The sequence below is a fragment of the Ictalurus punctatus genome, chromosome 12 (assembly GCF_001660625.3).
Source record: "Ictalurus punctatus breed USDA103 chromosome 12, Coco_2.0, whole genome shotgun sequence".
NCBI lineage: Eukaryota > Metazoa > Chordata > Actinopteri > Siluriformes > Ictaluridae > Ictalurus > Ictalurus punctatus.
Genome location: NC_030427.2, coordinates 7,874,155 through 7,946,243, shown reverse-complemented (window position 1 = coordinate 7,946,243; position 72,089 = coordinate 7,874,155). Strand labels below are relative to the sequence as shown.

Sequence of the window (72,089 nt, the reverse complement as noted above, 5' to 3'; positions counted from 1 at the left end):
GATTATTGTTGTCCATGTAGACGTATTGAGTGTCTGTTAAACAGCTCTTGTAGGCTCATCTCTCTCTCTCTCTCTCTCTCTCTCTCTCTCTCTCTCTCTCTCTCTCTCTCTCTCTCTGTCTGTCTTTCTCATTTAAATTCTCCTAGCATGACATATACATCTCTGTTTATGTCATACATAAAATGAGTGCATGTGTTAGATTTATCATTGAGAGAAACCTATATCTTCTTTTTATGAACCATATAGGCGTGCGCTGTCAGGGATATCCATGCACAGATGTGTGTTCTGGCTGGCATGGTGACAGCGTGACATGAAAATGGATTTGTCTGTGTTGTAAAGGCATGGGGAGGGGTGTATGGGTGTGCTTAACAAGACAACTACCCAGGATGCCCTTCCTGTCCTTGCTAGCCCCTCCCTCTATACCCAGCAAAGCCAACGACATGGCAGAGGAGTCACACTTCTTATTTTACTCTCAAAAGTGTTCTGGCAGGCTCCATTTGCCTCTGTCTTTGAGAGCGCTGATGTGTTTGGAAGGAAAGTGAGAGAAAAGGAGGAAAGGAAAAGGAAAAAATAGTAAGAGAGGGGGTGAGAGAGAGATTGTGGCTTTAGTGCTTATGAAGTGTGTTGTGTGTCTGTTGGCACAATAAGAGCCAGAGTGAATGGGGCTGACTCAGCACTTCTGTATAGATTTTCATTTCATCTTTACACACACACACACACACACACACACACACACACTACATGTCAGCGTCTCCCTGCCCGCGGTTTGAGCAGCTGAGGGAGCAATTGGCCCCCAACGAAATGAAGTTCCCTCTCTGCAAATCTAATATTTTCCCCTGAAATTTATGGAGAGCATTAAATTTTCCCTGCCACATAATATCTACACCAAAGCGTCTCTAAAGGAATAAGGCCTAGGAAGCGAAAGACAAATTGAGTTTGTGTATGTGGACTCTGACCTGGCGATGAGAGAAGAAAACAGATTCCACTGCTCCCAGTTCCCTGCGCTGAGGAGACTCTTTCATTGCACTTGTTCACTTGTTCTTCAGGGAGCATTTGATGTAATTTTTCTCTCACTCTTTCTTTCTCTGGCTCTGGCTCTGAAAAAGACAAACCACTTAGCTGCAGTGAGGAGCATACACTACCAACAGTCTCGAGGGGGAAAAAAGGTGCTAAATTGGAATGTGAAGGTTTTTTTTTTTTTTAAGGTTTCTCAATGGGGTGATCTCCTTAAGCATAAGTAATACCTTAATTAAAGTAAGGTAAAAAGTAATTGTGGAATAACATTAATGAGCATAACTGTCATAAGGTAAGCAAATAAATGTTTTTTCCCCCCCTCTCAGGCTTATTAATCACGAGCACATCGAAACTAAGACAAGACAACTGACAAATCCTCTTTAGAAAATGAACTATATGTGAACATCCTGGTTGTTTTTTTTAAGTGACGCTTAATTTGTTATTCAAAGTATTCACCTAACACACTTACACATAATTGTTGTCTCTTAATGACAACACTTGATGCTGAATTAATTAGTACAGCCCTTAATGTGTCACATGTTGTTATGGTCACTTCTTTCAGCAAATAATAATCGTCGTTCTTAATCAGTGTTATTATGTGTTATTAAGTACATACTTAATGAATGCAACTTAAGTGCACTACTGTGAAGTATTAGTTTAGATTGCTAAGTACACTGTATTGGCTGTGTAACAACTGGACATTTTTTGCTCTATACTTCATAGCAGTAGTGCACTTAGTTTGCTTCATTTCACAGTGAAAGCGTATGGAATTAAATTTGTATTTGAAAGGGTGCTGTACATTATTTTTCAAGAAACTAACGAAAATGTAGAATGAGAAAAAAAGAAAAAACACTCTGAAACTGAAAACAGTGAACACAGTGGAAAAAAAATTAAACATGGTCTCCCTTTTCATTAATCCCTTTTCATTAATCATGGTTTATGAACGCGCGACAAGAATGTTCGTTTACGCTCTGCAGGTTTATGTTCACCATTCTGGCACAAATCTCACGTGTGGCTTGGGCTTAACAGTGATTTACTCTCATTGGCTAGTGAGATTTGGATTGACAGCTCGAGTGTCCAGCTGAGGAGGAGGATGATGATGATGATGACGATGACGCCGCTACGTGCCGCTCCTCAGAGTACATCTAAAAAAAAAAAAAACAGTCATAAATTGAGCAAATTGCTGTTAAGCCCACCCACACGTGAGATTTGTGCCAGAATGGTGAACGTAAATTTGCTGAGTGTAAATGTAAACTCTGGAAGCACATTCATAAACCATGATTAGTGAAAAGGAAGCTTAGGAAACTGTTAGCAAAGACTTCTGTTTTTTGAAGATCATGTTACATTTTTGCCACGGAGTTGACTGTTTTCAGTGTTTTTCTTCTTTCTCATTGTATATTTTTGCTCATTTCTAGAAAAGTTACGTTCAATATGTCACGAGTTCCCCTTTAAGCAGCGCGCTGTGGAGTATGTGAGCGCGCGTGCACTTTTCCCTTGATGACAATCGTGACATTTCGACTCGTGCATTTGTTTGTTTCTGTTATGTCTCCTCCCCGTTCTGTCATTGGTTGTTGTTTCATGTGTGTCTGAACTGCCCTCAGCCGTCAGCCATTACAACGCTGATTATGTCCGCATATATACCGCGCGCCTCCCAGCACACAAATATTGAGTTAGAATAGATAGATATAGTAGAATTCGTTGGTTTTGAGTCGTTTCCATAGTCATGTTTCATGTCTTATGTTTAAATTCATAGTTCATGTCATGTTTCATGTTTAGGTTCGTTAGTTTAGTTCACGCTGGTTTCTCCGCGTCCAGTCCCTCGCTGTAGCTTATGTTTCATGTTTTCTATCTCGACCCTATTTTCCGTGACCGCGACCTTGATTCCTGCCTCGCCCCGTGTATGCCTGTTTGCCGATCGCCTGACCTCTTGCCTGTTTTTGGATTACGTTTTGGATTTGTCTGCCTGTCTCTCTCCTAAATAAAACCTGTTCATACTGCGCTTGCATCCGTCTGAACTTCCTCACGTCACGAAACGTGACACAATAATTTTGGCACAAATTGAATTTCATAAATGCTAGCCCTGGATTTTGGCAGAGAAGCTCAAAATTTTGCTTAGTTCATGCATAATTCATATTATACCACAGCTCTGTTGAATTCTCGATTATGATTGGTCAGAAGGTGTTTCTAATTATCTACATGACTCAGAAAGGAGTTCTGACTGCAAGGCAAATGACAGGGTTAAATAAATACGCTCATACATTATCCCATAAAATGACAACATAAACACTCTTTTTTGTTTGTGCAATTGGTGATATTGTGACGTTTTCTCCGAGGAGACGTTTGTTTGGCATTTTTGGAAGGAGTCTCCAGTGTCAACACTTTGTAATAGTCAGAGTTAAAAATGTAACCTTTCAATTTTTCTGACATGGGAAAGTCTTCAGAATGGAAGGCTTCTCAGTTTCTTAGAAACGTGACAAACTGCTTTATCTTATTAACTTCAAGTGAAAGGGGGGAAAAGCCAAAGTGAGGGAATATAATGAAATACAAGTGACAGAGTGTAAATTATAACAGGAAATTGTTTTTGCTCCACGACATATCTAATAAACATAACTGTACAATTTCAATTTCAAAAATGTTAGCGCTAACAAATTGCTGTGGTTTAAGAGAAATGATATGTTTAAAAATGAATGATATTTAGCTGAGTTTAAGGGGGAAATTATACAGCATGTAGGATTGCTCTTTTTTTTTGTTATATAAATGTAATTAGGTGGTTAATCATTTATTGTTAACAAAAAGTTTAATGTAGGTAGTTAACTTGTAAAATTTATATGTACATAATTATAATGCATTAATTAATTATGTTCATAATTAAGTACACAGAGAAATATTCAGTAGACTTCAGTTTAATTCCACTAAGACCTGAACAATCACTCATTTCTAGTCTAAAACAGAGAGATAAGGCTTTGTGCAGTACTGTACTGAAGGCCAGTGATTGAATTATGGTGCATCCCCTGCGACTAAGCACCTATAATTAAACTGTAATTCAAGATTACATTATTAACCGGCAGGTTTTATTACCACGCATCCCCCTGTAACCTCACCTCGGCTAATACATCCTTATCAAAAACGAAAATTATTTGAAAAGTAAAAGTGCCCTCATTGTTCTCTGCAATATGATCTCCACTAATGGGAGGGGATCTAATTGTGATCTTATCGGAGAACATGGGGAATGATCGTTAATAGGTAGCTGTGGCTAGTTTATGATAAGCTAATAAGAGAGGAGGCCTAAAGCCGAGCACGCAAGCAAAATTCCACACAGCTGTGGCAAATTTGTATCATTGTATAAGGGAATATATTCCACTGCTCTCATTTCCCCTAGAAATATTTGAGCACTTTTGCCCCATTCTCTTTTGTCTCTCTTTTTCTTTCTCTAAAAACACACACACACATTAAAAAAAAAATGGAAATCGGTAAAGAAAATTATGCAGAAGATCTTTATGAAGTTGAAATATAAGTAATATTCTGTTAACACATTATTATGTGCTTTTGCTGTAATGTGATGTGATGTGATAGCTATTCTTCACCCACATAGTTAAAATATTGAAGCATTCATAGACACATTGGTTTTCACTTTGATTAACAGTATTCTACATTAGTCACAGTGCCATTTGACTACCTGCTGATAGTAATGCCAGTTTGATCAACCTAAAGAGAGTGATGCAGCAGTGCTTTAGTCCGAACATCTGTTCAGCTCTCTCGCCAACTCATTTGTACACTCTGCTCAAACAGTTCAGCTTCCAAATTTGGGGGGGTTTCACCATGTGGACCACCAACATCTAACCAATCAGGACAAGAAGGTCTGAACTTTTCTATCAATTCAGAAAGCATTCAGCATTTAGCATTGTGAGATTGTGAGACTCAGTCAGTGGAGTAGGAGTTACTGGGTATAGTGGCATTGTAGAGTCTGATGGCTGATAGCACAAAAGAGCCCCCCAGACATTTTGAAGCATGTGGCTGGATGCATCTGTGGCTGAACGAGCTCCTGAGCCTCCCCTGTTCAGCATACAGAGTAGTGTTGGGTCCGAATCAACCTTTGTCGAGACCGAGTCGAGACCAAGTCTTTAACCGAGTCCAAATCCAAGTCCGAGTCCAAAACGGGCCGAGTTGGACTTAAGTCCAAGTCCTTAATGGCCGAGTCCAGAAAGTAATTAAATTGTAAAACGGTTTGAAATTTCAATTGGAAACATAAACACTGGGCTGTTAAATGAATATTTTAACCTTCACAAACCAATTGCAACATAAATGTAACAAAAAATACCACTATTACATCTTGCCATTGCCATTTAATATTTTTATCTCATGTCGTCAGCACCTCCACTAGATTCCTATCAAAAAAATGGTTTCAAAGAAAAACAGGGATGTAGAGGTATATGTAAGACTTTTATTATATTACAAGTGTATGAAAATACAAATGAACCTGTTTTGTTATTGTATCGCACTACATTGTGTCCTCCAGTTCGAGTTGACATTTCAGTGATTTGATGCCTCTCCCCCACAGTTATATAGACTGAGAGAGAGAGTACAGAGTAGAGTTACATTTAGTAGCAGGTCATAACAACAAGCTTCATGCCTTATTACTGCTTTTAATCCGTCTATGAATGACAACAAACTCATTTCTGAGCACAGCTCTGTTCTTGTAACTTTAAAAAAAAAAAAAAAAAAGTCCCTATCAGAAGGGTTTTATTTACTACATTAAAAAGTTCATTTCACATTTTTCGTGAAATTCGAGACTGGAATGACCAAATGCTAACGTTTAGGGGTGGGGGATCTTATTTCACGATAACGATACGTTTTCACAGGTCGGTCTATCAGTAGTATTAAAGTAAGAAATACTACAGAAATTGAATAAAGCAATTAAATGTAAACTAAAAAAGACTTCACTGTATGACATATAGAGTGATTCTCATTAAATTTACCTAGGTTTTTCAGTCAAATGAGTGAGTGAGTGATTTTCTCTGTGTAATGTTGTTTGATGAACATTAATGACACAGACAGCAGCAGGTTTATTAGATTGATTTCACTTTAAGACCTAATGCACAGATCTAATATACTGGATTGACACACCTCCAAATTTTTTCCCCAACTGTTTACATACACTTAAGACACAACCGACTGTGTTTCCATGAATACTTAGCCAGACCTGCATTTTGACATGACGTGTGTGTATTTATTTGACCGTCCAAGCATACTAAGCCACTACAGAGAACTCAATTCAGTACTCGCACGATGAGCGGGCTTTCTGTGTACATCAAGTGTGGCAGGGAGACATTCATTAATTTCTTGTTATCTTAATTTTATGCTGACATCCCACCCTGCAAAAACTCATTTCTGGAAGGTAGCTCCACCACCCCTGCAACCCCATCTCACCCATATTATATATATATATATATATATATATATATATATATATATATATATATATATATATATATATATATATATATATATATATATATATATATATATATATAAAAAACAAATGACACCTGTTAAACTCACCTCCATGAAGCAGGGGTACACTTTTATGTAGTCTGGGGGCTGATACTGTGCCATGACACTTCATAACACTACAGTGGTACTGAACTACAGCAGTACACTGAACTGATGGATGAACTGAAGAGAGCGAGGTTGACTTTAGAGCCCACCCATAAACTGATAGGTCTAGCTAGCAGAAGGAGAGACCAATCAGGATACACTCTCTGTCACTCTCTTGCTCTTTTCACTCGCTCTCTGCTCCTACTGGTCTCTCGCTCACTTTAAAATAAATTGATTCCCGGGATACTGTATGTAATTTGCGGCTGTCAGGGAGCCACTTTCAGTATACAAGAGAATCCTGGACCTTCCAGGAGAGGTGGGATGTCTGTTTATGTTGTTATTTATTTTTTTATCATTCTTTTCATGTTACACATGATGCGGACTTGAACGTACTTGGGAAAATTAATCAGTCCAAAACGTCGGGGTCCATGTCAAGTCCGAGTACGAATTTACCCGAATGCGTGACAAGTCCGAGTTCGTTCATAATTGGACTCAAGTCTGAGTCCGGGATTGAGTACCCCAGCTCTAATACAGAGGATGAGAAGGATTGTCCATGATAGCTTTCAGCTTCCCTCTCATCCTGTTCTCGATCATTTCCTCCACACCATCCAGTTCCATCCCCACTACAGAACCAGCCTTCCTCACCAACTTGCTCAGTTTATTGGCATGACAAATCCCAGCCCACAACAGCAAAGATGATAACACTGGCCACCACAGACTGGTACAACATCTGTAGAAACCCAGTAGTCCCTAGAAGCCTATCCACTGCTTCAGAAGAAACACTGAAACGAGATAAACTATGTTGTAAACGTAGTTTTGAAACAACTAGCTTCAGCGTATTTCTGCCTAAAACCTTAACAATAGTTAAGTCTACTTAAAGTCTCTCCTTTAAAAGTCTCTCCTTTAAAATAGTTAAAGTCTCTCCTTTAAAAGGCGATCAGAATATCTCGGAAACCCTTTCACCTAGTGAAATTCTGACATTTTTTTTCTATATATAGTTCTGAAAACTAGCCAGAAGTTCAAACGCAAATGAGGTTATAGCATTTTAAACTGCATTTAAAGATTGAATTCTGACTGTGGCATGGGCGCATTGGACATTTTGACAGTTGATATCTGATTACAACCTAAATTGATTCTCCTTATGTCCGTTTCACTATGGCATTTAGCTACACAACACCTTGATCAAGGTGTGATATACGGTGAATGTCACGCTTTGATCAAGTTGTTGTGTAGCTACATGCCATAGTGAAACGGACATAAGCACAATCAATTGCAAGGTTTTAGACATCTTTAGGCAGACTGACTGTTTTAATACCACATTTGTTAAACTGGCACTTTAGCCAACATAAACTTTACAGGAAGATGAAAATGACATTTCGCCCCGCAACATTTTGTAGAAAATTATGTATACAGTACTGTCCAAAAGGTTTAGGCACCCTACTTTATTATAGATCTTTATTTTATGACTTCTACATTATCAAGTTAGTACAAAAAACATTTTATATTCCCAAACATCTGTTTTCTAGCAAAAAATTAAATGTTAAAGAAAAATGTTTGTATGTCATTAAAAAAAGCAGTATACAGTGGGGGGGAATAAATATTGAACGCGTCAACATTTTTTTCAGTAAATATATTTTCAATGAGACTATTTACATGAAATTTTCACCAGACTTTGGTATTAACTCAAGAGATCCACACATATAAAGAAATCACAACATTAAAGTCCATAAATGAAGTTATGTGTAATAAAGCAGAATGACACGGGAAAAAAGTACTGAACACACTAACTGAAACGTATTTAATACTTAGTGGAGAAGCCTTTGTTTGTAATGACGCTTCAAGACGCTTCCTGTATGAAGAAATTAATGGGCCGCAGTATTCAGGTGTGATTTTGGTCCGTTCTTCTAAACATATTGTCTTTAAATCTTGTTCAGTTGGATTCGAGTCAGGTGATTGACTGGGTCATTCTAACACCTTGATTTTTTTCTCTGAAACCAATTGAGAGTTTCCTTTGCTCTATGCTTTGGATCGTTGTCCTGCTGGAAGCTCCACCCATGTCTCATCTTCATCATCCTGGTGGATGGCAGCAGATTCTTCTCAAGAATCTCCTGGTAAAGGGCCCCATTCATCGTTCCTTCAATTATATGAAGTCTGTCAGTATCATGTGATGAAAAACAGCCCCACACCATGATGCTTCACCTCCACACTTCACTGTTGGTTTTTAGGGTGATGTGCAGTGCCATTTCTTCTCCAAACATGGTGTGTAGTATGACAGACAAAAAGTTCAATTTTGCTCTCATCTGACCAGACTACACTCTCCCAGTATTTCATAGACTTGTCCAAATTAGGTTTTTAAACTTTAAACGAGCTTTAACATGCCTTTTCTTTAGTAATGGAGTCTTGCGGGGTGAGCGTGCATAGAGGCCATGGTGGTGGAGTGCATTGCCTATTGTTTTCTCTGTGACGATGGCACCTGCTGCCTCCAAGTGTTTCTGGAGCTCTTTCCGAGTGGTCCTTGGGTCTTGGGGTACTCTTCTGACTATTCTTCTGACTCCCTGGTCAGAAATCTTGCGGGGAGCAATATTCATTACTGTTTACTTTTCTTTACAGTATGTTTTTATCACATGTAGAAACATTTAATTTCATAACATTTGATTTCATTTGAAGGCATCTTTGTTCTATAGCATCTCTTTGCATGTGCCTAAAACATTTGTACAGTACTATATATGTATGGTTTATTAAATTCAAGATAAAAAACTAGTATGTTATAGGCATTTTTTGTTAAACCTAGATTTTCCAGAATCCACCACAGCAACACATCTGACACGTTTTCCCAAACCGCTATACATATTTTTAATTAAAATGAACAAGTGCCACTCATTTGACAAGTCAATCGATTAATAACAAATTTATTTATAAAGAATTCGCATATTCACATTCATCTTATAAATCAGATCCGACAGATAACAAGTGTCATCTTAATCAGGATCATAGATTTCTTCATACCAGGGTTTCACAAAATCAGCATTTTAAATTACACAGCATTAACAGAAGCGGTGACAGGGTCAGTGTTCAAAGTAATAAGTGTTTGTGAGGGCTAAAGACAGTTAGCATGACAGTTCTCTATTCGTTCATCTGGCTTTTATTTATACCCAACAACAAAAGGTCAGTTCTGATTATCAGGTCAATGAGTATAAACAAAATGTAATGCATATTGATGATGATTTATTTGTTGGATTTTTATTAGAATAGAAAGGGCTTTTTTTATTTTTTTATTTTTATTTTACAGATATGTCCCGAGTTGTATCACTGAAATGCTCACAGTGGATCATCAGTAAGGAAAAGCAGACTATATTCTCTGACAGCTATGCAAAGAAAATGTAATTAGATATTTAGGTATTTAGAGCTTACATAATGCCTGACTTCATTTGATTGCTTGAGAAGAAATGCAGTAAGTTGAAACTGTCGCTTGTTTGCAGTTTAAACATGTATGGCACACTTCCAAGAAGATTGCAGCTCCTCAGTGATGCCGGTGTTCTGTGCAGCTTCCAGCCAACAAAGTAAGAGTTTTATGTCTAACTCTGTTTATCCTACCTGCTTTGTACCTTTGTATGCTTCACTGCTGGTGTACGTGTGCAAACGTGTGCGTGTGACTATAGGATGGTGGTGAGAAGCACGCTGTTGCGCCTTTTTTTTTCAGCCACTCCAGCGAGGTAGACAGGGAGCGGTGTTATGCAATTAGCAATTACACGTCCGCATATTACTGTCTTTCTGCCATATGCTTTTATTTATAAATGCAGGCCTGTCCTCCTACGGTCCCCTGCTGGGAGCACAGGCAGAGACGGAGCAATGAGTGGCTCGCAGCCAGCTGGTGAGAACTGTGCCAGAGTGAACGGACACACTCTCCCTCCCTCTCTCTATCCCTCTCCCTCTCTCTTCCTCAATGTCTGTTTCTCTGGGTTTCTTTCACTGTTTCTCCCTGCCTCTATCGCTTTCTTTTGCTCTACTTACTACTCTCTGTCTCTCTCCCTCCCTCCCTCACTTGTCTCTTTTTCACTCTCTCTCACACACACTCTCTCTGTGATGTACTAAAAGTATCCATCTCCCTAAATGTTTTTATCCTAGTCAGAGTTGCACTGGATCCCGACCCTATCCCAAGAACCGTGTGAGGCGGGAGCACAGCTCGAATGGGACAACACAAACATTCAGGGCACGACACAAATATTCACACCTAGGGGCAATTTATAATATCCAGTTAATCTGCTGGAATGCTTTTGGGAGGTGGGAAGAAACGGGAAAACCAGGAGGAAACTCAGGGGGAGAACATGAAAAACTCCAAAAACATAGTAACCCAAGCTCAAGATTGAAACAGGAACCCTGGGGGCAATGCTACCAACTGCACCACCACGCTACCGTCTTTCTAAATAATGCTAAAATGTTACAGAAAAGGCAATATATTCTATCTATACAGCATATACACTCACCGATCACTAAATTAGGAATTCAGTGCTCATCCATGCAATTATCAGCTAATCATTTGGCAGCGGCACAATACATAAAATCATGTAGATACAGGTCAAGAGCTTCTCTTAATGTTTACATCCAATATCAGAATGGGGAATAAATGTTATCTCAGTGACCTTGAGCATGGCATGGATCCACTCCTGTCAGTCAAGAGCAAGAATCTCATGCTACACTGGGCACAGGATCGCCAAATCTGGACAGGTGATGATTTGATTAGATCACCTGGTCTGATGAATCTTGATTGTTGCTGCAACATGCAGATGTTAGGGTCAGAATTTGGCATCAACAACCCGCCTCAAGTCAACAGTTCAGGCTGGTGGTGGTAGTGTAATGTTGTGGGGAATGTTTTCTTGGCACACATTGGGGACTTAGTACCAATCAAGCTTCGTTTGAATGCCACAGCCGATCCGTGTATTGTTCCTTACCTTGTGCATCCCTTTATGGTCACAATTCACCCACATTATAATGGCTAATTCAAGCATAATAATGTGCCTATGAACATGACAATGAGTTCAGTGTACTTCAGTTGCCTCCCTGCTAACCAGATATAAATCCAATAGGCATCTTTGGGGAAGACTGGCACCCTGTCCAGGGTGGTACCCCGTCTTGTCCCCGATGCTCCCTGGGATAGGCTCCAGGTTCCCCGTGACCCTGAAAAGGGGTAAGCGGTAGAAGATGGATGGATGGATGGATGGATCTTTGGGGTAGAGGGGGTCATTCGCAGCCTGAATCTGCATCAGACAAATCTGAGTGATTACTGTATATAATGCGATCATTGACCAGAATCTCAAAGGAATATTTCCAGCGCTTTATGGAATCCATGCCACAAACAATTGAGGTTGGTCTGAGAGCAAAGCGGATCCAGTTTCAGTATGGTATATCAGTCTGGTGTTCCTAATAAAGTGTATATTATAGGTGTAATCTAAGATTTTGTGCGATTTTGACTAAAGTTAACTCCGTTCAAAACCACACCCGAAACCCAATGCTAAACTCCCAAAAGCTGGTGCGACAGTTCAAACTTAATTAATCGAATTAAGAGTCAACTTGATTGACCGACGTGTCAAGACAACTCTATGTCCTGATTGATTGGATAGTAATGGTCTACATTATTTGGTTAATAAAACCTGAGGTGACACAGAGACTAGATTTTGGCTTCTGAACAAATATCTAATTGTCCAGGTACAAGGATTTGAAGAAAACATGACCAAATAGTGTATTACACAGTAATATCTATTGACCTAAAAATTGCTGAGGCCACCTTGGACATGGATCTACTAATTTTGTATTTTGACATCATAAATGACCACAGCAGCTGCTCTTGGAAAGGCAGATCTGAACCCATACAGCTCTTTGATTTTCACTAAAAGCATAAGAATAATGAGACCTCTGACCTTCACAATAATTACACTGCTGGCCTCTAGAACTGAGGAAACAACGACTGAATGTGTGTGTTTGAGCATGAATGAGTGAATGAAATTCTAGAGAGAGCGAGAGAGATAGAAGAAGAAGAAGAAGAAGAAGAAGAAGGAAAAATGACAGTTTGTGCTGGTTTGGCGTTTGAGCTATTAAACTTTTTTTTTTGGGGGGGGGGGGGGGGGGCTGAAAATAATTACAGTGTTTGCTGTAACGGCACAAACTGAGTACAAATGAACCGTGCCAATCTGGAGTGATTTGAGCGACATTCGGTGGAGAGTGACGTCACACAGCCAAAAAAAAAAAAAAGTTTAATACCAAATCAGCACAAAGGTTCATTTTCGCAGCACAAATCAACACAAACGTAGCCCAAACAAATGGCATAGTTTTGGTGATTATTTAATTTGATGAGGTGCCAACTTCACAGAGATCCACAAGCAAGCTGGATAAATCAACAAAGCTCTGCCTCTGAGCATTGATTGCTGAGAACCTGTTGTGAAAAAGAGAGAAATCCAAGTCTAATGGGAAAAATAAATATTAACAGTATTTTACTTTGTATAACACACAGAAGCAAGAGACGAGGCCATTTATTTTGTCTTGTTAGTGCTAACAACAGTTAGCATATCAAAATTAGCATTAGTCAAATTATCAGGAATTGACGTTGTTAAATAGTTTTTTTTTAAAAACAGTATTCAAATTGTAATTGCTTAAAGGGTTTACTATTTTCAATTAATTCAAATATAGTATCAATTAAGATATAATATTATGCAGGCACCCATAGAGCTAACATTAGCAGTAGGGCTACAATGTGGAAAGTGAAAACGGAGTCGCTTTATTAAGCGAAGAAAATAATAAGGATGTGATACAAACATTTTATCATAAACTTTAATGTTGCCTGCATTAAGAAGAACGTAGATGATGTAATGATGTCGTGTAATGAAGGTGAAGGTGGATGCGAGTGCAGATTTGAATTTCAATCAAAACAAAGAAACAATCCAAACACTGTAGACTTAGACACACAAAAACCTGAACCAATAACTCGAGGCAGAAAGAAATACAAGGACTATGGAACCTAACAAACCATATGACAGCAACGTAAGACAAAAGCTAGACAAAGTGTGTTGTGCAAGATGTAACTGAAATACAAGCGCTCATAAAACCAAAACATGAATCAGGTGTGAACCCTCATGTGATGTGATCTGGTGAGGTGCAGTGGCCTCATAGTCCTGCACCGAAGTTGGCATAACCATGACAAATGACGTGGCAAGAAGAACGTAAATGAATGTCATGAACAAAACTGACATTGTTATCTTTACAAGCTCACTTGCTCTAACAGAATAAATGCAGGATGTTACTGCTCGCTATTTGTCAGAGTCATGCTGTTATAGAAAATAAATCAACACAGTTAAACTGAGAACTAAGCACCAAATGACAAGCACCCTTTTTATTTTTCATTATTAAATAACAGAACTCACTTTATGGTCAGGTTACATTGAATGATGTGTAACGTCTGCTAAACTAAAGTCTCTGTGAACTATTTAATGTTTATGTAACATTCATTGAGGTGTCTCAGGTGTCAGTGCTTTGTAATAGTCTGTAAGTTTTCTATCCGTCTTCAAGACAGAGTGTGCTTTGTTGTCTCTCTGCAACATGACAAGCTGTTTATAGCTGCTATAATGTATGTGATACAAGGAAGCAGCTTGTCCTGCGGTTGTTGTATAACAGTAACTTGTGTAACAGTAACTGAGAAAAGCTGTTTATTATTAAAGTAAAAAAGTGGTATAAAAGGAATAAAACACTTCTGGATGTACTTTGGGTTGATAACACAGTAACGTCACTTCGCCCCATCACATTGTTCATTATTTTCGTGCAACACCATGCCCTGTTGTCTTTTATTTCTTACTTAATCAACACCTTCTGACCGATCTCAAATTAAGACTCAAGCAATGGTATACGGACTTATGGTGCTGTGGCCAATGGGAAGAGTATATTGCTCTCCCCTACGTTCTTCTGTTAAGCTAAATCCAGTCGCTGAATTCATCCTGCAAGAGAGTTTGTCTGGCTCCAACCCATTCTCCAACACATTTTTATAGCTACATAAAATGATGTAGAATCAGTTTTTAAAGGGTAATCAATACTGTTCTACAATCAATAGCTAATGTACAGTACAACTACATATAGTGTATATAAACCATATACAGTGCCCTCCACTAATATTGGCGTGCTTGGTAAGTATCAGCAAAGAAGGCTGTGAAAAAATGTCTTTATTGTTTAACCTTGTGATCTTTTGTTCAAAAAATTCACAAAATACTCTGCTCTCCTGGATATCAAACAATTGCAAGCAAAACACAGGTTTATAAAAAATAAAAATAAAAATTAAAGTATATCTTTGTTAAATACGTGTTGTGTGCAACAATTATTGGCACTCCTATGAATTCATATGAGAAAAATATATTTGAAGTATATTCCCATTGATATTTTAACTTTTTTAGTACACCTGGGTGACTAGGAACAGGAAATTGTTCAACCATGACTTCCTGTTTCACAGGGGTATAAATATGAGATAACACATAGGCCAAATTCCCTTAGTCATTCATAACGATGGGTAAGACCAAGGAATAGAGCTGTGATGTGCGGCAAAAGGTTGTTGAGCTTCACACAATGAGGCGTGTCTATAAGAAAATAGCACAAGCATTGAAAATGCTCATTTCCACCATCAGGGCAATAATTAAGAGGTTCCAGTCAACTGGAAATGTTATGAATCGACCTGGAATTGGACGTGTGTCTATATCGTCTCAACGCACCGTGAAGAGGACGGTTCAAGTGGCCAAAAACTCTCCAAGGATCACAGCTGGAGAACTGCAGAAGTTAGTTGCGTCTCAAGGTCAGAAAGTCTCCAAAACTACAATCCGAAGTCACCTACATCACCACCAGTTGTTTGGAAGGATTTCAAAAAAAAAAAACTCTCATCCAAATACAAACTTGAGCATCTTCAGTTTGCCTGACACTACTGGAACTTCAAATGGGATCGGGTTCAGTGGTCAGATGAAACCAAAATAGAGCTTTTTGGCAATAAACACCAGAGGTGGTTTTGGCACACACACATAGAGGTAGACATATGGTAAAGTACTTCATGACCACGGTTAAATATGTTGGTGGCTCTTTAATGTTTTGGGGCTTTTTTTGCCAGAGAACTTGAACATTTTTTTAGAATACATGGCATCATGGACGCTATCAAATATCAACAGATATTAAATGAAAACTGGCTGTCTGTTTTTTGTGTGGGGGTCAATATTTGTTCCATGACAATTTAAACTCATGTCAAATCTAATCACATCTAATCACATCTTTAACCTTTCTCAATGAACTTGAGATATTTCATCTCCTCTGCCTTCCATAACAATTCCCACCTCCGTTCCCTCTTTACACTGCTTCCATTTGTCCTTTCTCCTCTCTGGAACAGAAAGGGAGGAAAAGAGCCGCTGTCCTCCCCTGCATGGTGTGTAGAAGGTTCGTGTGTGTGTGGTGCATTCTGTTTGCAGATTATAACAAAATGTTGTTGGATGGTGCATGTGAATGATAATTGTGTGTGTGTGTGTGTGTGTGTGTGTGTGTGTGTGTGTGTGTGTGTGTGTGATTTTCAGACTGTACACGACTTCATATTTCATAGCGACACATTTTTCATTACTCATTTGCAGATTTCCATTTATGAACAACGCGTTTTGCAGTGTTGTTGAAACGTTCAAGCCGTTTTCAGTCATTTCTACAGTGAAGTGCTGCACTTCCTGCATATGAATATACAGTAGTACAGACACATACATTAATATGTAGCTCTCCTGAATACGTATACTGGGTTAATTAGAGAGAGGTGCTTTTCCTTACCCAGCTCTGTCAACATTACCTCATCGCTCCCCCCATTGCACTCGTGTGGGAACCATGGCCCTCTCTCCATGTAATAAAAGCAGGGATGCATTCCGTAACAAAGGGGTCGGAGGGGGTCCTAATTCCCAGGCAACGATATAAATCGTGCCACTGACGAAGGCCGAGGAGGAAGAGGACGGCAGCCTCCCCTTGTCTGAAGAGTGAGAGAAAAGGGAGGAAAAAAATCGAAAGGGAGAAAAATGACTGAAAAGTCATGAAAGGGCATGGAGAATTCAGAGCGCACAAGGGCAGGGGGCTTTTTTTGTTGTTACGGAGAGAGTGGCAGGGAAAGGGATGGAAGGCGAGAAAACAAAAAGAACAGGTCATCCACAGAGCTGGAGGTCAAACTGGGATGAATGGGAGGCTATGCTCAGGGTGCGGTCATTCACAAGCAAGCGAGTCAAAATTGTCCAGCAGGAGGGAGGAGGAGCACTCAGCACCAAATCTGGAGCAGAAATTCTTCTTTCTTGAGGTTTGACATGTATGGACATATTTATTTCGTATGTCCACGCATGTAGACTATGATGGATGGAAACAATGTGTGTGGAAAATAAAAGTTTTCCTCGGGAGAAGTCAGAAGTAAGAAATACAAGCCCACACTGCTGCTTTATTCAGCTAACCCAGTGCGTGTGTGTGTGTGTGTGTGTGTGTGTGTGTGTGTGTGTGTGTGTGTGTGAGTGAGTGAGTGAGTGAGTGTTCAGATAATTGGAGCGCTGTCTTATCTAGTGGCTCTGACACGGTGGAAAGAGGGTCACAAGCAACCGAGCGGCAGTGAGAACACAAGCTCAACAGTTACCAATCATTTCAAACCCCAGCAACAAAAAGAGAGAGAGCGAGAGAGGCACTGAAGAAAGGCATTGTGGGCCGCCTCTCTCTGAGGGTCGTGGCTTGCCGGGGTTCAAAGGGCCGCCCTGACCTGTTACTATAGGCTGGAATAATAGAGCTTAGAGGCCAAGGCCCAGCACAATTAGAGCTATTTCACCCTCCCACACACACACACACACACACACACACACGATCTCTTTGCCATTGACACACTAAAGCACATATATACACTCAAACTTGCATTCAGCTACATACAGTACAGAACGTATTCCCACAGAGGCTATGTATAATAATTATATGTTGAAATATTGAATTGCATTCTAATTAAAAATAATAAGAATTGGAAATGTTATTAACACATAAATAACAACAAACGCTGTTTTAAAGCATTTATCCACCTCTTCTGATCATTAGCACCCATTTCTTCTCTGTACATCATTATCTACAGAATAAATTGCACCTGTATTCCCAGTTGCCTTTGCAGTCCTTTCTTGATTATTCTATGCGTGTTCTGAACCACTGCGTAGGTTTCTTATCGGTCACATAGTCACAGAAAATAAATAATAAAATAAGTAAATATTAAGTAAATGACTCAATTTTTATTTATTTAGTACTTTATTATTTATTTATCTTACTATGTCTGACTGTTTGTTTACACCCCCATTCCCCTCTTTTACTATATACTATTCCCGTGTATTACAGTTCAATAGCCAAACTCTTCATTTTGCACTTTTAGTACAGTTTAGTCAAATAAAATCATCTTAGCGAGTGAAAATATCTTGAATATAGTCAAATGTATCTTGTATTTCTTATTATAAGATCACAATAAACCAAATATATAATGGTTAAACCCATTTCTAGGCATTATGACTCATTTCAAGCTTGTGGTTTTCGTATTCTGTTGTCAGATCATTTTGCTTCTTTCTAGAAAGAAATTCTTAAAAGGAGCAAAATGATCTGCCAATAGAATAAGACTATTTCAAGCTTGAAATGAGTACCAATGGCTTGAAATAGGGTTTAATAATCTTATATTTGGTTTATTGTGATGTTATACATTAACATCTAAATAATTTTCTTTTTTTAAGGATAAATCTGACTACATTCAATATTTCCTCTTGCTAAGATCAGAGCGTGTTGGTTTCAGAGCATGTTGGTTTATCTCAGCAAAGGTCTTGAACAGTTGTATCCAGCGTACCTGTGAGGTCCCAGTTTAAAAAAATATGAATGGACAAGAATGGAGAGTAGCCTATTTATTTACATTTGTTTGTTTGCTTGTTTGTTTTGCCACTCAACTCCTGCCTAATTGTCAGTCTCAATAGACAGTTGAAATCTCTATTATTATTATTATTATTATTATTATTATTATTATTATTATTATTATTATTATTATTATTATTATTATTATTATTATTATTATTATTATTATTATGGGAGTGTGATGGCTTAGTAGTTAGCACGTTTGCTTTGCACCTCCAGGGTTGAGGGTTCGAATCCTTCCTTCACCCTGTGTGTGTGGAGTTTGCATGTTCTCCCCGTGCTGTGGGGGTTTCCTCCGGGTACTCTGGTTTCCTCCCCTAGTTCGAAGACATGCATTGTAGGCTGATTGGCACTTCCAGATTTTTCATAGTGTGTGAATGGGTGTGCGATTGTGCCCTGTGATGGGTTGGCACCCCATCCAGGGTGTCCCCCACCTTGTGTCCCAAGTTCCCCTTGTGACCCTGTGTAGGAAAAATGGGATGGATGCCTTTTTTTTTTGGTTTGTTTGGGGGTTTTTGTGTTCTCTTTTTCTCCAAACTCTGCCCCATTACCTGTTTCAAAAGACAGCTAAAATCTCTATTATCATTAGTATTTTTTTATCATTGTTATATTGCTGTTGTTGTTGTTGTTGCATTTTTATTTTTTATTCTTTTTTTTTACTTCTACTAGAAAGCAGGGCTTCATTTTGCTCCCAGCAGCTCTCGTGGTCACTGATTCTATGGAATGCAATTAGGAAGCCTAAATGAACTGGTAATGGAGAACCTGGTCTCCAAATCGGGGTTGCTGTAGCAACAGCAGCTCGCGGCACCACATACGGTAGTTTTGTCACTTTATCTGCAAAATGCACAATCGGGCTCGAAATCAGCGCTCTGGTGGGAGAGAAACAGCTGTGCATTTTCTTTTCTCTCACTCTCTGTCTGTGTCTCTCTCTTTCTCTCTCTCTATTTCTTTCTCTCCAAATATTATTGTTTCTGATCTTGCAAAGCATCTCCGCTTACCCTTAGTAAAGGATGTGTGCGAGTGTGTGCTGGAATAAAGGCACATGGAACAGAGTCAACTTAGAGGCAGAGGAGGTTATGAGTGTGTGTGGGAGTTCCTCTGGTCGTGTTTGAAGCAGCCATCACAAAGAACCTAAACCTTCTCTGAGATACAGAACCCCTGTGTGGAAGCATCACATCTACAGCACGGTACCCATGTTGAACTCGAAATCCATGTCATTGGCTAGAACAAAACATCTCTGTATATACTAGACAGAAGTAGCTACTGCATAAGGTTCAAGGTTGCCATCTTTGCTGCTGGACCTGAGTGGAAAAGCAAGGAGTCATGTTTGCATTGCAAATGACTGATAATTCTTTAAAGTGCTGACATCAGATGGTTGTGTTTCTTGTCCCGGCTGCTCCGTCACATTTACAGATGAGTCTAATGTCTTACAGATTTACTCAGATGCACCACACGCGCAGTTCTCTGAGGTGAAAATGACTTGAGTGGAGACAGAACGCTGTGGGCTGCGGGCGGCCGTGATTGCTCTGACCTGTGGGGTGACCTGTGGAGCGCACGATTGCTTTGCGCTGTGGGATCTTCATCCAGACCAGCAGTCGCTTAGGCGGAAGCAAGTACACGCACAATGCAAACCGAGCGTGCAGGTGGCGAATGAAGCCACAACTGTAACATTGCCAAGATATTATCGGGTATCCAGCATGCACAGCTTATGGCACACATATGTTCTGCAAGATTTCCTCCAGAACGGGTGGTTGCATGACTCAGGGAAAGAGCTTTAGCTCTTAATGTATGCCCTCTAACTACCTGGCAAAAGAGGCAAATATGTCTAATAAAACACATATGTCTCAAGGAAACTTCATTCCTTCCTTTTGTGATTCCCCCAAGCAAAAAATGTTCAGGTAATGGGTGATGGGTGAGCAGGATGCTAAAAAACATTCGTTTTTTCGCTAGTAATAAAAAGTATACAGTATAGAAATGTTCGGTTTAATGGTAGGTGAAGAAAATATGGCATTTGTTACCTGATTTCTGTTGCCTGATTCTTATCAAGTGTCAGCCAACAGACTGCTGCCCATGGATAAAAAAAACAAACAAAAAAAATGGGGGGAGCGTATGTGCTAAATTTCACGCTCTTAACTGGGCTGTGCTTCAAAGACAAATTGTTGAAGTTAAAAAAAAAAAAACATATGTGAAAATAACACCTGTTATTGGCGTGAGAGTGAGTGTGTGCCAAGTTCCTGTTGACTAACAGAAGCTGCCAGGGCTCAGGGAAAGCATGGGGTGCAGGTTTCCTCATTCTGAATTAGCGGTGCTCCAGACCGCGTGACCAGCAGTGCCGATACAATCCGGCCAAATCTGCTGGTTACACTGGGCCTTCTTACTGTAACGTGGCTTGTTTAATGGAGGAAAAGAATGGGATACGTGTCCAGAACGGATTCTGGTCCTTGGCATTCGTCCCTGGCTCGCAGATAGCAGTAGCGATGGCAGCAGGTGGCTGCCTACCTGCAGGTAGGAGAGGAAAAAAGGGGAAAAAGTATAAGATACAGAAAACAGGTTCTGTTGTGCTGCTAGAGCCAGGAGCCTCTGCCAAGCACTGCTGTCAGCCTGAGAAGAGTTTTAGTGAAGAGAGAGAGAGAGAGAGAGAGAGAGAGAGAGAGAGAGAGAGCGAGCATCAGACTACTTCATTACCACAGTAACAGCCAAGTCACCCAGTTCGGTCGTATCAGGAAATCCAGTTCTGTATTTCATGCTGTTGCTTCCTGTTCAGGTTTGCATGTTAGAGGAAAAAGCGGGAACACCTAGCTAATGGCAAATTACGATCTAGGAGATAAACTCCAGCGAGCTAGGGCCTGTCACTAAAGTAATACACATGCTGCACATAAATTTGAAGTGTATTAACGTATCTAAGTGCCCCTTAAGAACTTTGTTTTTAAGAACTTCACTGGGCTAGACAACCATCTAATTAAATCTGTGCCAAAAGTATTGAACATAACTTTTCAAGAAATATACAATTATACAATGTATAACTTTTCAAAAAAAGAACACAAATATACAATGAGAAAGAAGAAAAACACTGAAACTGAAAACAGTGAACACGGTGGCAAAACTGTAACGTGGTCTTCAAATAAACAGCATTTTTGTTAACAGTTTTCCAAGCTTCCTTTTCATTATAATCATGGTTTATGAATGTGCTGCCAGCGTTTCACTTGCACTTTTAAACGTTTCTTTTTTCCGCAAGTTTACATTTGCCATTCTGGCACAAGCCTCACGTTTGGGTGGGGCTTAACAGCGATTTACGCTCATTAGCTACTGAGATTTGAATGGATAGCTCCATAACCAGGAAGTAGAGACTCCAGTGTCTTGAATTTTGGAGATCGTTCTGGATGCAGTTCTCTGTATACCTATAGTGTTTGTATTTCGTAGTGGAAATTAGTTACTTACTTACTTACTTACTTACTTAGGCAGTAGATTAGTTCATAATTAAGATTTGAGGTTTGGGTGGTCTCATGCGACTATTTTTCCGAGATGAGCTCTCAGGAGCGGCACGGAATGGCATCGTCATCATCATCCTCAGATGGACACTCGAGCTGTCGATCCACCCACACATGGTGTTTGTGCCAGAATGGCGAACATAAACTTGTGGAGCGCAAACGAAAACTTTGAAAGCGTAAATGAAAACTCTGGCAGCACGTTCATAAGTGAAAAGGAAGCTTAGAAAACTGTTAACAAAGAATGCTGGGTTTTTTTTTTTTTTCCTCATTTTCTCATTGTATAATTTTGTTCATTTCTTGAAAAGTTACATTCAAAACTTTTAGCATAAATGTAATTCCATACAAGTAAAGAATTTTGGGGGGGGGGGGAAATCGACTCTTTTACATTAATGAGAGTATGTACGATGAAACCACAGTTATATGTTGTTCTTTCATTTTTGTGTGTTAGCATATGTGAACTAATTGCAGATAGGAAATAAAATTGTGAACTGAAGAAACGTCAAAGCACATGTGCTAGTGTATTGTTTCGATGAATCATTCGAGCTATCATTCGTAATTAATTTGCATAGTGAAGATCTCGATTCAAGTTTCACGCTGTCACTCTCATTTGTTCGTGTACAGTAAGAAGCACATTAAGCAGTATATTCTGAGTTGGATTATATTATTCTTAATAATATTCTGTACAATCATTTTGAATAATAATGTCTCTTGGGTGGGTGTGTGAGTGAGTATGTGATTGTGCCCTGCGATGGACTGGCACCCTGTCCAGGGTGTACCCCACCTTGTGCCCCATGCTCCCTGGGATAGACTCCAGGTTACCCCGTGACCCTGAAAAAGGAGTAAGCGGTAGAAGATGGATGGATGGATGTCTCTTGGGTCAATTGCAGCCACTGGTAATTAACAACTAATGCAGAAGCATGACCACACATCTAGATTAAAAAAAACACACACACACACACACACACACACACACACACATACACAAACATATGACAGGTTTGAAGTGATTTACACAGGACAAGAAGGCAGATGGAAGGCAGAATCTCCCTTTCTCTCCATCTCTCAGTGCATTAGGGCAATCTTTTCCCAAGATTTAAGAATGAATCTAGTTTACTGCATGTAATTATGACTGTAATCATTTTGGATTCTGAGACAGCTGATACTGAGGAGAGAGAGGAGCGTGCAGGTATTGGACAGGGAGGGAGAGAGGGAGAGAGGGAGAGAGAGAGAGAGAGAGAGAGAGAGAGAGAGAGAGAGAGAGAGAGAGAGAGAGAGAGAGAGTCAGAGGACACACTGTACCTTGGGAGGGAGAGAGAGTGAAGATCAGCCGTTCTTCACTTTGGCCAGGGGCTGGTAAATAATGAATGTGTGGCAGACAGAGTAGCAGTTTGAAATGTAAATGTGACCATGTGTGTGTAAGAGTGTGTGAGTGAGAGTGTGTGTGTATTTGTCGCTGTCTTGGCTGGGAATGCACTGGGAACGGAGATAGCTCAAGGGCTATAAACAGGCATAAAACAGACTATGGAAAATGACTACACACATACACATGCACAAACTCTCTCTCACACACACACACATATACACATACAGATAAACACAAATCTACCAAATCAGCCCCTGTCTAATTAACACATGGTCTGAAATGCTTTACCCTCTTATTGTGAGGAACATCTGAAGGACAAGCTGTGACAACGAGTGTGTCTTTTCCTGGTTATTGGATCTCCTTGTACACTTCTTCTAAAGAACACAGTGAAAGAGACATGCTACACATTAGCATATTATATTCAGGGCTGTATTTTCATGAGCGTAAGGCAAGTGCAAAAATAAGGCATAAGCAGGTTGTATTTTCATGACCATCTCTACAGGCTAACCTCACAAAGAACAGCATAATTGTAAAAAATGGGCAGGGTTATAATACAGGGGGAAACAAGTGTGTATAATCCTACAGGACATGATTAAATTTTATATAGTATTCAATTTTGATGTTACAGTAGTGGAAATAACAAGCTGGCCTACTGAACTCTTCATTCTTTTTTGCGCACATTTTATGAGAACTCTGGGACTTTCCCTAACCACTTTAATAGATTTATACAAGCTAATTCTATGTCTGTCTAATTGGTTTTATGAGACTTGTGTAACCTGATAAATTGTTTAATAAGTCATTCTATTTTGATTCACATTTATTAGCCACAACTGAGCAACGACTAGTGTTGCCACCTCATAGCTCAAGGTTCCTGTTTCAATCCTGAGCTCGAGTTACTGTCTGTGTGGAGCTTCATATGTTCTCCTCGAGTCTTCGTGGGTTTCCTCCGGGTTCTCCGGTTCCCCATGCTTTGGGGGTTTCCTCTATATACTCAGATTTCCTCCTTCAGTCCAAAAACATGCATTATAGGCTGATTGGCATTTCCAAATTGTCTATAGTGTGTGATTGTGTATGCGATTGTACCCTGCAATGGGTTGGCACCCTATTCAGGGTGTCCCCCACGTCGTGGTATAGGCTACAGGTTCCCTGCAACCTTGTGTAGGATAAAAAGGACAGCTGGATGGATGGAATAACAATTGCCCAGTCCTACGCTCAAGTGAGAACATTTGAAAATATGCACTTTTAGGCCTTGAAGAGGAAGTAACCTTAGTACAAATTTGGTCTCAGAATTGGGTTGGACAGTAACACCGCACCAGCGGATTTCAATTAACACAACCCCTTCATAAAACTGATTGATAAATGAGTGTGTGTGGTAGCTTTCATACTCACCAATGTTACAGGACACACACCATGGAACAATAAATTAAAGGAAGCAATGCCAGTCCTGTTATGTGTACAAGTATGTGCTTTTGGTTAGTTGTGCATGTATTTGCATATGCTTGTGTAAAGACATGTGTGTGTGTGTCACAGGTCTCTAAACAGGCTGGAAAAGCAGGGGGTTAACAGGTTTCCTGCGTGGAGCAGTCTGACAGCACAGTGTGGGCTCTGGAGAAATCCTGTCTCTCCTGTCGCTCCGTCACACGCTGACCCCTCCTCACGTCCATCTGGACGCCAGGACCAGCAGAATCCATGCGTCGTCACACACACATCCATGAACAATTGAGACTCAAACTGTCATCTGTCTTCCCCTCCCATCCTCCTGTTTGGCAGTTTAACCCCCAGTGGAGTGCCCGTCCACTGTGCCCACTTCCCCAGCCAGCTGGTATCGCTCACTCCGCTAGCATGGGCCCGGACAGGACGGGCTAAAAGGCTGGCATATGCCAAGCTTGACCTCATCACAGGAGTGCAGCAAGCGGTGTCACTCCCTCTGGTCTAAAACCTATCAGCAAGATAATATGGCAAACAACAACAAGGCTTTAAACCTGAAACCAGGATGTCTTTCTTTTTATAACTTTCATATTCTGCAAAAATGGTAACACTTTTTTCATATAGTCCATGAAACAAAGAAGAAGAAGAAGAAGAAGAAGAAGAAGAAGAAGAAGAAGAAGAAGAAGAAGAAGAACAGGATTCTCAAAAACATGTCAAATTATGTTTAACTTCATTATCTTTCAATATGTAACAAAATGTATCAGTAGCCCACATGAATTGAATTTAGCCCTAGGGATGAGTTATAGTGTATAGATGATCTACTAAACATCAATAGCTAGAACCTGGACTATTCAAATAAAGTGAACGAAAAAAGATAGATAGAAAGTGAAAAGTCTATAGCGTGGACGTTGTCAACTGGTGGGCCGTGGCCCCATTGCAGACCTAACAAAGTATTGAGGATTGATAGACACAGTGGGGGAACTAAGTATTGAATGTGTCAACCTTTTTTTCAGTAAATATGTTATCCTATAATATGAGGCGATTCACATTAAATTTTCACCAGACATCAGTATTAACTCAAGAAATCCAGAAATATGAAGAATTCACAACATTAATGTTGTAAATAAAGTACATAAATAAAGTTATGTTTAATAAAGAGGAATGACACAGGAAAAAAGTATCAAACACACTAAGAAAAAGCAGTTCTCCAAGGCAAGGTAAGGCAAGGAACCAGCTGTAATCTGTAAATAGTTAGAAAGTAATTATACCTCCTATGTGTGCAAATTAATATCAGCTGGGTAAACTGAGTAAATCGATGGTCTATAAAAAGGCTTTCATTACCAAGGTGTCACACAAGAAACATCTCATGATGGGTAAAAGCAAAGAGCTCTCCCAAGACATTCGCAGATAGGTTGTTGCAAGACATACTGATTGAATCGGATACAGATGTATTTCAAAACTTCTGAATCTTCCACCATTGGGGCCATTATCTGTAAGTGGAAGCAACAACACTCTGTCATCAACCGGCCACACACAGAATCTCCTCGCAAGATTTCTGACCAGGGAGTCTGAAGAATAGTCAGAAGAGTAGCCCAAGAGCCAAGGATCACTCGGAAAGAGCTCCAGAAACACTTGGAGGCAGCAGGTGCCATCGTCACAGAGAAAACAATAGGCAATGCACTCCACTGCTCACGCTCACCCGCAAGACTCCATTACTAGAGAAAAGGCATGTCGAAGCTAGTTTAAAGTTTGCCACAACTCATTTGGACAAGCCTGTGAAATACTGGGAGAGTGTAGCCTGGTCAGACTTTTTGGCTGTCATACTACACACCATGTTTGGAGAAGAAATGGCTCTGCACATCACCCTGAAAACACTGCACTAACAGTGAAGTTTGGAGGTGGAAGCATCATGGTGTGGGGCTGTTTTTCATCACATGGTACTGACAGACTTCTTATAATTGAAGGAACGATGAATGGAGCCCTTTACCGGGAGATTCTTGAGAAGAATCTGCTGCCATCCACCAGGATGATGAAGATGAGACGTGGGTGGACTTCCAGCAGGACAAAGATCCAAAGCGTACAGCAAAGGAAACTCTCAATTGGTTTCAGAGAAAAAAAAATCAAGGTGTTAGAATGGCCCAGTCAATCACCTGACTCGAATCCAATTGAACAAGATTTAAAGACAATATGTTTAGAAGAATGCGACAAAATCACACCTGAATACTGCGGCTGATTCATTTCTTCATACAGGAAGCGTCGTGAAGCGTCATTACAAACAAAGGCTTCTCCACTAAGTATTAAATACATTTTAGTTAGCTTGTTCAATACTTTTTATTACACATAACTTCATTTATGGACTTTAATGTTGTGAATTCTTTATATTTGCAGATTTCTTGAGTTAATACTGATGTCTGGTGAAAATTTCATGTGAATAGCCTCATAGGAAATATATTTACTGAAAAAAATGTTGACGTGTCCAATACTTATTTCCCCCATTGTATATATAATGAGTCTTTATTTATCACATATACATATGCACAGTGAAATTCTTTTCTTCGCATACCCCAGCATGTCAGGAAGCTGGGGTCAGAGCGTAGGGTCAACCATGATACAGCGCCCCTGGAGCAGAGAAGGTTAAGGGCCTTGCTCAAGGGCCCAACAGTGGCAGCCTGGCGGTTTTGGGGCCCAAACCCCCGGCCTTCCGATCAGTAACCCAGAGCCTGGCAGTGCTAGGGCTTGAACCTCCAAATTCCCTATCAGTAACCCAGCGCCTTAACCGCCAAGCCACCACTGCCCCCAGTATAAATTATATAGTTTATGGCAGATCATCGAGAAAGAAACAATTTTTTAAATATTTTCAGAGATTTTAAATTTCATTTACCCGCTCGGGTCTGATTAAAAAAAAATTATTGACCAAAACAAAATGTTTAAGGACGACTGGTCAAAGAAGGATGTGTTTTTTCTCTGCTTCAGATTCAAAACAGACATGGCATCTGCTCAGATGCTGTGGTGCTAGTCAAAAGTGGCAATGTGAAGTGCCACAATGAAAGAAAACATAACCACTTAGTCACAATGTATTAGTCACTAATGTTTAAGCACTAAAATGTATTTACTTACATTTTTTAGCACCTTTCATGTAACACATAAGGTCTCTTTGTAAAGTATGTAACACAAAGCATGATCGAATCATTCAGTCAAGATACTTTTGTAAGCAAGGAATTTTATCCAGCTGGACTTTCACTAATTTGAACTGAACAGTTCTGCTATTGTATTGTATATGTATAGGATATATAATAAATATCAACAACCATAAATTGCTTGCACATTATATAAAATGACTTGATAGCCTGGCTGATGACAGTCACTTTTCAGGTTGATGATGGCCTATGAATGTTTTTTAATGGCCTGTAAAGTGTTTACATTGAACTATCCTAATAAGGTTTCACCCTGTAATTTGTCGCATCATACAAGAACCATAACAACATATTTTTTCTATGACACCCAATACCATTGCCAGGATGATACTCTTTCAGGCTTTCTGTGTCCAAATATCTAACTATCTCTGACCCCTTACATGTATAGCATGGTTGTAGATATGATATCTACTGTTCTTAATAACATACAAAGGGAAAACCTTGCATATGTGGCATTCTCCATCCACTACTACACAGTTTTGTGTTCTCCCTGATGCAACTCATCTGCTAATTAGGGGCTTGAATCGCGAGTGCTGGAGTGTAGAAAGCACAAAGCCACATTCCTATATTGCTTTTAGAGCTTAAGAATTGTGCTATGTGGTATACAGTATGCACGACTGGCTGTAACAACAGTAGCCACAATAAAAGCCGATTTTCTCACTGCCTTGGCTTTGGCAAGTTCATGGTGGTCTGGTAGCCCTGACATGCAGCATTAGAGCAGATTATCCCCCTGTCCCTGGCACCAGCTGCATGGCATGGGACAGCAGGGAGTGCCAAAGCTGGTTTCACTACCAGTCACAGTGTAGGTTTAGTATGATTGTTACAGGGCATCCCCCCAGAGTCAGGACTAGGAAATTGATTCACATGGAGCTGGGGATTATGCAGGATCCTTTGACCCACCATATGAAACCCCGAGTGGCAATGACCTGTATGCCAGGCTTGGGCTGGACATGCTGGCGGATTCAGGTGTCTGCCAGGCTACTCAGCTCTGAGTAGTGTGTCCAATCAGACAGTGTTTCTTGGCATGCCTTATCCCTCCTAAACCTCCAGCCCTCACTCGCCAGGATTCTGTGGTTCCCCCAGAAGCTGGCGAGCTTAGAATTTCAAGCATTGCCAACACTCTGCAATGGATGGATCTTTCTCTTTCTCCTTCTCAGACAGCAGGTACCACAAATGTATCACCCCCTGATGCAAGAGCAGCATGCCAATCCTAGTTGTTTTGATTAGCAGAAAAGGCACCAATCTGCCAGAATTCCAGTGTTTATGAAACATTGATGATATTTCTATTGTGCCTTAAAGTAAGACACTATTTATTCTGTTACCTTGACACCTCCCTTTATTCTAGTCTTGATGATAAGACGAACATTATAAATACACTGCCCATATGAAAACACCGTGCTAATAACCTAGCAGATTGTCAGATGTTTCTATTGTTATGGAATGGGAAATATTTTATTACAATTTGCCATATGGTGTGCTGATTTCCTTTCAAATGCCATTATGTTTGTGATGCTGCAAACCTGGTAATCATTCTATTACATAACTGCAGGCTGTTGGAAATCAATAAATGCATACCAATACTTAAGCATATTCTGCTTACGGTTAAAGTCATGTATAACTATGTATAACTACATGCTGTCCATGCAGTGAAGGTGTAATTTTCCCAGTACAGGGTATGGTGTAGAGAGGATTAAAGTGGCTCCTACTACATAGCAAAGAGGGAATTATGCCTCTGTGTGTGTGTGTGTGTGTGTGTGTGTGGATCAGCTGTGTCATAGAACACACCACACACCACTAAGAGGCTGTGGTAGGACTTCGGCACTGAAGGCTGAAGGCTTCCTGGGGATGAAAAGGAGAGGAGGGAATGAAAGATGGAGGGGGGTGTTAACTTAGCCTCTGTCTTGTCAAGATGGATTAAAGGAATGACTTTGAGGGTTTTCCTCCTCTGGTTTAGTAAGAGAGTGAGGAAACAGAAAGGAGACTCTACTCTCTGGCTCTGTAGCTACTAAGGCTTTGGCAGGCTCTTTTTATCTGCGTAATCTCAAGACATCTATTAAACTTCCAAGCCCATCACATGTCTGTAAACACTCACAATAGGGTTTGGGAATGTAATGACTTGTGGGAAATCTGTCATATTGTTTGGATATGAACAGTTTAAAGCATTAAAGCTAGCTAGCTAGTTAACCTTACCTAGATAGTTGTTTTTAACTGACCATCTAGCTAGCTTTAATGCCTTGCACCAATTTATATCCAACAAATATGGCAGATTCCCCACAGGTCATAATATTGGTTCATCTTGTTTGTATATAAACCTCTACAGCACATTAGAACTAGCTAGCTTGTTAACCTTACCTTTAGCTAGCTTTAAGGCCTTTTACCAGTTGATATCCAAAAAATATGGCAGATTTACTACAGGCCATTATAATGTGGTATCTTGTTTGCATATAAACAGCAACAAGACATTAAAACTAGATATATAGTTAACCTTACCTAATCTTCCCATATTCAACATATAATTTTATTTGATAGTTTTATATGTCCAGGCAAAATAAGGGAAGCAAGGTCTCTTAGGTGACAGAGATGTTAAATCCTCTGGGTTTCAGATAATTTCCCTGGTGAATTGGAACTTCACTTAACTTTACTGCTACACTAGCTAGCTTGTGTTAGCAAGCTTCTTAGACTTTGTATTCTTCTCTCTGTTTTTTTTTTTTTTTTCTTTAAGTGTTTATCCAAATAAATTGTGCGTTTAATCCTCCTTGGAAGTTCATATTTATGAGTTGGGAAGTTGTAATTACAATGTCAGGTGCATTCAAGTCACGGTCGTGATGTACCTTCTCTTAATTAACTACAAAAATAAAGCAAGGGTTTTTTTTTTTTTTAACTCTACTTCTAGAAAATCAAGAACAAAGAAAGCGCATCAGGTGTGTTTAGATTTTTTTTATGTTTTTAGTGAATTTATGAAGCCAGTGTGAGCTTTATTGTTATATATTATATAGTAATTGTACAATGTTATTATATTTTGTGCAGGAAATCAGTTTAATAATAAAACATAATCACTGAAATCAGCTTCTGAGACGAGTAAAAATTCAATGTCAACAAATTTACCGTCAACTACAGATGTTGCATCAATTGATTCCACCATGTTTTCTTACTGACACACCCCAACTCGGAAACTCGAATCTCAGGGAAAATCCAGAGTTTCCTAATTTTAATTACAACATTGTGGGGGCGTTCATGCACGTTCACCTTGTAAATATTAGCTTTCCGACATGACTGGAATGTACCAAACGTCTGTTCTTGTTCGGGTTCTCTTAAGCATGTCATGCAGAGTTGTCCATCAACTTTAAAAAAAAAAAAAAAAAAAAAAAAAACACACACACACACACACACACACACTATCCGCATAATCTGTTCAGTGTAAATATCGGATGTAAACAAGCTCATGAAGACAATATGGCGGATGAATCACGCAATGCAGTGCAGCCTGACATCAAATCTCAAGCCCTATGAACGATCCGAGGTATGTGCATATGGGTACATGGACTATGATGGGGTTCACACCATTCATGTTCTTGTTGGACTTGTTAGTCTGAGTGAATATAAATCGATACGCAATCAAACTATCAGAATCAGACAAATGCTGTTAACACTGGCGTGCCATATTCTCCCTGCCAGCACATCCCAAGCATGGCCATCTCTCTTCACTCTTCACACACACACACACACACACACACACACACACACACACACACACACACACACACACACTGCATGACTGTAGGTAATTAGTCTCTCTTCTGTGATGGCAGAGTTTGATAATGTGCCTTCCTTTATTCACTACATGCATAGCTTATCTCCACTTGGAGCAAGTCATACTGTGCACTTGAAAGGATCCATCAAGAGCTTCAATCACCAGGACGCACACACACGCACACACACGCACACACGCACACACACATACACACACATACACACACATACACACACATACACACACACACACACACACACACACACACACACACATATGCACATAATCACTTGAATCTTCAAGAAGACATTTTCTAGAATCCTGCTGTAAAGCATTATCTTTGTCCATTCACATGCAAGAGGGTGGTTCACTGAAAGACCTGTGGTAACGTAACCAGTACAGCTGATCTAAACTGGCCTCGTCCTGACAATTATCTTTCCCTATTTTGCTGTAATGAAAACATAGTTTAGCACGAAGATGCCTACCTTAAAAAAAAAAAAAAAAAAAAAAAAAGCTCATCCAGAGCCTCTGTTTGATTGATGTAGTAAGGCGGCATTACTGCTTCTTGCTCTGTTCTGAAGTGAGAGGATGGGAAAGATTGATTACAGTAAGTAATGGCAAAGGCTTGTAGAAAGAAGGCTAAGGCATCAATAATGAGTTTGCAAACCTCCCCTACCCCCCTTCTCGTCTGAGCCTGGCGTACACGTTACCGCAATTAAATAAAACCACATTTGCATACAGAAAAATAATTAAAACAAACTAACTGGTAGGACTGCACTGCCTCCCCTGGGATAGAGAGAGAGAGAGAGAGAGAGAGAGAGAGAGAGAGAATGAGAGAGTGGAGGGGAAAATCTCCAACATGAAAAATATACCACAGCAAGCCATGTAATTGCACAGCTCCGGTAGCTCGCCCTTCGTCATGTCAGTTTAGCCCTTTCTCTTTCACAACTTTTGTTTCTTTTGTTTATACATTTATAGGAAAATCATGTAGTAACTGAGATTTAAGGTTAAAAAAAAAAAGAACAGCTATACACGCTCAAAGTTTTCATGCTCAACTAATATAAATATGTTTCACACTTTGTTAAAAGAAAAACTATTAGAGCTGCAAAACTAGCCAACGACAGCTTCGGTTTCAAATTCTCACATACATGCATGCACACACACTCAGACATATGCCTTGGAGGGCTTCGAAGCTAAACTCTCCCTCTCTTCTCCCATGCACATGAAAATAATTCTGTGAGTGTCCTCTGTGCAGGCTCCCATGCATTTGTGTGTGTGTGTGAGTGTGTTTGTGTGTGTCTGTGAGTGTGTTTGTGTGTGTGGGAGCCTTTGAAAGGACTCCCCGCTGCTGCTTCAGGCAAAAAGCCATGGTGCGCGGGCTGTGTTCACAGGAGTAGCAGAAACTGGCTAAAAACTCAATTTTGGCTCTGTTTGAAGCCTGAGGATGAAAGGCAAGGTTCCTCCACTCGTCTGACTAACCACTGAAGCTGCTAGGCTGCCACCGGTGCCTGGCATTCTCAGGAATACATGCAGAAGAATGCCACCTCGAGGATGGCCTGTGCCATGCCACTGCAGCCTGGGCCAAAGCCCTGGCACAGGTTTTGGTTGGCACTAGTCATCAGTGCATGACGGGTTGATTTTCCATGGTCATGCTATGCTGAGCAGTGCCAGACTGTCTGCTGATGACTATGCAGATGTTGACTGTGGCTTTTCAACATGCCACAGGCAGTGTCACTGTGAGTACTCAGGAATGTTTAATATTTTAAGTCCAAAGATAACAACAGTATCAAGGTCATTATTTTTTGTTTGCAATATCTGTATCTTCTCATTCTAGAAATTCTAAATGAATAACTTCAGCAGCGATGTAGTTGAGAATTCATTTCAGAGGGGGATGAGGACATATGCCAGTTAAAATCACTGCTTGAGCTGTACAATTAAATTGATTCATGCAATATGGCACGGTATGCATTTTTTGAACATTTTGCGTGGATCCATCCATCCATCCATCTTCTATACCGCTTATCCTTCCTTCAGGGTCACGGGGAAACCTGGAGCCTATCCCAGGGAGCATCGGGCACAAGGCGGGGTACACCCTGGACAGGGTGCCAATCATTTTGCGTGGATGCCAGACAGAATTAAAAGTGATGGGATTATCTAAGGCATGATCTGCCGTCAATCAATCTTGCCATATTTATGAAATACAAAAACCTTATGATAGTTCTGCTGAAAATGGTTAAAAAAAAAAATAAATAATAATAATAATAATAAATAACATGCTGGTAGCATGAAGCACCGGATCCACCCTTCACTTTCTCTTTCTGCACTTCCCTATGCTCAGCGTGTAGCTAGCTGGCTAGTAGCTTTCACACAAAAGCACTAAAAATGCTCGGTCCTGACTGGATACTTTTACATCTATTAAATAAAAACTAAACAGAATAAAGATGTATTCATTTGAGCTCTGGGGCTGTTAAATATAGAGAAATCATAATGATTCCTTTTTGTAGCATCATTCAAAGAAATTGTGTCTTGCTAGCTGGGTTTTATGCTAACAGCATTTGCTAGTATTTCCCCTGCCTGGGAAAAGTATGTGGTTTTAGCGAGTCAAGCTGGTCAAGTCTGATGGATTTACAGGCTAGTTCGAGATGGGCATGCTGGTTCTAGCTGGTCATGCTGGTTCTAGCTGGCCAGGCTGGGTTTAGCTGGTCTGGCTACTCTTATCTTGTCAGACTGGTTCTAACTGTTCATCCTACTTCTAGCTGGTCAGCCTGGTTCTAGATGGTCAGACCAGTTGTAGTTGGTCAGGCTGTTTCTATCTGGCCAGACACGTTGGATTTTAGGTTTCTAGCTGGTCAGTCTGGTTCTAGCTGGTCAGTCTGGTTCTAGCTGGTCAGTCTGGTTCTAGCTGGTTAGGCTTGTTTTAGCTGGTCTGGCTAAGTCTATCTTATCAGACTGGTTCTCGCTGTTCATCCTACTTCTAGCTGGTCAGGTTAGTTCTTTCTGATCAGGCTAGTTCTAGCTGATCTGGCTAATTCTAGCTTGTCAGGCTGGATCTAGCTGGTCAGGCTGGTTCAAGCTGGTCAACCTTCTTCTAACTAGTCAGGGTGTATCTAGCTGATCAGACTTGTTTAGTATTTGGTATTAGAGATATTTTGTACACTTACTGGCTGTAAACCTACAGCTTGGTTCTAGATGGTTTTCACTGATCAGACTGGTTCTAGCTGGCAGACCTCCCAGTTAGGTTAGGAGGCAAATTGGCCAACCAACTAGACCAGTCTAACATCTGGTAAACTAGGGTGGGAGAGAAGCTATACTAGTTAAGACCAGCAAACTATCTTATCATTGTTTACGCTGGGCTAGGTTTTCTCACTTTGCTAAAATTCTAACTAACTGCATCTTTGTCTACCTGAATAATGAGAGGAAAGAGACAGACTAAATCCTGATTCACACCAGAATGTTTTGGTTTTTTTTCCAGTGCATTAAATGGTCCTTTTTTGTGTGTTCACACCCTTGCGTTAAACGCTTTGAAGCGCTGAATGTGAGTACAAATTCACTCCCTGACAGTAGATGGCGCTTACTGACCAACAGGAATAACCCGGTACACAAGCTGTAACACTGCACATCTTCCGGTTTCTGACAGCCGCTCGACACCGAAAAGAAGGAAGCAAACTGAAATCACATACTATCATAACCTCTGCACACCTACTGTGTATGCCAGGTGCTAAATGAATACAATACACTATCGATCAATCAGCGGATTATCGTTGAGCAGAGGTGGGAAATATTTGCAGGAAAGACACAAAAGAAACAGAAATGATGCTATTTAGTACATAAAACAACACTGAAAGAATGAAATAGATTGCTCGGTCACATAACTCACGCGCATACATACACGTCAGTAGCATTCTGGGTAATTTTGAGTCTTGAACTCTCATCATTCAAAGATTCCTTGTTTATATGTGTAGGATTCAAGAACGGTGCACATTTTATTTTGGCTATGTCATTTATTCACTCTCTTAACAAAATGATAGATGGTAAAGATGCTTTAATAGAACAACAACCCCTTCTTTTTTGTAGTCGCTGGGGTGTTCCTTAAAAACTTCTTGGTGTTCAGACATAAAAGACAGCAGCATCATATCGTGTCTGACTTTTTCTCAGTTACTCACTTTCTCTCTCGGCAAAATGGTTTTGTGCAAGCGCCATCAAGTCGTAGTTTTATGTAACTTCAGTGGCTCCAGGCACGTGACCACAAGCGCGAATCTGATTTCTTGGGCAATTTTTAATGCAGTGGGTCAAAAATAAATAAATAAATAAAAAAACCCTCAACGTTAAAAAAAAATTTTTTTTAAAATTGACGCTTTGACGGTGTGAACACTCCTATTTAAAGCCGTGGATTTAGACACGGGGTGTTAAACTGACCGTTTAATGCACTGAAAAAATGTCCCGGTGTGAACGGGCCTGAAGCCTAAGAGGTTGCAGGGTACAAGGGAGAGAAAAACAGATATACCTTAGCGATATACCTTTATCAAAGAAAGCTATACAGATTACACATTTTCTTCTCATATGATGCAAAATACAGAAAAGAAAATCAGCAGCTGTTTTGTAAAGATTAATGGCAATGTAAAGAAATAGGACACACTCTACATTTTCTATGTATCACACTGGTTGGTTACAGTATCTACATATCAGTAAATCTGAATTAATGTTACATTGTCAGCTACTGCTTGTGTGTGTTTAAACATTTGCGGTAATGTTTTGTGCTAAAATTGTTTTATGGCAACTCGCCACCTGTGATACCAATACCATACTGCTGTACAAGTCAAGTGGATTTTTATAGTCATTCCTCTGTATAGCTTTTATACATTGGAACAAAATGTTGTTTCTCCAGGACCATGGTGCAACACAACAGTACGCAAGAATACATAAAGCACAAATACACAACGGTGTACTATGTAGACACAAACATCAATCCAGACTGGATGATCAATGTAGATTCCCATTTTGCTTCTGAACTCTCTGCTCATGTGCTGGTGAAGCCCTCTGGAAGAATTTTCAAGATTATTACACATATCCAGTCACCATAATCCTTAACAGCCACAAAGCACACGCCACACAGTGAAGGATGTGAATCAGTCAGACTACAAGTTTGTAAGTGTAAAGGGCTAATGTGCGACATCTGCAAGATGCTCAGCCCCATTTGCATTCAGCATTCTTCTTCCCCTGTCTTCCCTGAAAGAGCTCCCAAGCATACAGTGGGCTGTAGCCAGGGGCTAAGACAACACCAGTTAAAGAGCTGGCTGTCTGATGAGGAAACATTTCCTAAATCACGATTCTCTCTGTAATCTGGCAATCTGCTTTGTTGTCCCTCATTTCAGCCACATTCCCTTCACATAAAGGCAGTTCAGAGCTGCCAGAGAAACAAGCGGCATGCTCTGAGTGCTTCATAGAGCAGAACAAGCAGGAAATTATTTTGCATGACCATTCATTCTAATGTTAATACATGAGTGCTGTTAGACCTTATGTTCTCTTCACTACACTATTAGAAAAATGCTTCTTCAAGGGTTCCTTTGTATTTTTTAAGGTTCTTAACAGGGTTCTAGTTTGCTGTATTTTTGTTATTCCCATAAGAACAAGTGAGCAGTTGTTTACCACTCTGATCTCACACAGGGGCATTGCTAGCACAGTTACAATCATGCTTAATAGAAGGCAAGACTCGATTCAGAAGCCAGGGGACAAACAAAGATCAAAACCAGATAAGCAATCATGAGCAATAAGGCTTGGTATGTCAGGAGAAGAGGCAACACTAAGCGGCACTTTGCATTGACTGAATACTTGAGTGTGCGCTTTATAGTTTGTGCGTCTTTGTGTATGTGATTGAGTCCAGGTGTGCTTGATCGATCAGTAATCAGCCTGAGCATGCCAGGAGTAGGAGGCCTTGGTGGTCATGTTTGTAGGCCACAATGTCTCTTCGGAATTGCAGTTGGACACCAATTCCAGCACTGACATGACAATACAACATAGTGACACCATATGACATTAAACATCTTATGATATTTAATGTCATGTTAATGAAAAATCCAATGTAGAAGTAATGGAGACAGTAAGCATTGAACTTGAAGTTTCAGAATGTCATGCAGCTATAGAACACAGTTGGTCATTAGGTCTCTTTAGGTAGAGATGAAACAATTCAACTTGCCTCAAAAGAGGTCGTTCAAAGGTCAGATTCGACATACGAAGTGTTCATCTTTTGTTAACAACAAAACTGTATTACAACAACAACAGTCTAGCCAGCTAAATGTGATGAGTGATTTACATGATATGGCCAAAGGTATTTGGAAACATGACCATCACACTCTAATGGGGTTCTTCCCCAAAACTGTAGGCACAAAGTTGGAAGCAAATAATTGTCTAGAACAGTGGTCACCAACCCTGTTCCTGGAGATCTACCTTTCTGAAGACTTTAGCTCCAGCCATAATTGTGCCCACCTGACTATCTAATCACTGCCTTAAGAAGTTCTTGATCAACTAAAACAGGTGTGCTCCTTCCTACAGGAAGAGCGCTGGTGAACACAGGTCTAGAATGTCTTTGGAGGAAATCTGATCCAGCATGCCCTTGTGTATAAAGACATGGTTTGCCAACGCTGATGTGGTAAAACTCAAGTGGCCTTCACAGAGCTCTGACCTCAAACCCACTGAACACCTTTGGGATGAATTTGATGGTGACTGTGCACCAAGCCTCCTCGACCATCATCACTAATGTTCCTGAGGCTGAATGAGCACAAATCCCCACAACCATGCTCCAAAATCTAGCGGAAAGCCTTCCCAGAAGAGTGGAGGTTCTAATATCAGCAAAGTGGGTCCCAACTCTGGATTGGGTTATTCAACAAGCAAATATGAATGTGATGGTCAGGTGTCCTCAACCTTTTGGCCACATAGTATATACCTGTCAAAACAATGAACCATATAGTCAGTTTCATCAATTTAGCAAGTTAATATGCCTGTATGTTGGTTGATCTAAAGCTAATATGTGTATATACAGTACAGCATAACTCATTTAAAGGTAAGAAATGCTACTTTGTTTACTGTTCATGCTGTGAGCAGCCATGTTGATTTGACGTCACTCGCTGAACTCGGGGTTGAGGAACTGACAAGTAGGAATCCTGAGTTTAGGAGATGTTTCTGGAGGCCAGAAATATAAATAGTATTGACGGAAACAGGGCGTCACATGTTTGGGGTTCACCCATGGCAGAATCTTATTTCTGCATTTACCACTCCATTGATTTTCGTACGGCTAACAATGTAAAAAATAAAATTGCATTTGCCTTATGTGCAATGTCAAACACTCTTATCAAGCATTTCTTATCATCAACAGAAGTGGCAAAATCTTCCAACAAGGTGATAAAAGGAGTGTGTGATCCTTGATAGTTGATCTGGTAATGAACACAGGCCAGACCTTTGGCGTTATAAAACCATCTTCTTTCATTACATAATGCCTTTTGCTCCTCCTCCCGCTCCTTCTTCCCAGAAGCAGATTGGAGATGCAGCGTTCCTCGGCAGTAAATAACTTGTTGACTGTCCTGACCTCTCTTTGTGCTGTTCTGGGTGAGTGCGCCTACGGTGAACATGTGCTAGGGAGAGGAAAGGAGCAGCAGGAGAAAGAAGGGGGGTGTAGGGGTGAGATGGCAAAGAGTGGAGGAAGGGAGGTGTGGTGGGCTCTGTTTCTTCTTCACCTCCCCTCCCTGCTTCTCTCTGTCCACTTCTATGCCCCCCTTCCCCTCTGCTCCGTCTTGCAGCTCCAGATTGGCTGTGACAGGCGTGCCGTTTCAAGTGTGCCTTTGAGCCAAATTGAAGCGAGCAACAGCACCTGTGCCAGCGGGGGAGGGCACTCAGGGTGGAACAGGCGGATGGCCCGGGAGAGAAACCCACAACTTGCTGCCTTCAAAGGCACTTCCTCCTCGCGCAATCTGCCTCTGCTAATGCTTCTGTCTGCTACACAGGCCATAACTTTATTCAGAGTTTCTACTAGTGTTTCAATTGCAAGAATCCAGAGACCATAACACATCTTCTATTCCATATACATGGCATAGTGTAGACATATGGTACTCCTCTAAAGTCTTTTGTAAATTCATTCCTCCGAAGGGCTTAAAAGAAATCCTAAGAAAAGATCTAGCTTTTCAGTCTGTCACATTTGAGATTGGAGTCTGCATTAGTCACCATAGCGTGTCAATACTATGGTGAATTCTCGATTCTGATTGGTCATATGGCATCGATTGATTTTCTATAGCATCTCAGACATTAATTCCAGCTGCAAGGTTTGATATGCTTGTTCTAATACATTATAGTTTCTATAGTGACAACTTACACTGGGACTTGTGTGGTGGATGATCAGCATAAGATTTTTAAGATAAGATAAGATTTTTAAAACATGTATTTGTTGATATGGTGAATTTTTTTTTTTTTTTTTTTTGTGGCCAGATGTTTAGTTAGCATTTTTGGAAGGAGTGTCAGCTCTTTATAAGAGTCAAAGGTAAGTTTTCCAGCACAAGGAAGTCTTAAGGAATGAGGGTTGCGTTTTTTTTTTTTGTTTGTTTGTTTGTTTGTTTGTTTTGGAGTGGGGTGGCGGGGGGGGGGATCTAATTAAATTCAAGAAAGAATTAACAGAGAGGCTGGTAAGGGAACAACTGTTCACAGCTGTTATGAAGTAAGTGATGACAGAACCTAATTTGATTCTCGGACGTTCCACAACATTAAAATGTAACATTTAAAAACATAAAAACTATATTGCGTTGTTCCTTAATAAATAAAATATTGCCGTCATTGACAAACTGCTGTAGTAGAAGAAGTCAAAAACATGACAGGGTGTGCTGTTCTAGGAAAATAATCAACTTTTTTAGTGAGAACACCACAAGGAGTATCACACCACTCTGTTGTTGATTATTTTGTTATAACAGCATGTCTTGTTGTGTTATATTCCTTACGTGATCACTCTTGTAGAGTGTTTGAATTGTTAGAAGCGTTTTTAAATGTCTAATGGACTGAACAGGTGAAATGAGGCAGGAAGTTTCTAGTGTGAGTCTCACACTATGATGAGAAGAGTGAGGGCAGTGCAGGGTCAACACACTCACCGCTCTGTCGAGTTCATTTCCACACAATCCAATGAAGGGTGCTTCCTTCCCAGAGAAAGAGAGAGAGAGACGGAGAGAAAGAGGGAGAGAGAGAGCGAGAGAGAGGGAAAAACACTCGACCAGCGAAACGCTTCATTCACTCCCTAAGCAGTGTTGCACTTTCTATATCCCTCTCACTTACACACATACTACACACACATATTAACTCTCTCTCTCTCTCTCTCTCTCTCTCTCTCTCTCACACACACACACACACACACACACACACACACACACACACACACACACACACACACACACACACACACACACACACCAGCAATGTAGAAGGTCTAATTCTGGACTTTCTAATTGCTTGAAAAGGAGAACAGTGCCACTAGTAGACCCTCTGCAGTGTATGCTAGATCAGTGTAAACTAATTTAGCAGGCTTCGAGTAGCAAATATTCTCTACCACCTCTTCTATGCAATAATGTCTGCAAGAAAAATAACAGACACTACCGCTGAAAAGTCAGTCCTTTCTCAAGAATGTTTTTATTTCATTTGTTATGAAAGTTATGAAGCTGTGTTAAATTATATTTCTTTGCATCACTTTTGATATGAGGCTCTTTTCTCTTATTCAATCTCCATATAGTACTATTACTATTACTGAAAGCAATAAAGATGCTAACTTTGTGATAAGGCTTCGATGATGAACAATGAACACTGTAAAAAAAAAAAAAATCATATCATGCAAAATATCATCTTTTTCTTTATTATCTTCAACTGTCAAGTTTCGGTGAGCCTGTGCCGACTGTAGAATACAATTGTAGCCCATCCTTCTTAAGGGTCAAAGTGCATTCTGAGATGCTTTTCTGCTCACCACGGTTGTGGTTATTTGAGTTGCCCTAGCCTTCCTGTCGGCTCAAGGCAGACTAGTCATTCTCCTATGATCTCTCTAATCAAAAATGTGTTTCCACCAGTAGAATTGCACTCACTGGATGATTTTTTTTCCACAGTTCTGTGTAAACTCTAGAGACTGTTTTGTGTGGAAAATCCCAGGATATCATTTGTTTCCAAAATATTCAAGTCCAGCCCGACTGGCACAAACAACCGTGCCAAAAGTCACATTTTTCCCCCATTCTGATGTTTGATGTGAACATTATTTGAAGCTGTATCTGCATTATTTTAGGTATGATTGGTTGATTGGGTATTAGCATGAATGAGCAGGTCTACATGTGTACCTATTAAACTGGCTGCTATATAAATGTTCTGTATAATGCTATATAAATATGTTGCCAATATATAACTATTAATATAGCTGTCTATTCTGCAAATGCATTGCAAAATCTTCATTTGAATGAAATTCAACTGGATCCAACTTTATTCATATTAGGAGTCATTTTTTATTATATCAATAAACAATTTATTTTATTTTTTTTAAATCGGTGACCTAAGACTTGTATTTCATAGAATTAGTTGTGGAAATTTGTTTTTAACCAGTTAAATGTAAGATTTTATTATACAATACTTTCTAAATAAGAATAAATATCATTACAGTCAATTTCGTATCTTAGAATACTTAGTTGTAAAAGGCATGCTAATTATTATTGAAGGTATCCGTGGCTGTTTATCAGAAAAAGAATCCCTTAATGGCAGATGATCAGGTGGACCTGTGTTAGCCAATAAACCAGGCCTTAGAGACTGTAGGGGTCAATGAGCGGGCCTGGTCACTCGATGGCCATTCATTAAAGAGTGGTCAGATGGTTTACTCCAGTGTTGACAGCATAAGCAGAGAAGTTACTTTTCCGTTGGTCACTGCTAATTATCCGGCAATCAATGACCATCTCACTGACCAAGCTGCTGTGTGAATTCACAAACACGCATACACACATACACAGCGTACGGATAATGTGATTGACACAAAGCACTGATCTATAAGCACAGAGATATACTGTACATATAATAAAATAATCCATCTTCTTCAGAACAATCCATGACACCTATGCCTATGTGTTCAAAATTCTTCAAAATATTTATCATAGGATATCCAGGAATGTATATTTCAACGGTCTTAAGTAAGGAATAAAACACCAGTTATAAGAAGGGTGTTATAGGAAAATAATCAATGATGTCGTGCTTTTATCAACTGCCACCAAGATATTGATCATTATCAAATAACAGCACATCCCAGTGGGTTTTATTCCTCTCATACCACGGCAATTTGCCAACACTTACATATTGTTTGTTCATTAAAGAACATGTCATTTTTTCCATCCATACATCCATTATCTGTCTGTACCTGGAGTCTATCCCAGGGGATTCAGGGCACAAGGTGGGGGACACCCTGGACAGGGTGCCAACCCATCACACACACTCACACACCCATACTCACACTACAGACAATTTAGAGATGTTAATCATCCTACAATGCTTGTCGTTGGACTGAGGGAGGAAACCAGAGTACCCGGAGGAAACCCCTGAAGCAAGGGGAAAACATGCAAACGCCACAGGAAGGAGGCGGGAATCAAACCTCAAAGATTCTTGTTTATCAGTTTACAGTTGTGTTTAATGTTGTGAAAGATCCTTAAAAAAAGTTCATTCCTGTTATCATTTACATTATAGCAGCTATAACAGAATTGTCCTCCCATCCAGTCTCTCTCTCTCTCTCTCTCTCTCTCTCTCTCTCTCTCTCTCTCTCTCTCTCTCTCTCTCTCGAAGTTAATAAGACAAAAAAAAAAAAAGTCCTCTATTCTGAAGACTTTCCTATGGCAGAAAATGTACTGACCGAAAGCACTGAAACTGGAGATTCCTTCAATGAATGCTGAATAAATGTTTCCTTACAGAAAACTTAACATATCAACGATTATATGTTTTACTTTGTTACATAACAGCACATTTTTAACCTGTTTATGTGAAGTCCCTGTGAATTAGCTGTTATCGTAGAAATTATAAGATTTGAGAATGAGTGCATTAATATAAACCTGTTATTTGAATTACAGCTAGAACTGCTGGTATAGGATATTATGGTATAAGAAAAGGTGTTGTTGAGATCAATATTTTGTGTGTAACTTCCAAACAGATTAAATTAGGTTTTAAAATTGGAGTGTGACACCTGCATACTGTTTAACTGGACTTCTTCTCCCGTTTCATACCAAGATTTCAGCCACTTTGAGTACTGTTTGTCTTTCTTGAACCCAGCACTCAAGCTTACATGCATATACACATGTATGTTGAAGCTAAACATATATATTCTTCCAAACATAGATTGCAGGTAGTCATTGCACTATTTTAAAAGAAAAATGTGTACAGTTCTTAAAGTTCACCTGCTTGTCACTGGTATAATAGTCTATGCTTAAGAGAAGATCATTTGTATATGCATTTAGTATATGCAGTATTTTTCACTTGGGAAAGAGAATGTTCTGTTCTTTTAAAGCGCATTTAATATATATACATTTGGGGGATCTTTAAACCATTTGTACCTTGGGGAACAGAAATGTAACCGTATATACTCTTTTTTTTGTACAGTTTACCTTTAATCACTCACCTGCCTCCTTGTTTTTTCTCCCTCTTTCTGTGTGTGTATGTGCTGCAGCTAAATCTTCACTTTCAACAAGAACCTTTATAGCTTTGTGGGGTTTTATAGCTACAACTCACCCACCCCTTTCTCTCTTTCTCTCTCTCTGTCTCTCTCTTTCACCCTCTCTCTCTGCTGTCTCATGCTTACGTGCACAGGAAGACTCATTGTACTGCACTGGGCTGGCAGATAAAAGCAGATTCATTCTCCGCGGCTGGCGGCACTAGAAGTTCGGCCGCTGTTAGTGAAAGGCTCGTTGTCTTGGCCTCTGTTCAGAGAGCGAGACCACTCGGAATCCGAGGGTCTGGAAAGCTTCCAGAGCTCACAGGACAGAGCGAGAGAGTGGCTCCGAGTGACACAGTAAACAGCAGGCAGAGAGAGGAGATGGCTTGAGCTCACAGAACCTTTATTGTTCATGCACCAGCACAGTGTACACAGATTACAAAGTCCACAAAGAGAACTATAAAAAAAATAAATAAATAAAAAATACAGCATGAAAGAAATGTTGGAAAGCATAGCACGAGACGTGACAGAGGGGTCAGGTGGGATTTTGTCCTTGAAGGTCTTACCTGCATTTGCCAGTCTATATATTAAGGCAGCTACAGTACAGTATATTACAGTTAATGTACTGTACATATGCATTTATTTCTTTATTTATGTCCGCGTCCTATATAATATCTAAAATGTTATCTATATTCTGATATTACTGCTTTAGAAACAATAAATGTAACAGTCATGCACGGTCTAGCAGTGTTATTACAGCATGTTTTACTCTGAGTAATTCAGTTATAGTCAAAAGGAATGACAATGGAACGGCAGAAATAAAACTAAACCATGAAAACACATGCTTCTCTTGCAGGTATTATGTCGAGCCATAGGAAATGAAAACTCTGTGCTTACTGTAATGTAATCATGCAAAAGTATGTGATCTGGAAACACTATATAAGGAAGGTACATCCAGGCCATTTTGACTACTAGGCCTTACATGTAGCTGAGTTAGAACAAGCCCGTCATCAGCCTCAAATCTCTTGCTAAACCTGAAACATTTTCCTGCAAAAATGTTCCTCCATCATTTTTTTTCCCCCCAACATCTGATCATTTTAATATTTATTAATGTTTTTGCTGATCTCCTCCGCTTTATCAGTGCTGTTGAATTGAAAAAAAAATAAATAAAATAAATACATCTATTCCTGTATTTGCTTCCCCAGACGTTTTTCTGTCTCCTGATAATCTTTTTATGCGTGTTGCATTGTTGCCTGACTCTTCGGCACGATTAGTGCGGCTCAGTCTTGGCGGGCACTCTGAGTTGTCAGAGCCTTTGATCTGAGCCGTCTCCGTAATCACTTCAAAAAGTGTAGATGGCACCATGAGGGCTTTGCAAATGTGCCTCCGTACTTTCTGCACTGTTTAAGCGCTCGACGCCATGTGTTTAAGGCCTGACGTCCATGATGAAAGAGAGCCCCAGAGTGGCGCTCTTGACACCAGCCCCACTAGAATAACTAGCAACGGCTGCTTTTGGGAGCTAATTTTAATATCCTACCTGGTCACCTATTGTGCGTATTCCCTCTTTCTCTGTCCGTCTTCATAAAGAGACAAATGTGAAATCCTTCCTTTCGCCTTCCTTGCACTCTATAAGCGTGGAGAAACAAACGCCTTTGCTTTCTTCTTTAACAATAGCATTTGCATATTTTTTATAGTCTCTCAAAGAAAAATAGCCAGAAGGAGAAGGGCTGCAGTGCCAGTGTGAGCTGAAAACGGAAGTGTGTGTGTGTGTGTGTGTATGTGTGTGTGTGTGTGTTTGCAGCATGGTCATGGCATTGGTCCCTTGGTTGTACTGTAAGGCTGGGTCCCTAGTAGGGGCCCCTGTCCCTGAAGGAAGGGGAGAGGTGGAGAGACGAGGATGAGTGGAGCGAGGGACCGAAGGAGGGCAGTCCTCTTCTGCAAAAGAAAGGTGACAGGATCTCTATTAGAAGCTGATAGAAGGGCACATGTACTGTATATAACACTATGTGTCAAAAACATTAACATTTTCGTCTTTCATTTATGAGGTTGCATTTAGTAGTTGTTTACCGTAAACACTTTGAGCAGCTCCCTAATACATGAATTATGCATTACTGTAAAAAAATAATAATAAAAAAAAAATAGGGGAAAAAAAAACTACAAATGTACTGCAGATTTAAATAAGAGGGAAAAGTCAGCATTACTTTTGAGTCGCTTCTAGTTATGGAGCCATAATCTACGTAGCTTCCCTCAGGGCTGTGAAGAAGGATGTATTAATAAGCCTTAAAATGTGCCTTTTTCTACTTTGAATTCTTGTTGTTCTGGTGAATATGAATTTGTGTTGTTGTTGTTTTTTTTCTTTTGTGTCATGTTTAATTCTCTGTTTATAGTATCCTCCTGATCCTGTGTAATGAGATCTTCCCTCATCGTAGAATTTTCAATTGGAGAAGACCATGACACAAATTTAGCATGCCGATACTAAGCACACTGTTATACATCCCTTTATCATCTGTTAACAAAAACCAACCGTCCCAAAGCAACTTTACAGAAATCTATTCAACTCAAATCGATCCAATTGTATTTGTATTGCACTTTTAACAATAGACATAAATGTTATAAAGAAGCATTACGGAAATCCGGATGTAGATTTAGATCCCTAATGAGGTGACAGTTGAAAGGAAAACTCCCTGAGACGACATGAGGAAGAAACCATGAAAGGAACCAGACTTACATCTTATTCTGACACCCGATAGTATACACTATTACTATTCTATAATGTTATACTATAAAGTTAAAAGGATATTCAGTATGAACATGTTATGTGAGTGAGTCCTGGTAAAAATACAAGACAGCAACATTTCCTAGGTACAAACCTACAGTATCCATGTGGGATTATCCACTCCAATGGGTGAGACGGGACTAAACATAAATCTGGATCTAGATCCCTAATCAGAGGCAAGGAAAAAGACTCCAAAGTAAGCCTATATATCCGCCAAAAACACATTTATATATATACACACACACACACATATATATATATATATAATATTGGCAATATCCAATGTCCATCTCAAATGAAGAAAAAAGCATGCGTGTGTTGTGTATGTAAGTGTGGTTCCAGTTTACATTGTGTCATACACACACACACACACACACACTCTCTCTCACACACACACACACACACACACACACACACACACACACACACGCTGCAGTAATATTGCAGAGGTATTACCATGTGCACTGCAAATTGGACTCATTGACCTTTCCACCTTATACATGAGACACATATGTTCCTCTTGCTTTGGCTATTATTCAGCCTCGTCGTGTTGTTAAACGTGCCCTGTATGCACATTTTAAATAAAACTTAGCTCATTTGATAAAAATATAATGTCCCATAAATGAGTTGGTCCTGTGTGCCCTGGCCAGGCATTGAGTAATATGCGGTGGGCAGCTTGGCACAGAAGTTAACACGCTCCTCAATGTTGCTTTTGTTGCCCTGTAGGTATGTGTGCGCATAAAGAGAGAAGGAAGGAAAGAGGGAAACGGCACCAGTGTGTCTGAGCTATGGGAGAACCTATGAGGCAAGCACGAGGCACCGAAGATGTATGCAAACCCATTTCTAAACAAATGGGCCCGGGCGTAGCTTGAACACGGAGAGGGTTATTAGCATCAAAAGTACGTAACGTGCGCATGAATCAAGGCCTCCCAACCGCCGAGCATGGTCACACATACAAGAGCACGAAGATGCTATCCACATACTGACACACTCAGTACACTCAGTGATTCACAGAGAACATATTTCCCACTACTTCTTCTTTTTTTTTTTTTTTTCGTGAGTCACCAGGCTACACTGCGCCAAATAAAACAGAGCACTAAGAAAAACTCTGCTTTGCTTCCCTTCTCGAAGAAAACGCACAAGTCCCACGATGCATTTCACTTCATTTACAGGTTATGATGAACCATCACTTCATATCAGCATGCAGCTCCTTCTAAAAGACTAGATAGGCAGTGTAGCTGCCAGCAACGCAGCTCCAGCAGTGTTAGCACACAGTAGATGTAGCTAACTCCAGCAGCGAGCCCATCATTTATCCCTGATTGGCCTGGGAGAACGAGTGCTGAATTTGTGTGCTGGAGCCATAAAGAGGCCGACATTTCCTCCTTGAATTTCCCCATGAATCTCCCACACTGCATGCCAGCTACACTGATATAATACAGGAGCAAAAATTATAGCCTTTATTTTATTTGCATTACCTGTAATAGACTAGTGCTGCTGTATTTATGCCAGCTTTTTTAAGGAGTCATTATGCTGACAGGCCTACGCTCGCTTCATTTGTCCCCCCACCCCTTGCAAATAACAAACCAATTTTTTTTTTCTATGAAGCATTATTTCTGACAAGGAAGGTGAGTTAGCTAAATATTGTCCTAATTGAACTGCATGACCACAGTGGGACAGTTTCCTGGACGCACATTAAGCCTATTCTGGGTTTTAGCAGGCACTTGCATTGTAAATGTTCTCCATTCAAAATCCTTTTGGCACATCCTGAGCTTTTCAGACAGGCCCATTGCTTGATTTAATGGCTAAGTATGTTGGACAGTACTACCCACAACGAGGAATGCAAATCTATAGCAAGTCTACATTTAGTTCACAAAATTAACCTTTATTTATTTTCCCTCAGCCACGAACATTAATGTTCACACACTTACAGAGTCTAGCAATATCCGCTAAAATGGGAGTTCTCAAAACAGCCAAGAACTCCCTAACCCTGACCTAACCAACCCAGAGAGCTTTTCATTTCTGAAATTTCCACTTACAGGAAACATTTATTAATAAAACTTAGTTTCAGTTTGACATTATTCATACTTGTTTGGATTAACCCATTCAATTCAATAGACCAGACAAACTGACTAATAACACGGAACTCAATAATAAGAAGAAGAAGAAGGAGAAGAAGAAGAAGAAGAAGAAGAAAATAAACATCTCTTGAGGAAAATTCCAAAGTGCTCCAAAGTTTTTCCCATGTGATTATCTGAGTAAAATGTGATCACGTGAAAAATATGTGAAGGTTCATTTCAACAACCTGTAATGCCCTGAGCATTGCACGTGTGACATCATGTGAACAATATGTGATATATGATGTTAAATGAATCTTGAGAATTACATGTAAAAAATAAATTAATCATGTTGTTGGGGGAAAACACATGTGCAAGCATAAAAAAAAGGTCACGTGTTTATTGACACGTGATGTTGATGTGACTTTTGATAATGTTGGATTGTTATTTCCACAACTGTAACAATGTTTTGTTTTTGTTTGTTTTTTTAAACAGACCGCTTGGCACGCTGGTCACCCCACTTTGAGAACGACAGTTCTCGAAAACAGTATAGAAAATTAGCACACGTTACAACTACTGCTGCTGTCTCCCTTCACCAATAGCACAAATGCTTTATTTTCTGTACTGAAACTGGAATCGCAGGAGATCCGTCCTTCCTCCTGAAACGAGAAGTGAAAAAGGCGGAGAGGTCATTCAGAGAGCTCTGTTTCTCTGTTATCCAATTTGATTGGGATTTGGGGTGATTCGTGCCGTCATGTCTCTGGGGAAATAAAATGCTTTGATTAATGTAATCCTGAGCAGGGAGCTACCACAAACCGCTCTCCTGGGGGATCGGAGCTGTTTGACAAACAAAAACACAGGAGCCACAAGCGTGGGCTACACACAGTTAGCTGGTTACATTACAGAGGAAACATCACAGCTCACCTTCTCAACTCAGAAGTATAGAAAGACCAACGCAAATGAGACTCCTGTTGCTTAAATAAACAGAAATATCGATGAATGCTGATCCTAAATCGAATAATATGTATACAGTACATGATGACACAATTAACCAGAGAAAGTCCAGTACCTGAGAGTGTAAAAGTGTGACCTGGTCCATTCTGACACAGGGGAGATGATCAAGGCCTGCTTAACCTTTTCACTGCACACTCAGAAACATCTTTTTTTTTTTTTTTTCTTTCGTTTCAGCTTTGCTCCTGACTTATCTCTTATCTCCCACTCAAACACAACCAGTACACACATCCGTACACTGGCAGTGAGGCATTGCATCAGCAAGTGAAATATTTCTAAACAAATTTGCTACACACTCCTACACCTGTGATCCACTGAGGCCTGTTTTTTTTTTTCTTTCCCTCTTAAGATTTTCTCTCTTTCTTACAAGAGGTCTTTTGAAACTCAAAGTGCATGATGATAAAATCATCAATTTGACATATTTCGTTCTTATTGGTAGTATTTAGCCACTGAAACACTTGTACTTTTCATACAGGCAGACACTGACTGTGGTCATGCTGAACCTGGGTAGATCTAGATCTCCACTGTACATCAGCGATAACCAATTAGTCTAGCAAACTCTTGAAAATATACACGCACAGCCTTTTCGCTTGTGACTTGACCATAATGAATAATTGATAGAACATTCAAGCTGTTCAAGAATCACTGCTTAATAGTACAGTTGCCAACTAAATAGCATTATCACATTATACATTGATTTCAAATAAACAAATAGGTGGTGATCTGGATCTATTTTCCGTGTACTTTATGAACGACATAGGACATTTTTTTATTCTTTGGCAGTTGCTTAAAAATGTTTCTAAATTCTGCTTTTTCTATAAAATGTCAGTCCATCAATATATGTTTGATACACAAACTTTACTTTAAGTTTTAATCAATAAACCTTAACATGCTAACCAAAAATATAAACTTACGAGCATTGTCATCTCACACTATATATATTTTTTCTTTCTTTCTTTCTTTCTTTCTTTCTTTCTTTCTTTCTTTCTTTCTTTTTTTTAACTGTTCAGCTGTGCTCCTGTCTACTGACAACCATCAACAAGTAGCACTATATAGATAACACTGTAGTAGCATTTCAACCCCAGTTTCACTTAAATTGTTTTAAATGTGTTTCAAAATGTTCAATATACATTTATGCTGTTCTGGGAAGTTCTGAGTTTCTGAATGATATTACCTCGACAGATTATGCTGACTGAAGAAAGGGGTGATGACTCGAATTGGCAGCCATAAGCTTCCATCACCTGTTAGCTCAAGTGGAAAAACTAATGTCGCCAAACTTGGACGCTACACAAGAAATCACGATTTGAACGATAATGAAAAGGTTTTCACATTCTGACAACTGAAAATAGAAATGCAATGGGAATTATTATTATTATTATTGTTATTGTTGTTGTTGTTGTTGTTGTTGTTGTTGTTGTTGTTGTTGTTGTTATTATTATTACAAATAATCCATACCATAATATTATATAATAATTTATGCAGAATTACTTTACTGGAATCAGCGCGTTGTTTTGTTTTTTTTTTTTTTAGCATAATATTTAAGTTGCAACGTTGTCACGATTATTCAGTACTTTTAGACATTTTCCTCATGTATATTGCTGAATTAAAAATGTTAATAATAACACACCGATTACAATGCATCAGATTATCCTAATGACGAAGTGAAATAAAAATATTTCGATGCACATTATTGTTGTCTGAGCTTCAGATAACTATTACATCCAAGCACTATTAATGCACAAGCACAACTCGGGAATATCTTTTACTTGATTACTTTAAACCTTAATTTCCGCTGGGCTTTCGTGCTTGAAAAGGTAGATTTACAGAAGATCGACGGAATGCAAATAGTAGTTGAATTTTTTTTCTTTCTTTCCCCCTGTTCGGGAGCATATTTATCTGTTTGTTCATTGTGTGCTTGTGGATGTAATAGATGGAACCTCATTTTCCTAAAAAAAACAGACTATTATTTGAAACGTGTGGATATTTGAGATTTGAACTTGTTTCCAATTTAAATAACTCACTGCCCCTGTAGACTGTTTAAAAATAATAATAATTTTTTTTAAATAACTCACAAACAAACAAACAAACAAAATGACACAAATAAGGTTCTAATACTCATACAAATGTAAAGTGTCGGACAAAAATTCTGAAATATTTCATACTTTATGATCAGTTCGGAGTACTTTAAATGTGTACTTTACAAGGATGGATGCTTGCATGGATCCAAAATTTCTTTCTTTTTTTTTTTTTTTTAATGCGAATTGTCTTTATTTTATTTAGTTGTTTGTCAAACAGCCGAAAATGCGAAATATAAGCCAGTTATTATTCTGAAAACCAAGATTGTTTTCTTAAATAAAACAATTGTATTTAATAAATTTAAAATTTCCATTTATTTTGGGGATTTTTGTTACTAAAATAAATTAATTAATTAATTAATTAATTAATAATAATAATAATAATAATAATAATAATAATAATAATAATAATAATTTCTTTCGGAGGAAATATGTCGTAGTCTGTGTGTCTGAGCTCGATTTGCAGGAAATATGTTATTTTCGAAAGCATAGGCTACTTGAATTCATTTTAAATTGACTGAATCCCTGCTAAGTTTAACAGGGACTGAGTCATGAAGCGTCGCCTCTTGTTCGATGTTCATTCTCAGTCTTTTAATTCAGTAATGCAAGGTTGTTGTTTTTTGCTCGCATTTTTTTGGAGGGGGGGAAAAAATCATAAATTCTTAATAAGGCTCCACTCACCAATCACGAGCGCTCTCGCAAGTAAGCGCGCCACCTGCTGGTACTCACACGCGCCCCGTCACGTCACTGAGTGTCAATTTGGGATTTTAGCCTTCAGAATCCAAAAGCAGCTTTCCAGCAACTCGGTTCGGATCAGTTCAAAAAACGACGCGTTGGACTAAAGCGAATGTGAGGGGTCAGTTTGATCATCTTGGCTTCGCCAAAGGTCTTTCATCTCGACTCCAGTGCACAAACATATAGCTTAATGCGGCCAGTGTTCCCTCTTTTCTTCCACTCACCATGGCAACCCAAGCGCACAGTTCAGCAATGCAACCAACGGGCTTTATTTGGGGGAGAGATGGGACGCAGTTAACCCCAGAGGAAAGCAGCGACTAAGAGCATGTGCACTATATGCATACAAAAATAGATTATAATAACCTACCTCGACATATAGAATAACAAGTTAGACTAGCCTAAATATCTCTCTCTCACACACACACACACACACATATATATATATATATATATATATATATATATATATATATATATATATATATGTGTGTGTGTGTGTGTGTGTGTGTGTGTGTGTGTGTGTGTGTGTATGTATACCTATATGTGTATATATATATATATATAGAGAGAGAGAGAGAGAGAGAGAGAGAGAGAGAGAGAGAGAGAGAGAGAGAGAGAGAGAGTGTAGAAAACAGAATCGAATACAAATTTTGCGCACACCTGCGCATGCAAAAAATTTCCTCTTTTTTTTTTTTTTTTTTTTTTTTTTTAAATCCGTGAGTCCTCCTGAGTCTCTCCTCCTTCCCGCTTATCCTGTTTATGACTGTCGTGTTTCTCCACCCGTTAGTTCTTAAAGAGCGGCATGCTCAAGTTTCGTCAAACTTTACAGAAAGGTGAGAGTAGGGAGAATCGATTCACCTCACGCGGACGGGTTTCCTATGCCATATTGCCACATGCACGCGCGCGCCCACAGGAGATATTCCACAGAGAGTGTCCTGTTTGGATTTGATTGATTGCTCTCTCCCCTCTTTACTGGACATTCACTACAAAACCATGCAGCTTAACCACAAAGCCCTATTGATTTTGTCTAGCTAAAAGCACACACACACACACACATATATATATATATATATATATATATATATATATATATATATATATATATATATATATATATATATATATATATATATATATAGTGTATATGTATATAGTGTATATGTATTTGTGTGTCTAATGCTGAAATTCAAATTCCATAAGCACTAAACATTCCAAAAGACAGAATGTGCATCACTTACCGTGAGCAAATAATCCAGGTTCTCCAAAAAAACATTCTTAAAAAAGTCTCAGATTTAGGGGTTTTTTTTCACATCTTGGTCAGTAACCGTGCAGTCTCCCTCCTCCGATCTGGTCCTTCCTAAGATTTTCGCTCTGCCTCGACTGAGCGGAGAGCTCTCCTCGGCACCGCTATTATTTTCACTAAAATATATGAAAATTTATGCAAATGAAAATCAGCACTAACTGTTCGTCTCTTGTTATACTTGGGGATTTTCCCCCTCTCTTGCTTGCACCAAGAACAAATGACGTCCTCAGCGGGGAACATGGGGACCTTGTCCCGTAAACAAACAAATAACAAACATCATGCATTTGAGATTTCGTTTAAACTTCAAAACTTGGTCGTTTGCACGCTTCCACTCTCCTTCTCTTCTTTTTTTTCCTCGCGTTTCTTCACAGCCACGCGAGACGCCCATTTTCTTTTCTTTTCTATTTTTTTTTTTTTTTTTTTTGTAAACGCGCGCTAAAAAAACGCAACGCAGATATTTTAGCCCCCAAAGCCTGCTGTATATTAATGACTAGACGGCCCCATGGCAGCGGCCCTGCTCTGGCGTTCAGTGTAAACAAATCCTGGAGGTTCTCTCATTTTATTTTAGTTTGATTCAGATTAAACCTGCTGGGACACACAGGGAATGTGCTGTTCCTCTCTCTCTCTTTCTCTCTCTCTCTCTCTCTCTCTCTCTCTCTCTCTCTCTCTCTCGTGCATTTCAGGAAATCTGTCCGATCTGTTTAATATGCTCTCTCTCTCTCTGAATTAAACTTGATGTATCCTATCCTCCCCTATACTAGCCATCGAAATAGCCTTTAGTGCACAATAACAATTAGTTTGTGAATTGTTATCTACCCTTCCTCGGGAATGACGTTTCTTCTTTCAACAGCACATTAAGGAGAGAAAATCATCTCGCGCTCATCAGCTTTGTTTGGCCTCTTTTTGCCAAGCAGGCGTGCCAGCTCCAATTCATTACTTGACGTTCATTTATGCCCCTGCTTGCATCCTGTAGGGGACTGGTGTTGTAACAGGCAGTTGGAGAATGAATCGATGGCATGTGCGGCGTGCATGTCGTTCCTTGGTACTGTTACTCGAATTACGAGGCATATTTTCTGCGAATTCTCACAGGACTGCTTAGTTTTGCCCTCGGTTTGGTTGCCACTTTCTCTCGTGCCCTGTTCCAGTGGGGTTGCCCGCGCGCTGCAGTTTCCGCTTGGAAGCATCTCACGTCGTCTCGAGTTAACTCTTGAGGAGCCACATGCAAGTGCCCTTTCAGTGAAATCAAAGGTGGGGGGGGGGGGGGGGGGGGGGGGGGGGGGGGGTGCTTGGGGGTGAATTTTTGGATGTTTCTTTTTCTCACGATTTACATATGGCTTTAAGTATACACAGTAAATGTAATGTATCAAGCTCTCATGTACATCTTTTGTATGCATCTCATATACCTTCAAAAAGAATCGAAGGTGCATAACTTTACTTTAAGGATCATTGATGTCGCTTTGAAAGTGCCCCATATGCATATTCTTGGGTGAAATATACACATAAAAGGTACAAAACATTTTCCACAGTGACAAGGAAAAAGTACACTTTGGTACTTTTATTTCTGAGTATGTATGTTACTTTACATTTAGTGCATTCTGTATCATTTCTATGTTTACATACTTCTTAAAGTCATATCCATGTCACGGGAGACAGCTGTGTTCATTTCTGTGTATACTGACTTGGCTGTTTTTTTTTGTTTGTTTGTTTGTTTGTTTTTTGTATATTTTGAACTAAGCTCCTTAATTAGCCTAGTATTCCTACATTAATAGTTCATCCATATCCAGCTCTATACAGGAACCTGTGCTCATATCTCTTATTCGAACTGTAATTATTTTTAATCAAGAGTTTTGCACTTCACTGCTATATGAACCAACAGTAGCCTATATACAACAAGCTTATATTGATCCGTTTGGGATCATTAAAAGACTTCCATGTGTCTTTTATATATATATATATATATATATATATATATATATATATATATATATATATATATATATATATATATATATGATGCTCCAAACTTACAGGCAAAAACATGCCTATCAATTTTTGACGCGTATTGTTATTTTCTTATTTCATTGCACGCACATTACGCATCTTGATTTATTTACTGGAATTCAAAAGCAGCCAATTGCAATCACCGGAAGGGGGGGTTTACGCCCGAAGCGGGCTTTTCCAGACTTGTCAATCACGCGGCGGTCGTCCAATCAGGAAGAAGCATGCGCTCGACTTCCTCGTATTTTGGAGGGGGGGGAGAGAGAGAGAGACGCGGAGGACGCGCGCGGCACAGGGTAAACAGTCGCGTGTCCTCAAGCGCTGAGGGAGGGACAGAGCGGAGCTAACTGCCAGAGAGAGAGAGAGAGAGAGAGAGAGAGAGAGAGAGAGAGAGAGAGAGAGAGCAAGCGAATGAGGAAGAAGCCTTGCGACGTCGCCTCACACTGTAATAGTGGATTGTACTTCAGCTGGAGCGGCTTGGCAGGTTTAAACACATCAAAACAGAACAAAGAGACGAGAGACGCTACAGCGCTATAAAAGAATCTGCAAAAGAAAAGAGAAAAAGGGGATCGGAGAAAGAGAAATCTCAGCGGCCAAATGACAAAAGAAGCGAAGAAAAAACACGGTTAATATCTTTCCATTCGGTGACGGTGCATCCGTTTGGACGGTTTTATGGACAAAATATCACCGTGTTCCATCAGCAGAAGTTTACTTACGGGGCAAAGTTTTTGTTTGTTTGTTTGTTTTTGTTTTGTTTTGTTTTTTTAAAGATTTTTTTCATTGAGAATTTTTGTGTGTGTATGTTTTTTTTTTGTTTTGTGTTTTTTTTTTTTTTTAAAGAAATTCCAAAAACAACATAAGCGACAACATAAGGAAGACTGTTTACGACTTCAGAGGGCTTTTGGACACTGGCGTAGAAAATAGGAATTATCATTTCTATTCATTATGTCTGAATTGTACGAATATTCAAATTGCACAGTATAGCTTACGGATTTTTTTGGTACATCCTATACCTGTGCACTGTATCCTTTTTCCTGGCATTTGTTGCTTCGCACTTCGATGGTGTTCTCCCCAGAACCCAACTCAGACTTTTAAAGTTTGAATAATTCATGAGATACAGTTTGCTTGCAACGAGAAAAGAGCGCGAGAGAAAGTTTCTGCAAGAAAAAAGAAAAGGGAGGGGGGCTTAAACAACTGCTGTTCATAAAATTGGCGGAATGGCCACGGCGGCTTCTAATCCGTATCTGCCCAGCAGTAGTATATTATCGTCGGGTTCGATAGTGCACTCGGACTCAGGAGGTGCGGGCATGCAGCCGGGCGGCGGCGCGGCGACCTCGGTGTCCTCCGGCGGCTTCCGAGGCGAGTCGGCGGTGAAAATGGTGCAGAGTGACTTCATGCAGGGGGCCATGGCGGCAGCGAGCAACGGCGGCCACATGCTGAGCCACGCACACCAGTGGGTGACGTCGCTGCCTCATGCGGCCGCCGCAGCCGCCGCAGCCGCGGTAGCAGCCGCCGAGGCCGCCTCGCCTTGGTCAACGAGTCCGGTGGGCATGGCGGCCAGTCCGCAGCAGCAACAGTCTCAGCAGCAACAGCAGCAGGATGTGAAGAGCAGCACGGCGCGCGAGGATTTGCACACTTCCAGCACGCTGCATCACCGGCATTTAGGTCCGCACCAGGCGCACGCGGCTCCCTGGGGCGGCGCCGCAGCTGCTGCACACATCTCCGCCATTACCGCGAGCCAGCAGCAGCAACAACAACAACAGCAGCAGCAGTCGCTCATCTACTCACAACCCGGTGGCTTCACGGTAAACGGCATGCTGAGTGGCGGCCAAAGTCTCGTGCACCCTGGGCTGGTGCGAGGCGGCACACCTGAACTGGAGCACGGCGCGCACCCGCATTCTCACCCTCACCATCATCACCATCAGCATCACCATCACCACCACCACCAGCAGCATCAGCATCAGCACCACCAGCAGCAGGGTCACCACGGCCCCAACAGCCACGAGGCTCACTCGGATGAAGACACGCCGACCTCGGACGACCTGGAGCACTTCGCCAAGCAGTTCAAGCAGCGGCGCATCAAACTTGGCTTCACGCAGGCCGACGTGGGCCTCGCGCTCGGTACGCTTTACGGCAACGTGTTCTCTCAGACCACGATCTGCCGCTTCGAGGCGCTGCAGCTCAGTTTCAAGAACATGTGCAAGCTCAAGCCGCTGCTGAATAAGTGGCTGGAGGAGGCCGACTCGAGCACGGGCAGTCCGACGAGCATCGATAAGATCGCGGCACAGGGCCGCAAACGCAAGAAGCGTACAAGCATCGAGGTGAGCGTCAAGGGCGCGCTCGAGAGCCACTTCCTCAAGTGCCCTAAACCGTCAGCGCAGGAGATCAGCACCCTGGCCGACACGCTGCAGCTGGAGAAGGAGGTGGTGCGCGTCTGGTTCTGCAACCGCAGGCAGAAGGAGAAGCGCATGACGCCGCCCGGAGTGCCCCCGACGCCGGACGATGTGTACTCGCAGGTCGGCAACGTGAGTGCAGACACACCGCCCCCCTCCATGGACTGCAAACGAATGTTCAGTGAGACGTAGAACAAGCATAAACAAGACTTAAGAAACAAAAAGCATATTTTATATATACACACAGACTATCATGAAGATAGCAAACACATTTTGATACTGTGATTGTGAGGTAAATAGGAATGAGACTGCAAATGTATTATCTATTTTTCATCAGAGAGAGAGAGAGAGAGAGAGTAAGAGAGAGAGAACAAAACAAAAAAAAATCTCCCCCCCCCCCCCCCCCCCCCCCCCCCCCCTCTTGTCCCCCCCCCCAATATCGCCCCGCTTTAACGTTCTTCCAGGCCCGCAAATGTCTTTAACCTAAAAGGTTGTCTGCTTTTTTTCTTTCAGGGACATTTTTTAGTAGATTACTTAAAAGATGCAAGTTTAAACGGGCCGAGCGAGGCGGGCGACCAGAAGGTGACAACAACCACACGTTCGTTCCATCAGGTAATTTTGGCGCATTGACATCAAGTTGGAAAATTTCGAAATCATTTGAAAATGAAGTGACACCCCCCCCTCCCTCCCTACTACCCCTACACACTCTTGTTTATGAGATGGAACCGAAAGCAGGTCAATGCATGTATTGAGATGGGACGTTAAACCCTCTTTAAAAAAAAAAAAAGAGGGGGATGAAATTCGACATCGAAGAAGAGAACAGCATCCGCGACGCTTCCGACTTATTTTTGCAGACAAGACTGCACGTTATAATATATTTTCGTTTCTTTCTTTTTTTTCTTCACGAAAGACACGGAATGGGATTTTTTCGCCTTGCCTTCCAGACCTTATAAACACAACAGACAAAAAAAAAAAAAAAAAAAAAAAAAACCAAAAAAAAAAAAAAGAACCTTAAAGACTGCTCACATTTTCAGATCTCTAAGATCATATTTTGTGAACGTTTTTATGTAAAGGACTTAACGTCACACGGATGTTCTTTTTGTTGTTGTTTTGTTTTGTTTTTTGGTTGTTGGGTTTTTTTTTGTTTTTTTTTTGAAGACAATACAAAAAAAATCAAAGACAGACGTTTGAAAAGACTTTACGGTTCCTCAGCTGCACTTATTTGAAATCCTCTGCGGGAGCTGTGGATGTTCTCCATGCTGCCATTTCCAAGCAGTATTCTTTGGTAGGTTTTAATAAACGAGACTATGTAAAGCCGGCAATATATAGATTCCTTAGATCAGATGTTGATCGGAATTATTTACTTTATATTTTCATTCAAATGCTTTGTTTTAATATTTTATTCGGGATACATATGAACTATTCTAAACAGTAATTTATTTCCCCCCGTTTCAGAACTGTGTAAAACTGTTCTCTTCCCTGATTTTTATTTTTATTTTTTTTTCTTCGACTTTGTTTATTTGTTTCGTTGAATTTTTTTGTATGTTTTTTTGTTCTGTTTTGTTTTTTTGAACGAGCACAAATCAAGAGCAGACTTTTGGCAGTCGATAACAAAGGGTATTTTGATGTGATGATTTGATTGTAATTTAATTTTTAGTAGTGATTCCGTAAGAGATGATTGAGAACAATAAATTTGTTAGAATGAAGAAAAAACAAATGATTGTGTGTTTTGCCTAAGCTCTCAGATCTTAATACACAGATGATAGTTCATGTGGAATTTATATAGGATATCTTACAAACTGGAGACATGAAAAATATGAGCTAACCTAATGATGTGGCAGTTAGAATGATTTATTATAATGCAAAAGATATTCTTCAATGCTAATTCTTCTGGGCCTCTTGTGTAGACCCTAACAACTCGATATTTTAAGCTACATCACTGAGCGCCATGTTCATGTTTAAATTTAAATGATCAGTGTTTCTTTTTATAATGCAACGTGCCTTTTTATAATCACGGAATTTCATGGGGGTGTTTTCCCCCTCTCTTTTCAAGAAATTAGCTTTTTTTTTTTTTTTTTAGCTCCATGTTGTGTAGCAGCAGTGGTGGCTATTCACTGGGCCTTGATCCCACGGGGCAGAAGTTGAAGGCTTGTCCGAGGTGGAGTGTTTACAGCTGCTTAGCTTTTAAATGCTCGCTTTTGTTGTGCACCTGACTTCTAATTTCTGGTTTCTCATGACAGCTTCCCAAGCCAAGATGCATGCATGCATTAGATCGCTTAAATGCCAAGAGAGACGTTTTAAATTTTGATATAGTTGCTGTATCTGCAAGATTCAGTGAATACTGAGCAAAATAATGAAGCCTAGTAGTCGTGAAATGTGCAGGACGATGAAGATTATTCTGATTTTGAACGCAGCACACATATTAGTTTGTATGCAATCAAAGGAATTATTGGGCCTGCGGTAGCTTTCACGACTGCTTATGCTCTTTAACTGTGATAATATTTTTCCTCTATTTCATCCAGTCCTGATTCTTGGTCGCGTGAATATTTTAACAAAATGCGCATGCACAGTGCTACAGTCTGGAACCATTGAGAAATCTCTCTCTCTCTCTCTCTCTCTCTCTCTCTCTCTCTCTCTCTCTCTCTCTCTCTCTCTGCACATCTCTGTACATCCCTGAACACCAGCAAAATATTTACATTCTCTAATCTAATATCCTACATGCAATAAAAGCACGGGTTCTGGGGGGTTGTTGGCCGCGTCGTTTATGACATTTTTTGGATAACCAAAACACCAAAAGTACCACTCTTCCGCGTTGTTCATTTTCTATACAAAGTTTACAACTGAATCAAAAGTACAATAAAGTCACTAAACCTAGCTTGACAAACAAGGAAAACAGAAATGACTTTAATGATTGGCGCGTTTTGGTGTATGATTTTGAGGCCCGTGCAGTAGGCTGTGTTTTTACAGATCAAGGAGGTTCTAGGCTCTATATTGGCTTGGTGGGGGGGGGGGGGGGGGGCGACGACAAACACAACACTGTAAGATGCGTTTCCTTCCTATCATGAATGCTGTTGATTAATTTTCTCGTAGCCTACTTGAGAGTAAATTATTTTAGCACTGCTCTATTTTTTTATTTATTTATTTTTTAAATAACACCGTTGTATCAGGACAAATTTTTTGTAAAAGAAAAAAAAACGAGAGAGAGAGAGAGAGAAAAGAAAAGGGTGAAATTGCTTATCTTTCAACTTTTCTTTCTCGAGCTGACTATTCAGCAAAACGCACAATCCCCAACTCTCCAAAAAAATTTAAATTTCGCGGATGATTTCCCATACACTAGTTGCTAAGCAACTGAATTCAATCAATGTTATAGAAGTAGCCTATGCATCTCCACTCTTTGTGCCCTGTAATAGGGATCTGACATTCAAACTGATTTGGTATACGAATGAGAAAAGAGTGTGTTTTATAATTAAAATTCACCAAAAAAAAAAACGCAATTCAAAGCCACTTTTGTTGTTTGCACTTGTGTCAGCTTGAGTTGTTTGTGTACAAAACTGTGTATTGAACTGAATTAGAAGATTACGTTGCGATGTGGCCCAGGGTCATTTTGTTAGGTTCCTTTTCCTTCAAGCTTGAAATTAATGGACTAAAGTCAAAAGCTTAACTATGACTAGTTTAATTTTATATGTGAAATTCGAAATATGTCAATTCCATCTGTGGAGTCCAGGGTGCAAAAACTATTGCTCACACTTACACGGTTACAAATGACTCGTTTGCAAAGTTATTCAGTTCATTTATAAATTACAACACGAACTCTGATGTGAGTGGTTATCCCTTTAAAACTCTCAAGCAACACTGCTGGGAGCAATTGACTGTGATATAGAGTTCTTGAAAAGGTTCTTGGTAGAGTTAAGGGTTCTCTTGGCTTCCTAAAAAGGTTCTGACAGGGAAACACCTTGCAATATGGTGTAGTGCTTTACATAGAACCTTTAAGGGTTTCCCCAGAAGGACAGCCGAAGAATCCATAATTTTTCTAAATGTATTTTCCCAAAAGAATGTAGTTACACTTTTATGATTCGATAGGGGGAAAATGAATACAATCTATCTTATTTCACTCTAGAGTCCTGTTAAACTGCATGTATTATTATTATTATTATTATTATTATTATTATTATTATTATTACTATTTTCTCGAATTCGTTTGGAAGTGGAATATCTTATGTAACTGTGTGTGTGCTCCATCAGTGTGTAGTGTAACATCTAATACTTATAAGTTAGACAAGGGTGATTTAATCGAGCGTTATCTATCTATCTATCTATCTATCTATCTATTTATTTATTTATTTATTTATTTATTTACAGTACTATATTTATTACAGTAGGTGTCTAAAAACCGAATATTCATATTTATAATAATCATGTAACCTTTAATAGTTTTCCAATCATGACCGTAAGTCAATGATGTCTGAAATATGCAAGAAAAGACCCCAACTGAACCACAAACAGCCAAAAAAAAAACCCACAAACAAACAAAAAAACAATGACAACAAACAAAACAAAAGAAAACAAAACAAAACCAGGCGCAAATAGGACTACAGGCAGAAAGAAGCATAACCCAATGGGGCTAAAAACTTCAAGAAACAAACAATTTGGAAATGTTGAAATGTTTTTTAAATGCCATTTAAAGGGGCGTTCAAATATCAACAACTATATTTCTGTTTGCTTTACAATCGTGTACTACTGAAAAGACAGTCCGTGACTAAATAGCGTCTGGTACTTTGGGGCAGTGAAACTTTCGGTAGTCTAACCACCAGTATGGGTGTATTTGCTTTTTAACTGGGTTCCTCACGTCAGGTATAAATCACGACGTTGTGCAAAATATGAAATATAAAGGCAACAGCAATAAAATAGTATAGCAGCCTAACTGGCTATTATTATTATTATTATTATTATTATTATTATTATTATTATTATTATTAGTTGTAGTAGTAGTAGTAGTATAAACAACAACAACAACAATTAATAATAATAATAATAATAATAATAATAATCTCGATGTGCTCCACAGCTCGTTCTTTCACAGGTTGCATTAGGAACCTGATTAATATTCTCATGCATCAGAACTCATCCTACCTCGAGCAAAACCTGGTAGAATAACAGTCAGGGCACGTGCACAAATGGAAGGGATTTTGGATAGTATTGACACAAGCGTGTTGATTGTACTCCTGCGCGCGACCAGCAGATTAACTACAACAGATCTGCACTCTTTATTATGCTTTTAGTCATTTTCGTTACTCTGCGAAGCCACACATTATAGGCCTCATCCAAGACTCCTGTGTTTTCCCTCGTAGTTACTTATAATCAGCCCTGCGAGCTCTCATCGGGATTCTAGCCTGTTTAGATGGAGTGCTGTGGATCCTCGACTGTCACTCAGCACTCTCACAGTGTCTAATGAGCTGTCGCGCGCGCCTCGACTCAATTCGAAAACGAAAAGCGCATATAGGCCTGGTGTAACGATATGGCTATATTCTACAGCGTCGTTAACACCGCCTCATTCCAAAAAAAAAAATCTTTCCTTCTGCCACGGGACAGGCATACAGAGAGGGTGAAATTGCACGCTTCGGATCATATACCCCCTTTGGAGGGGGCATCTACTCCCAGGGCCTGGCTGCCGCGTGCCCTTCGCCGCTCTCCCGCTAATCAAATATTAAAATATGCAGCGGGGTGACGCGACGTGCCGGCTTTCCTTTCTATAGAATAGGACAGGTGAGAGAAACGAGCCAATGAACCGGAGCTGGGGATCATTTAAAAAAAAACAAAAAAAAAAAAACAGTTTAGAATATTATAGGGGGAGAAAAAAAATTACACCAATATTTTTAAGCCCTTTTTATATGTTAAGGGTGTTTGAAAATAATATAAATTTAGTAATAATCAAGGTTTGGGCCGTTTTGCCTCCAAAATAAAGTCTACGAAATGAATGTGGCCATGCATTAGTGAAGCTGAAAAGAATTAAAGACCTAGATTCCACGAGTTTCTCACCAAAAACATGTCCTCTGTAGAGAAGGGGGGTGGAGGGGGAGAGGGGGGGGGGGGCTGAACTTTATCGGGATAACTTGTTGGAGTTGCCTATTTTTACTGGTGAACCAACCAAATACATTGGATTTTGGGGTTGTACTAGCAGCTTATATGCACAGGAACTGGGTAAGAAAAAGTCTATATAACATCCCGTTTGCTGCGCCTCTCAGTATTAGTATTTTAAACATCATCCGTAAAAGAGGGTCGCGGAGGAAGAGCTTTAAAAGCCAGTGTGTTTACTCAGTGTGTTTACTCTGTAATACAGCAAGAGTTATTAGTAAAAAAAAATGTAACTACTTAACCGTAAGATGACATAACTTATCGTTTTGATAGATTAGCCTGCCTGGTAGAGTTTGTTAGCCACTGTTGCTGACATACTTCTAGGGAAGAGCAGCAGACATAAGAGCTACTTCGACTACTACTACTACTACTATTATTATTATTATTATTATTATTATTATTGTTGTTGTTGTTGTTGTTGTTGTTGTTGTTGTTGTTGTTGTTGTTGTTGTTGTTATTATTATTATTATTATTATTATTATTATTATTTTCACCATCACTGGCTGTTTTTCTGCATAGCTGTAAAAAAAAAAAAAAAAGTCTAAAAAAAATAATAAAATTACAAATCTTCTGAATATGAGACATTTGCAATTCCTGAAAAGATAAGCAAGTTATTCGTCTTTTAAATTAATTTGATCAACTCTGTTGTGTGTTTACGATTTAAATGATATTTGAATATACATATATAGCCTATATATATATATATATATATATATATATATATATATATATATATATATATATATATATATATATATATATATACACACACACATACATACAGGCCTATATCTATGTGTGTGTGTGTGTGTGTGTGTGTGTGTGTGTGTGTGTACAACATAGTACAAAACATAAATATACATGTAGGCTATATTTCCTACGTGAAGAATTCTAAAAAATGGCATCTATATTAACGATGATTTGTCAACCTTAATAAACAACAAACAAACAAACCAAGAAGTGACAAAAACATGTCAGAATTCCAGAAAGAAAAAGAAAAAACTTTATTTAAACGCGTAATGATATACGCTATAGATTTGTCCTGCTATGTGAAACATTAGTACTAGGAAATGATATATGAATGAATAATTTAACTATAAGACTAGCTTACATGGAACGGGTCCGATTATTTTATCAGTGTTCATCAGTTTTGTTTTTATTACAGTTTAATTATGAAATTGTAGGTTAATGAACGATTAGGACTATATCTACAGCTACTTTAACAGCCTACTAAAGCATGCGATTTTCTATCCATGTAACTCTTTAAAGCAGCCTGCTACATATATGAATGCTATACTTGTACATGTGTGTTACACTGTGATCTGCCATACCGAGTGTGTTTTTGCGCTTTTACGGGCCAACAGCGCCACCTGCTGTACATGATTATATAGAATTCTAAGGACAGCAAGATGATGCACGTGGACATATTTAATCTCGTGAAGTCTTGTTCAGTGCATGTTGTTGTATAGATGCATTTCAACACATGATCAGACAATTATTAGTTGCTTAATATTTAAATTTGGATTCGAGCAAGCTGGCACTTGTGTTGTCAACTCGCCTGAAGTTGCTTTAGCGGTTTGTTTCAATGCTGTCAGGCTATAATTAATAACATTAAGCTTTATTATTGATGGGTTTAAGAAAATGTTTTGTCATTCGTCCCCCTTGTGAGATTATAAATAAATAACTGTATAAATAAATAAATAAATAAATAAACAAACAAACAAATAAATAAATAAATAAATAAAGTGGCCCTCAATAGATTATCATTTAGGCTTTTTATTATAATTTTTTTTTAAATAGCTTTTTATAGAGACAACAAGGAATGTGACTTAAAGGAAATGGCTTTTTAAAAAAATAAATAAATAAATAAAATAAAATTTTAAAAAAAGCAAAACCTTCACCCTGGAACTGTAGAAATATCAATGAAAATATACTTTTATTACCTTTCGTACAATCGTTTTGTAATGATAAACATATGGATACTTTTCAAACTGTATTATAGGCTGCTATATAATATATATATATATATATATATATATATATATATATATATATATATATATATATATATATATATATATATATATATATATATATGATGTTTAGACACTGTTTATCTTTATAAAATTCACACCGAGGCACATGTGCAGAACCTTTGCTTGAATATACTTATGAGTTATGTACAAGTTAAGCATAAGTTATGAATAATTAAGAAAAAGGATCGGCAGAAAAGTATAAGTGCTTTTCAATGTTCTTCTACAGCACTGTCACTTAAACTCAAATACTTCACTGGCCAATTCTTATCAGCGCTCTTGTATGCTCTTGTTGTGACACCATGTGCTTAATATCAACGAATTGTGTTCTAAGCTGCACTAAAAAGTTGTCCGCTAGCACCATGAATTTTACTTTGTTAGCATTCGTGGTTGAAGTCACTTGGCCAGCGTTGTGCCCTTGTCTGAACCACCAGCTCATGTATGATCCATCTCTCAGACTAAGGCCTACTAAAGCACCATTAATCACTCAAATCTGCAGCTTCCACATGGCCTGTCTCCTCCCAAATGTTAAACAGCCTCGCTCACGAATAAGAGGAATACATTTAGCACAAGTGGGGAAGGATGACTGGAGAATCGATGGCAGCGTGGCCTCATCCTCCGGAGTCCACTGACATCTCCAGGAGTATAAAAGACGTTTGGCCATTGCCTCCTCTGATGGATTTGTCAATACTGCTTAGTGCAAGGGAGGGACCCATCCTAAAACATTCACGAGCATGCAAAAACACCCACAAACACACACAGCTCCGCACAGAGCCAAGCTCATCCTTTCGCTTGGATAAACATGTGCTTTCTGATACATGCGTGGATTAGGCAAAATGTTTGGGGAGGGTTAAGACAAGCTTGCTGATAGAGTTACTGTATAGTCAGAGGAACAGAGAGTGTGTATGTGGATGGTTGGTGGGGGGGGGGTGTCTGCTGGGATTAGTTTCTAATTAACCAAGCAGGGATTTGGGGTAGAGAGACGAGACGAGCTCTGTTTAGCTCCAAGGGTTGCATTGTTAACCATTTTCAGCTTGCAGGGTTTAATAGATTACTAATGATTGGGCACAGGTATTTCAGTTTAGGTATTAATGCCTGAAACCACAACATACGGGCATGTTTCTAGCTTAGCTTTTAAACTCAGTGTTTGTAATTTGGAGAGCTGCAAATTGAGGATAGCAGGAGGGACTCAGGAGCTTCATCCGGGTCATCAGTTAAGGGCTGGTGTGTTTAAACACACACCACTTTGCATACAGGGCAGGAAACACAGCTGTTTGCACTGGATTTGCACCGGTGTGTTGATTTATTTTCAATCCCATTGATATTTACAGCAGTCTGCAGTGGTGAAAAAGCTCTCTGCACTTTGACGGCTCACTTAGATATCCCTTAACTTTACATTAACCAGAAATCATCCTGACTTAATTACCTGTAATGCTATTTGCACCTAACAAAGCTAGTGTACAGAAACCCAGTATTGTCTTGTATGTGTCATGATGGTCCTAGATCCATGATATTTTGAATGCCAATACAATTAACTTAACATAACCTTCTGGCCTTTCTTAAACAAACAAAAAATATTTGACGGGAAAAAAAAACTTTGCGAGAAACCTCTTTCACACTACATAAGTAACCACACTGTGTGCTCGTTCCCAAGTCATTACAGGCTTTATTCCCTGAAATAATAGTAATTAATTGGTGTAATACACAAAGGACATAATTATCTTTTTTTTTTTTCAGCACGGGCACATTTAATTACCGTAATTGTTCCCCAAGCCTTGTTCAAAAAGGGGTGTAGCCTAGACAATCATAATGCATTATATGCTAATCCCATATTTGATTTTCAATCAAGGGGCTATGGGTATCAAAGAGGGAAGAAGAAAAAAAAAAAACAGCAACAAGTACCAAGCTGAGCATGTTTCAACCAATTGAAACATTCCAAAAAAAAAATGCAGATCTTTCACTGAACCTGTGTTTCAACCAGCTGCAGTTCTCTGTTATCTGGGCAAGTATTAGATGTGTTAATAACTGCCAGATTTAGCTCTTTCCTCTCACAGGCCAAGAGCAAAACTACTGATTAACGGGAGTTACTCTGAAGTGGGTGCTTGCTGCATGGCTCTTTGAACGCAAGATGGAATTTAATAAGTAAACAGAGAGAGCAAGAAGAACAGGAGTTCTGATCAGGAGCTTGTCAAGCCCCCAATGTCAGCTGATTAGCCCGGGCCGATTGGACCTGGTAATTGCGGAGCTTTGACCCCCTCCAGGCAAATATTAGATTTTACTGGTTTAACCTTTCACGGTGGGCTTAAATTGCCTCCACAGATGTTGAGCGGTAGCTTGAGAGCTCCTGTCCTCTCATCAGAGAAAGGATGGTCTTCAGACTCAGCTTTTATTAGCCTCCTCTCATTCAGAGGCCACTCTTTAGGCCTGATTGGTGATTTCTTCACTGATATCATCATCACCACCACCATCATCATCATCATCATCATCATCATCTTCATCGAGATCATCAGTGGTTGCTTTGTTGTTCAAAGTGTTTATTTATAATTTTGCACATCTGCCATGCAAAACCATGTATGTGGTTTTCATGGATGATTTTTTTTTCTGCAAAGCAACATCAGGAGCCAATTACGTTCACAGAGCAAAACATGAGAACGTTAAATATGTAAGTAGTTTTGAGGGTAGGAGGCAGTGGAAGGACCCAGGGGAAACCCCAATGGCCATTAGAGGCGAACGCGCAGCGGGATCAGGCAGTATAGGAAGTTTTTCTTCGGTCGCTCTCGGCTCTTTCCAGAGTCTAGAGTTTCTCTCGTCCTGTCTGGGATCCCGGACCTCTTCCTCCCAAGCGTCTAGCAGTTGCATCCCACGGCCCCTCGCACCACGTTGCCCAGTAATGGCTTCCTTCCTCTTGCTGCCCCTCCTCCTCAGACACTCACCTGGGGAAAAAAAGGTTAGACACATGACTGGAGAGGAGGGGAAAAAAAGACATTGGCCTTTTTATCCATGGGAAATTGGGAAGGAACTCTCATCTTGTCTCAGGATGGAAACCCAATACAGCCGCTCCTCTGGTGGAGAGGGTGGGGAGGGGAAGGGGGAAGTTCAGACTGAAAAGTGGTTCCATCTGAGGAAGAGAAAGTAAGTGAGAGAGAGAGAGAGAGAGAGAGAGAGAGAGAGAGAGAGAGACTCTTCCATGACTCTATGGATATGTGCGGTCTGCAACGAACTGTAATGAGCAGTGGTTTTTTATTCTGAAATAGAAGGAAATACATGACATATAGAGCAAGAAAAAAATATCCACATGTAGTGGAGCTCACTCTGATTGGTCGTTATTGCAGATCCCATGAGCAGAAGATGAAGCTGCTTGGCATGAGCTGAGAACCCATCTGATCTAAATCACATCATTCTTCCTTTATCACCACTGTGTATGGAGTGATACTCAGGTAGCCCCTCCTCCTCCTCCAGCCAAAATCTGTAATATCTGTGGATGGCCATGGCCACATCCCAATCTACCTGCTGCTCGTTTCAGTTTCACACACTGCCACAATTGCTTTGTAATTAGGCTGATATTGATGAGGCCTGAGTCCAGCAGGTAATCGCCTGGCGGTTCAGCTTCTCTCCACTTCTCAGCCAAACGTCTCTATTTATTACAGCACTTTTTGCTATCAATTAAAAGCCGACTCTCTTGGAGTCACTTTCCGATAAACTGAGAAGCGATTTGCATGGACGGAAGATACCGAAAGCCGGGTTAAGAGTTCTCCATGGATGAGGAGAGCTGTGTAAGCATTATGATTAGGATGATTGGGCTATACATAAACAATGTCTTGCACAAGCTGATACTGAAAAAGGGAGCCGTCTGTTCTTCACAATAGGAAACAGCATGAGAAATATCTGTCCGTGAGACAGATAAATAAATAAAAATTACATGAATATGTGATGGAGTTTGATGTCAGTGTCACAAATAATGACAGAAAATAAATACATGACTGGATATAAAAATAATAAGCTAGGGATAGAATGGTTAAAAAAAAAAAAAAGTATTAACACTGTGGTGTACAAGTGTACAATCTAGTTTTAACCATTTCACAATTTCCTCATTGAAATCTGAAATTTTACAAAGAGGCTGATGAGATTTTAATAGACACCGCAATGACATCATTGACATATTTGCTTAAACTTCTTATTAAAATTAAAGACTTACTGATGCACCTGGTATTTAGTAGTTGATCAAAAAAAAAAAAAAAAGAAAGAAATACTTTTTTTTACTGTAGCAAAATGTAGATGTATGCTGCATTTCTAAAAAAAAATGATCTGACTGGTATAAAATATAATTAAAGAAATACCTATTTCAGTTTCCCTTATCACCTTACACCACCACACTGGTATACCATCGCATGGCTAATCCAAGCATTTTCTCTCTGGATTGTCCTTTTGTGTCTACAGATACATATCATTTGTTTGTCCTTGCGTTTTTTTTCCCCCTTCCGGCTTTGGTTGATGTGTGTGCATAGGGAGTGTATTATTCAGTCGTTGTCTCCTGGGTCATGCAGGTCTTGCGTGAATTACGGTGCTCAGGGTCTCAGGACGGCTCCACGCTGAGGCAAGGACACCATGTGGCCCTCGCTCATGTCCCGCGGCTGCTTTTTTTCCAATCACAGCGTTCCCTCTGCAGCGCTCCCTGCAGATAAGAAGCCAATCATCGCTGGCTTAGGCACATGTGCTGGTTCACACAGGGCAGCGTCATCGGAGGACGGCGGGGGGAGCAGGTTGGCTGAATGGCCCTGGGGCAAGAACAGTTCACTGGCACCCATGACAAAGGCACACACATATGCGTACAAAAGCAAAAGCACACCACATCTGTGCAGTTTTCTTCTTCTGTCGTTCTCTGGTCTGCCTTTTTTTCTCTCTCCCTTCCAACATTTGTGGGCATAAGAGTGTGTCTGCATGTTGATCAATAAGTTCTCCCAGTTTCTGATATATTATAATTTGGATTTGATTTATTACGAGCCACGTAAGGAATAAAACACGACAGGGCGTGCTGTTATAGGAAAATAATCGATGACGGGGTGGTGTGATATGACATGAAGTCGATTTTTTATTCCTCTTATAGAACAGCATAGTTAGCAAAAGCAA

General features: G+C 39.8%; 1 protein-coding gene and 1 long non-coding RNA gene across 4 annotated transcripts; one reads left to right on the top strand and one right to left on the bottom strand.

The window, feature by feature from the left end:
• Positions 1-44,838: 44,838 nt before the first annotated feature.
• LOC124628751 (uncharacterized) lies at positions 44,839-55,584 on the bottom strand. The gene is made up of 2 exons (XR_006983405.2): positions 54,342-55,584; positions 44,839-46,387 (listed from the first exon to the last, which is right to left on the bottom strand). It is a non-coding gene; the product is annotated as an uncharacterized LOC124628751 (long non-coding RNA).
• A 1,082-nt stretch (positions 55,585-56,666) lies between these two features.
• On the top strand, positions 56,667-60,630 carry pou3f3b (POU class 3 homeobox 3b). Of its 3 annotated transcripts, XM_053684601.1 has the most exons (3): positions 56,667-58,929; positions 59,311-59,409; positions 59,588-60,630. In XM_053684601.1, exons 1-3 carry the CDS (start codon positions 57,622-57,624, stop codon positions 59,810-59,812), a joined length of 1,632 nt encoding a protein of 543 aa, XP_053540576.1. In that variant the 5' UTR covers positions 56,667-57,621; the 3' UTR covers positions 59,813-60,630. The 3 variants fall into 3 exon arrangements, with proteins under 3 accessions (XP_053540576.1, XP_017336307.1, XP_017336306.1); XM_017480818.3 differs by having other exon boundaries at positions 56,667-58,920; positions 59,311-59,806; XM_017480817.3 differs by having other exon boundaries at positions 59,311-59,806.
• The last annotated feature ends 11,459 nt before the right edge of the window (positions 60,631-72,089 follow it).

Excerpts from the sequence above, each read along its gene's own strand:
- pou3f3b (XM_053684601.1), top strand. The coding sequence starts at position 57,622 with ATGGCCACGGCGGCTTCTAATCCGTATCTGCCCAGCAGTAGTATATTA. Across the intron at positions 58,930-59,310 it reads TGTACTCGCAGGTCGGCAAC|GGACATTTTTTAGTAGATTA; the intron begins GTGAGTGCAGAC and ends TTTTTCTTTCAG. Across the intron at positions 59,410-59,587 it reads CCACACGTTCGTTCCATCAG|GGGGATGAAATTCGACATCG; the intron begins GTAATTTTGGCG and ends AAAAAAAAAGAG.